The 72,089-nt window shown below is 48.2% G+C and overlaps 1 pseudogene; it reads right to left on the minus strand.

The window, feature by feature from the left end:
• Positions 1–23,020: 23,020 nt before the first annotated feature.
• On the minus strand, positions 23,021–39,570 carry LOC144160795 (uncharacterized; annotated as a pseudogene).
• Between the last annotated feature and the right edge of the window lie 32,519 nt (positions 39,571–72,089).

Raw genomic sequence — 72,089 nt, forward strand, 5'->3', positions numbered from 1 at the left:
GTTTTTCATTGCCGGCCAAGAATTATGCGACTTAGTAAAGAGAAATACAGCAAACTTCAGAGCTGGTGCCCTTAAACGTCATAAAACGTCAAAATGGCGACAGCACACACAACCGCTTTGTCGAACGGAAGCCCGTGAGCAAAATTGAAAGAGACTTCCGGCAAATTCCCAGATTTCCCGGGAATTTGTGCAGTCGAGAATAGGGCCCCGGGTGATGGAAGCGGGCCACATTAAAAACAGTTGCTGCGCGTATTGCGTTATCTTAACCTTCCGGTTTTCGTTCCTCTGGGCACTCTGCTTACGCGCTTTATGGCGAACGCCTTGCGATATGTATTAAGCACGTCTTTACTGTACCCTTTTTCCTCGCTTTCGTTTATTTGTCTTTTGGCACGGATTAGTTCGACCGGCCTCTTGTCTGCTATAACATCTTTGCGTTGATCTCTTCTCTTTTATTTGTTCCCCTTGGTGTGTGGATTACGTAAGGAAGCCTAGTGCAACACGCTGCAGTCTCCTAGAATCGGGGTTCCACGAGGGTGGTGTGCATTTGTCCTGCTCCCGTGACATCACATTCAGTCGAAACGCGTCACGCACCGTTCTACAACCTTACCGTTTCAAAGGAAGGAATAACAACACCCACTTTTCAGATATGTTTGCTTTATTTCCTTTCACTATTCACTGCTCTTTTTCGACGAAGATCTCCACAGTCGTTTTCATTTGTAGAGTTCAATCCCCTCGCTCCCCTCTCTTTCTTCGCGCCCTTCGCACTCCGGCGTCACGCGGGTACTTTGTTCTCAATTGTCCCCTTTACTCGATTTTCGTGCTCTGCTTCCGGCCGTACGACAGTGACGTTGAATAAAACATATTTAAATGTGTGTAGATCGCCTTTGATGACAGTATATTGTATTGATTGTATATGTATTGATATGTATGTATTGATATGATGATATGTATATGTATTGATTGTATTGTATTGATTGCATATTATTAACTGTATATGCGTAAACCTATAAGCCATCAAGTTATGTGTTCACAAAAAAAAAATGTGCGACACGCAACGCCTCCGCCGCACTGACGAAAAATGAAACGCACGGTCATGCAACGCCTCGTTTGTAACTGTTCTGCGAGTGAAGCAGACAATTACTGAAGCGCCCACTCCGGCTGCAGTCGGATAGACGCGCGGTAGACCCTGCGGAAGCCATGTCCGCCGAACCACCTAAAAGGAAGGCGACGTGTTGGAAACACGTTTCTAGTGATCATATTGCGCGCACACCGGCTGGCTGTCGACTGGTGGTGCTGGATGGAGCGGTCTCTACCAACGCTTCCGTGGAAGCTGGTCGTCGCGTAAAACTGCAGAGCGCACAATACTTGCTCCTTGGGGGTCATGGAGAGAATGCCGCCTCTAAGTCGCCGCAAACGAGAGTCTGTCGCCGGATGACTGCACAGTACCTTCGTAAAGATAAAAACGAGTCGAAATTCTTCCGTTTAGAAGACGTGTCGTGGTAGAAATATGCCTGTTACGGTGACCATAACAATAAACCACGCCGTAGCTGCGGCAGCCTCGGGCGTCGCGCGTTCAACTCGGACGTGCAAAATTATGCCCCCGTTTCCTCCGACTTCAAAATCAAGCACACCCAGCCCATTCATGGCCGTGGCGTAGCAATCGAAGCCACACCCACCCATGGCGTCCAGTTTGTGGGGGCGTAGCGTCGTAGCCCCGAAGTCGTCATTTCATGCCCGCACCAGTGACAGGAACTTCGCACTAAACAAGCATGAAGTCCCCAAGCCACCGTGAGCCAATATTGCCGCAGTCACGGGGATGTTCGGTCCGAAGTTGAGTTCACTCTTGTCCGAGCCGATAGGAGCGGCCAAGACTGGATGATTTTCCACGGGAGCCTTCTTCATCACAGTCGCTGACAAATAACACTTCAACGTCTAAAATACACTCGCCAATGCTCAAACACCACGCTGAATTGATAAGATTTCTAATAAGCGGCCGCCGTGCGCACTCAACCAAGACGTAAACAAAAGCCAGATTTGATGGTCCGCAGCCGGGCGATTTCCGTTCGCTACAGTGAACCCTTTTGCTTAGTTGGTTTATGCTTGCGCAGAGCACCAGTGGGTCCATCCTCAAGCAACGTGGCAAACATGATTTAGTGGAAGAACAGAACGCCGAGAAAAACGGACCGCCCAACACTGGGCGTGACCAACAGCTAGGCTGGGGATTTCAACATAGTAGAGGGGTTATCTGCTTTCTGCTAGGGAATCAGCATCGCAACTCGGTTTCAGAGAGCGCTGCATGTGGATGATGTCACAAGCCATACATTATCAACGTAAGCGGTGCCAGTACAGCGCGCTGAGTATGCGAGGCGTGCTGCGCGCCATTGCGCCGTTTCGCTCGAGGTGTATGTGATGCTCCACCATCATTTCTTTCATAACCCAAGTAGCTGCAAACTCGGGAGCAGGCCGAACTCGGGCGTTCTGTCATAGCGCCTCTGGAGGAGCTGCGGGATTCCCTTCTACGTGAGCAGTGAAAGACACGTCACACCTGATCAGGGATGACCCCTGATCAGGTGACGTGGCGACCGCCGGCGGTCGCCGCGAGGCACGCGCACGTGAGCGCTCGACATTTTCTTGGTATTTTTAACGCTTATGCGTTACGCGCCACACATTACGGCCAGCTACAACCACTCCGCTGTGAAAAAGAAGCTTTTCAGCTTTTTAGTAGCCAGGACAAGGGTGGTTTTCGTGAGCTGCAAAGGAGTAGCCTGGCCCGTCGGGGGGACATTTTTCGCTTGCGCTCTAATCCCCGAAGAGCTGTGAGTTATCTTTGCCTATTCCGAAGCGTTTTCTCGTGTTTGTAGCTGATTGATTGATTGATTGATTGATTGATTGATTGATTGATTGATTGATTGATTGATTGATTGATTGATTGATTGATTGATTGATTGATTGATTGATTGATTGATTGATTGATTGATTGATCGGTCGGTCGGTCGGTCGGTCGGTTTAACGCGCCGATGCAACGCAGGCGATGAGGCGCGCCGTAGTGGAGGGCTCCGGATTAATTTTGACCACCTGGGGATCTTTATCGTGCGCCGAAATCTCGTACACACGGGCGTTTTTGCTTTTCGCCTCCATCAGATAAGCGGCCACCGCCGCGGCCGGGAATCGAACCCGCGACCTCGTGCTCAGCAGCGCAACGCCTTAGCCACTGAGGTTTGTAGCTGATGTTTGGAGTTAAGAAGCGCCGTTCGCAATAGCACTCGCCTCGCTGGGTGAGCCATCTCGGAATTGCCGTCGCGGGAGCCCCGGTTAGGTAACGTCACTCGCGGCCAAGCGCCTCAAGCACCCGGAATGGCACCTCACTGGCTATCCGAGCAGAGCAGACCGTCAAAAACAACCAGCTTAAAGTTTCTAAGCGTACCCACCAACATCCGCCCTCAACGAAAAAAATTGGTGATGTGTGACCAACATAGGCAACTCGAATTCGCGTAGCCCTTCGAGTAGTAGTTTTCATACAACCAAACCGTGGCTTATCGGCGTTTGGTTCACAGTTATTTATAACGAAGAAACATATAGCTTGTTCAGGTCCCCCCGAGACCGCAACTAAATTCTGCGAGGCCACATATAATAGGAAAAAAGTAAGCTGGTTGGTGCATGTTGAAAAGAGAGAAAACCATGTGAACTGACGGGACACGAAGTACACGCAGGCACACACACACGCGCGCACACAGGCACACAGTGCTGTGTATGTGTGTCTTCTACTCCGCGTCCCCTCAGTTCGCAGTCTTTCATCGCGTTGAAACATATCTGTCGCAGATGCTGATTCCGCTTGTTATTTTTTACTGTTTATGGCCCCTCATTCAAAACAACGTTTCTGTCTGAGGTGTTCCCGAGCCTTTTACCTTACTTATGGCTTCTCTTTCATCATTATCATCATCACCAGCCTGTCTACGCCCACTGCAGGGCAAAGGCCTCTCCCATTATTCTCCAATTACCTCGGTCCTGTGCCAACTGTGACCAATTTATCCCCGCAAACCTCTTGATCTCATCTGCCCATCTAACTTTCTGCCGCCCCCTGCAGCGCTTGCCTTCTCTAGGGATTCACTCTGTTACCCTTAATGACCAGCGGTTATCTTGCCTTCGCATTACATGCCCTGCCCAAGTCCATTTCTTCTTCTTAATTTCTACTAATATGTATTTAACACCAGTTTGCTCCCTGACCCACTCCGCTCTCTTCTTGTCCCTTAATGTTACACCTATCATTTTCCGCTCCATTGCCCGCTGAGTCGTTCTCAATTTAAGTTGAACCCTCTTAGTGAGCCTCCAAGTTTCTGCCCCGTAGGTGAGTACTGGTAAGATGCAGCTGTCATACACTTTCTTCTTCAACGACAATGGTAGGCTGCTATTCATTATCTGATAATGTCTGCCATATGCACCCCACCCCATTCTGATCCTTCTAATTATCTCTGCCTCATTGTTGGGATCTGGGGTCACAACTTGGCCTAAGTAGATATATTCGCTTACCACTTCCACTGCCTCGCCCCCTATCTCAAACTGCTGTGCTGTCCCGAGGTTATTGATCATTACTTTAGTTTTCTGCATATTAATTTTCAGGCCCACAGTTCTACTCTGTTCGCCCAGTGCGGAAAGCATGCTTTGCAATTCGTCCCCCGAGTTACTTAGCAAGGCAACGTCATCAGCAAATCTGAGGTTACTGAGGTATTCTCCATTAACCCTTACTCCCACCTGTTCCCAATCCAACGTTCTGAATACTTCTTGTAAGCATGCTGTGAATAACATTGGAGAGATTGTGTCTCCTTGTCTGACACCCTTCCTTATAGGTATTTTACTGCTCTCCTTATGGAGGATGATGGTAGCTCTAGACCTATTATAGATATCCTCTAGTATTCTTACATAAAGCTCATCTACCCCCTGGTTCCGTAATGCCTGAATGACTGCTAGGGTTTCGACTGAGTCAAATGCTTTCTCATAATCTATGAAGGCTATATATAGGGGTTGAGTATACTCAGCGCACTTCTCTATCACCTGATTGATCGTGTGAATATGGTCCATTGTTGAATAACCTTTACGGAACCCTGATTGTTCTTTAGGTTGACTGAAATCTAAGGTTGCAGAGATTCGGTTAGCGATTACCTTGGTCAATACCTTGTAGACGACTGACAGTAAGCTGATCGGCCTGTAGTTTTTCAAGTTCTTCATGTCGCCTTTCTTATGGATTAGGATGATGTTCGCGTTCTTCCAAGATTCCGGTACCATTGCGGTCATTAGGCATTGCGTATACAGGTTTGCCAGTTTTTCAAGTACAATTTATCCGCCATCCTTCAAGAGGTCTGCCGTTATCTGATCCTCACCAGGTGCTTTGCCCACTTTCATTTCTTTCAAAGCCTTCCTTACTTCTTCGGTCGTTACTGGTGGGATGTCTATCTCCTCTGAACTACTGTCTCGTTCGGCATTATCCTGTATGTCCCGGCTACTGTACAGATCCCTATAGAACTCCTCGGCCACTGTGACTATTTTATCCCTATTTGTGATGACATTGCCTTGCTTATCCTTAAGTGCATACATCTGATTTTTCCCCACGCCAAGACGTCTCTTTACTGCTTTCAGGCTACCTCCGTTCTTTACAGCGTATTCGATCCTCTCTATTTTATACTTCCGTATGTCAGCTGTCTCGCGCTTATTGATTACCTTCGAGAGCTCTGCTAGTTCTATTTTGTCAGCTGCGGTAGAGGTTCTCATGGTTTGCCGTTTCCTGATTAGATCTTTCGTCTCCTGTGAAAGTTTACCAGTATCCTGTCTAGCCATAGCGCCCCCGACTTCTACTGCACACTCCGTGAGAATGCGTGTAAGGTTGTCGCTGGCTTCCTGTGTCGTAAGTTCGGCTTCCTCGTTAAGGGCGGAATATCGGTTCTGCAGCGCGATCCTGAATTCTTCTACTTTACGTCTTACTGTTTGCTCATTTATCGGCTTCTTTCGTACTAGCTTGTTGCGGCCCCTCCTCAACTCTAGCCTAATTCGAGATCTTACCATACGGTGGTCACTACACCTTACGCTTCCGAGCACTTCCACGTCCTGCACGACGCCAGGGTTATCGCATAATATGAAGTCTATTTGATTTTTGTGCTCCCCATTCGGGCTCCTCCAGGTCCACTTCCGACTCTCCCGCTTACAGAAGAAGGTATTCATTATGCGTAGGTTATTCCGTTCTGCAAACTCAACTAGTAGGTCCCCCCTGCTATTTCTACAGCCCAGACCATAGTTCCCAACTGCCTTGTCTCCAGCCTGATTCTTGCCTACTTTAGCATTGAAGTCCCCCATAACTACAGTATACTGCGTTTTTACTTCAGCCATTGCCGATTCCACACAGAAGCGTTCCACTACTTGATCGTCGTGGCTGGATGTGGGCGCGTAGCCTTGCACCACCTTGAGCTTGTACCTCTTATTGAGCCTAATTACAAGAGCTGCTACCCTTTCGTTAATGCTGTAGTATTCGTCTATGTTGCCAGCTATGCTTTTATTGACTAGAAATCCCACTCCCAGTTCTCTTCTGTCCTCTAGACCACGGTAACATAAGACGTGTCCATTTTTCAGCACCATAAAGGCTTCGCCTGCCCTCCTAACCTCGCTAAGCCCTATTACATCCCATTTAATGCCCTCTAATTCCTCGAACAACACCTCGAGACTTGCTTCGCTAGATAAGGTTCGCACGTTAAACGTTGCCAGGTTCAGATTCCATTGGCGGCCTGTCCGGATCCAGTGATTCTTAGCACCCTCTGCTGCGTCACAGGTCTGACCGCTGCCGTGGTCAGTTGCTTCGCAGCCGCTGGGGACTGAGGGCCGAGGGTTAGTTGGCGTATTCATGGGAGGTTGTGGCCGGTACTACACCAGGCTGGCCAATCCTGCTCTGGTGAGGGAGTGCATTACCGGCAATGGTCGCCGGGGTCAGGCCGCACGCCAAGCCCCTTTGTGCAATTCCATCAATACGCGGATTTTTTTTTTTAAATCCGGTGGGAATTGTCCGGCACCGGGATTTGAACCACGGTCCTTCTGCACGCGAGGCGGGTGTTCTACATCTACGCCATCGCTCCACCCTTCTCTTCTCGGCTTCTCCCTCGGCTTCTCTTTGCAATGTCTTAAAGGTTACACAGACCTGTGCTCAACGAAATCTGTGAGTAATACTTTTGGCGTCTTCTTTTTCCAAATCACTGAGCTGAAATCTATAAAACAAAGTAGTAAATCTGTACAATAAACAGTCATAAAGTTGTTGTCTACGGTGCAGACAATTTAATTCAGGGTTTTAAATGTCGGTCAGCACTGAAGCGTATGTACGGTAAAACATGGGCCTTTGTGTTCAAGGACGAACATAAAAAGCGTATATAAATTCGCAGCTGCCGTTGCAAGGGTACATGAAGCGCTTATTGGTGTGCCTAAAACATGCCACGGTGTGTTGTGAGCGTAAACAAGAATAAAATGCCTCGATTTATTAGCAAAGTATCACCACAGCTCCAACCGTCATGACCCTGGATTTGCACAAACAAGTTTATTAGGCGAACTTAACAAATTTAATCGCTACAATACCGTAAGAAGACATTGACTTTGAAAGGGAATAGTCCGCAAAGTAGTCAAATAGAAAAAGTTGCAAAAACAAAATAATGATACAAAATATTTAATTTTCACACCGGCCTCACAAAGCGAACACCAATATAAAAATCCCCGGAGCAAGAAAAATGAACTAAGGATGCAAATTTTCGGAACCGTGCTAACACCTGAATTTGCACAAAAACGCTTGAAAAAGAAAACAGCGCTATGTACGGAGTGAGAACTGTGAGAATGAATATATACTAACGATTTTCATTCGAAAAACGCCCAATTGGCACGTTTAACACCGTTAATGGTTATATTTGCGTCTAGGGAGATAACAGGCCAAAAGAAACAAACAACAAATTAAAATATAGAAAACAGCAAACTCAATAGCATGTATATTACCGCCTTCCTTACAAATACGGCGAAAAATATAAAAAACCCATAAAATCCCGGCAATGCGAATAAAAAACTTCGAAAGTACCTCCCATGCATTACTCCCTGCCACTGCTCAAAAATACCCAACTGACGAGGTCACGTCATGTAATTCCCACAATAGATTATATATACGTGGCATACGTGTTGGCGGCGTTTGCGCCGACGTTTCTCAACGAGAGCGCCGGACGGCGAAAGCTGGATCCCGTAACCGAAGAAGCGCGGCACACCGCAAGGGGAGAGGTTAAATACACTGGCTTTAGGACTTCAGGAGAGAAGACTGTGAGTGCTCACAGCGGCGCAAAGCGGCATTCCGCGACGGAAAACCACAGCAGTTGCTCTACGTCGCTTGGAGTGGAAGCAGTAAACCTGTTTCTCCACATCTGGTGACCAGGAAATCGGATATTTCGCACCACCATGGCCGATCAGCGATCCCTCCTTGCTCTTCGCCAACCAGTACAATAACTTCAACAGCAACTCCAAGCCCATCACTAGGTGCTTCAAAACCAACAACAGCAACTCCAGGAACAACAGCAGCGCATCCAAAACGAGCTGTGCTCGTTCAACGATTGTTCGCGGCCCCGCTCGGGTCCCTTCCCCCGAGCACCCCGCTCAAGCGGTCGCTATCAGCGGCGGCACTGCTACTCCTGCGGCCGTCGCTAACCAGGACGCCTGTCGCGTCCCCGTCAAGCTTCCACCGTTTTGGGTCGACTCACCTGAAGTTTGGTCCGCACAAGTCGAGGCGCTCATTTCCCTGGCATGCATCACCCAGCACGGGACGCGCTACAATTACGTCGTCGCCCATCTGCACCCGGCCCGGCTACGCGACTGAGCTCGGCCATATACTCGCAAGTCGTGCGGCCAACGACAGTTATCTGTGTTTGAAGACGGAGCTTATTCGACGGCTTTCCGTTTCGGAAGAGCATAAAGTGCGCCAACTAATTCATGACGAGCAAATAATCCCACTTCCTGCGCAATATGCGCGATCTCGCGGGCAACATGCGCGTCGACGACTCGGGTACCTGTGGCTTCTGCGCCTACCGTCACACGCACAAGCCCTCCTCCAGGTTCAGCCAACTGTACCGCTAGACCAACTCACCGAGGTCGCGGACCGAGTCGTCGAAGTCTCTCGCCATCGCCTCCTCTCACCGTCCATGCCGTCGTCCACCGCAGCCCACACCGGAGCCCGCCAGCTGAACTCGATTCGAAAAATTGGCCGCGTATCTTCTCCTTTTGTTGCAACTGTCGACGCAAGACGAAGTCGGCTGGCGCCCCTGGCAAGTAAATGCATCCCTTCTCTTCCCCGCTCAACTCTCATGCGGTTCCTCTCCCGTCTCGTTTTCTCCAGTTGATTTAGTATTTTATTTTCTTTCGCAAAATGCAAGCATCCGTAAATTTTTAATAAAGGAACACTGCAAATATTATTCATGTATTGATTTTCGGTCTTATATTTGCGTAATGTCTTGTTCTTGTTAAACAATGTTGACAATTATGAACATGAGCACCGGACTTAGACGTTTAGATTTGGCTTTGAGTATACAAGACTCTTGCGCAGATGTTTCACTTTCGCCGTCTGCCTGAATTGAGTGAGAGACGGACAGACATACAGACAGACAGACCAAAATTTTCCCGTTCATGTAGCCAAAGAAAGGCTATTGTCTTTATAAAGCATTTGGATCAACGCCCACAGTCCCGCACCCGCCACCACTCACAAAGCCCTGACCGCAACGCCGACTTACCGCATCGCACTGAGAGCGGCCGCTGCTACTACCATCGTGGCTTCGGCGACAGTGCCCGGAAATGTCAACCAGCTGTTTAGTCAAACGTCAGCAAAACTCCAATGGCAGCCCTTAAAGACATTCGCGAGCTGCCATGCTGGAGGCCATCGCATTTTTGCCACGACCAAGCCATGAAGCGGCGGTTCCTCATCGACTGCGGTTCCGATATCCTCTGTGTGGCAACAGACACGTTTCGCCTCCTGCGCTACAGACACGTTTTTCGAGCTCAATGAGGCGATGAAGTTGCAGCGATGGCGTAGAGGTAGAACACCCGCATCGCGTGCAGAAGGACCGTGGTTCGAATCCCTGTGCCGGACAATTCTCACCGGATTAAAAAAAAATCCGCGTATTGATGGAATTGCACAAAAGGGCTTGGGGTGCGGCCTGACCCCGGCGACCATTGCCGGTAATGCACTCCCTCACCAGAGCAGGATTGGCCCCCCTTGTGTAGTAACGGCCACAACCTCCCATGAATACGCCAACTAACCCTCGGCCCTCAGTCCCCAGCGGCTGCGAAGCAACTGACCACGGCAGCGGTCAGACCTGTGACGCAGCAGAGGGTGCTAAGAATCCCTGGAACCGGACAGGCCGCCAATGGAATCTGAACCTGGCAACGTTTAACGTGCGAACCTTATCTAGCGAAGCAAGTGTCGAGGTGTTGTTCGAGGAATTAGAGGGCATCAAATGGGATGTAATAGGGCTTAGCGAGGTTAGGAGAGCAGGCGAACCCTTTACGGTGCTGAAAAATGGACACGTCCTATGCTACCGTGGTCTAGAGGACCGAAGAGAACTGGGAGTGGGATTTCTAGTCAATAAAAGCATAGCTGGCAACATAGACGAATACTATAGCATTAACGAAAGGGCAGCAGGTCCTGTAATCAGGCTCAATAAGAGGTACAAGCTCAAGGTGGTGCAGGGCTACGCGCCCACATCCAGCCACGACGACCAAGTAGTGGAACGCTTCTATCAAGATGTGGAATCGGCAATGGCAAAAGTAAAAACGCAGTATACTGTAGTTATGGGGGACTTCAATGCTAAAGTAGGCAAGAATCAGGCTGGAGATAAGGCAGTTGGGAACTATGGTCTGGGCTGTAGAAATAGCAGGGGGGACCTACTAGTTGAGTTTGCAGAACGGAATAACCTACGCGCAATGAATACCTTCTTCTGTAAACGGTAGAGTCGGAAGTGGACGTGGAGGAGCCCGAATGGGGAGCACAAAAATCAAATAGACTTCATATTATGCGATAACCCTGGCGTCGTGCAGGACGTGGAAGTGCTCGGAAGCGTAAGGTGTAGTGACCACCGTATGGTAAGATCTCGAATTAGGCTAGAGTTGAGGAGGGACCGCAACAAGCTAGTACAAAAGAAGCCGATAAATGAGCAAACAGTAAGACGTAAAGTAGAAGAATTCAGGATCGCGCTCCAGAACCGATATTCCGCCCTTAACGAGGAAGCCGAGCTTACGACAGAGGAAGCCAGCGACAACCTTACAGGCATTCTCACGGAGTGTGCAGTAGAAGTCGGGGGCACTATGGCTAGACAGGATACTGGCAAACTGTGGTAACTGGCGCCACCTGGGAGCAATACACGGAGGAACTTCCATGTACATCCACGAGATGCCGCGACGACAGTGCCAATAAAGGTAGAGCGCGTGACCTGTGGGTCAGAGTGCCTACGCCCCCGACAGCGGCTGTTGTGTCCTGACTGCCGCGCGCTATGTTCGCGGGACCGGTCACCACAACTGGCGACGAGGAAAAATGAGTCAAGTGAACGGCGACGCACGAGCAGCCATACCGGCCATCCGGAAGATAGACGAGTTCAACGCGGACACCATGGATTGGACGGAATACCGGGAGCGGGTGGAGCTTTACATCACGGTGAACGACGTCCCCGACGGTAAGAAGACGGCCGTATTTCTGACCTGTTGCGAAGCCGCGACGTATTCTTTGCTACGAAGTTTACTGGCCCCAGGAAAACCTGCAGAGACGAACTTAGCGACAATTTTTGAAGCTCTCAACAACCACTTCTCGTCAAGGGTGTCGGAGGTGGTAGGAAGTTTCAAGTTCTTTTCAAGACACAGGCGGGAACGGGAGGCGGTGGGGGACTACATAGCATCTTTGAAGCCACTGGCCGAGGACTGCAAGTTTGAGTCATTCCAGAACCGCATGCTAGGAGACCAAATCGTCAGTGGCATTAACGACGTCCCGATGCAAACGCGGTTATTAGAAACAGCTGATCTAAACTTAGAAACCGCGATAAGTACGGTGAGGGCCATCGAAGCTGCTCGTGAGGATTCCCGTACGCTGAGCGCTCAACCAACACCACAGTCCGTGCCAGCCCAATTGACCGTCGAAACGGCCACGGTGTCGGCAAACATCGTACAAACGGGGCACCGTGAACGCGTGTGTTTCCGCTGCGGCGGTACCCATCAAGCCCACCAGTGCCAACACGTGGACTCGGTCTGCTACAAATGCGGGCGGCAAGGGCATCTGGCAAGGGTGTGCAAGGCTGATCAAGGGCTAACAGATAAAAAGATTCGCCGCGCAGATTCGAGGCGCGTGAATACTGTGGATGAAGCGCGCGAGGCGGAAGACAAGGGGAAGTGTATGACCTTTGGCCACTACAGACGGCCGGACCGGCGCCGATGCGCATTGCGGTTATCGTTAACAGCGTGCCGTTAGAAATGGAACTAGATACGGGCGCCAGTGTGTCAACGATAAGTGAAAAGAAGTTCACGCAGCTGTTTCCTTCTGCCGTTTTGGAACCACCCGACGTGCAACTTCGGAGTTTTTGTGGAGACACACGACCAGTCGCTGGGAAGTACGCGGCAACTGTGAAGCTCGGAGAAGAAGAGAGACAGCTGCCACTGTTTGTGGTAAAAGTACCTTGCCCCACATTGTTCGGTAGGAGCTGGATGAGAGAATTTCAATTGGGGATCAGCAAGCCGGAATCCATTTGTTCCGTGTCATCTGCGGAAGAAGCGGTGGCTCGGTTCCAGGAGGTGTTTTCTGAAGGTTTAGGCACGTTCCGGGGGGTTAAGGCTCGCATCATGGTGCCACAGGATGCTACACCCAGATTCTTCAAACCCCGGCGGATGCCTTTTGCTCTGGAGGATAAGTTCGAGGAGTCGTTGCAGAGACTGGTCCGTCAAGGCGTGGTCCGACCAGTGAAGTCTGCCAAGTGGGCAGCGCCCGTTGTTCCGGTGCTGAAACAAGACGGGCAGTTGCGCATATGTGGCGATTTCAAGATAACGGTCAATCCCGTAGCACTTGCGGAAACGTATACCGTGCCGTACATCGATGACTTGTTCACAAAACTCCAAGGAGGAGTAAAGTTCACAAAGCTAGATTTGAAGGACGCCTACCAGCAGATCGAGCTAGATGAGGAATCCCAGGAGTTTGTCACCATCAATACCCCAAAAGGGTTGTTTCAATACACGAGACTGCCATTCGGGGTCACCTCAGCGCCTGCAATATTTCAACGAGAAATGGAAAACCTGCTGAGGGGACTTGATCATGTCGCAGTATACTTCGACGACATCTTAGTAACTGGCGACAGTGACAAAACACACTGGGAAAATGTCTGCAAGGTACTGGAACGCTTGCAAGAAGTGGGCCTGAAGCTGAAACTCGCGAAATGCAAATTTTTGTTACCCGAGGTCGAGTACTTGGGTCACATAATAAGTGCTTCCGGGCTACGTCCAAATCCCGCGAAGACTGAAGCGGTTGAGAAAGCTCCCAAACCACAGGATGTCAAAGAGCTGCAAAGCTATTTGGGTTTGGTGAATTTTTACAGAAAGTTCCTCCCGAATCTTTCAGATGTGCTACAGCCGTTGAACCACTTACTAACTGCAGGGACCAAGTGGCGCTGGACTGCAGTCGAACAAGGAGCATTCAGTCGTAGCAAAGAAATGCTCGCTTCCGCCCGTGTCTTGGCCCACTACGACCCCTCCAGACCAACTGTGTTGGTCACTGATGCTTCCCCTCATGGCCTGGGGGTGGTTCTGGTACAACGAGATGTTTCGGGAGAGGAGCGGCCGATAGCCTTCGCGTCACGAAGCCTTACCGCCGCAGAAATAAACTACAGTCAGCTGGATAAAGAGGCACTTGGACTCGTTTTTGGGGTCACAAAGCTTAGGCAGTATCTGTGGGGACGGGAATTCGAAGCGGTTACCGACCACAAACCTTTGCTGGGTCTGTTAGGCGCTGGTAAACGAATTCCTGAAACTTGCTCGCCGAGGGTTCTTCGTTGGGCGTTGCTACTGGCAGGGTACAACTACAGCCTGAGCTATCGGCCCGGAGACCTGATAGCCCCTGCGGATGGGTTGAGTCGTTTGCCTTTGCCAACAACAGGATGTTCTGCAGGGGCCCCGGCAGAAGTGTTCATGCTGGAAGCTGTATATCCCCGTGTGCTGTCACCCAAAGTGGTTGCTGAAGCCACTGCAAGAGACCCGGTGCTGTCAAGGTTATTCATGCTATTCTTGCTATTCTTGCTATTCTTGACCGTCGTTCTTTCGCAGACTGCATTTTTTTAGATTTTGCAAAAGCTTTTGATAAGGTCTCTCATCGGTTACTTCTACTAAAACTCCGCAATATTGGAATTGAAACTAACGTATTAAAGTGGCTTGAAAGTTTCCTTACTAATCGCCAACAGTTTGTCACAGCTAACGACGTTAGCTCATCGCTTGCCCCCGTAATATCAGGCGTTCCTCAAGGAACAGTCCTCGGCCCTTTACTTTTTCTTATTTACATAAACGACCTACCTAACTGCGTTTCCTCTCCGATTCATTTATTTGCCGATGATTGTGTTTTTTTCCGAGAAATAACAACTAATGACGACATTCATGCTCTTCAAAGTGACATCAATGCCATTTCCAACTGGGGTAACACGTGGCAGATGAAGCTAAACGTTAAAAAATGTAAATTCATGCGCGTTTCACGTCTTTCGACAATCCCACCCTCGTATCACCTGGATCACATTGCTCTTGAATAAGTCCCATCATACAAATATCTCGGCCTTCATATAACAACCGATCTTTCCTGGAAAAAACATAGTGATTTCATCACCAACAAAGCGAATCGCATGCTCGGTTATCTTAAACGAAACTTTCAGTCTGCTCCTTCATCTATCAAGCTACTTTTTTACAAATCCATTGTCCGCAGCCAACTCGAGTACGCCTCATCGATATGGGATCCTCACATAGAAATACTTGTTCATCAACTAGAAATGATACAAAACAACTCTGCGCGTTTCATTCTTTCAAATTATCAGCGAGCATCCAGTGTGTCTACAATGAAATTGAACTTGGGACTGCCATTGCTCACCACGCGTCGTAAAATCGCTCGGCTCTGCCTTTTCCATAAAATCTTTTATCATGATACCCTTCACGACTTTCTTATAACGCCGCCGTCATATCTATCTTCACGTCTTGACCACTCCCACAAAGTAGGCCAAATTTCATGCCATACAACAACTTTTTCTAAATCATTTATCCCGTCAACGTCAAAAGACTGGAACTACCTTCCCCGTGACATTGCTGCAATCGTTCATTCCGAGTTGTTTAATGCTGCTCTTCATAATACCGTTGTGTAACCTTATTTTTAACGAAGCGGCGTGCGTTGTATAAACACCTTTTGCTGTTGTTATCGCATGTACGTGCAATTTGAGCCACTGTACAATGTCTATTGTTACATATTTTGTACTTACGCTGCTACGTTTTGTTATTGTTGTATTTCGTACCCCACTCCCCTCTTCAATGTATTCACACTGAGGGTATTCACAAATAAAATAAAATAAAAAAAGGTACTACAGGGTTTGTGGTCTGGTCAAGTTCTAGACGCGAGACCAGAGGGGGGGCCCTACGAGTCCCGGTTCAATGAGATGAGTGTGCATCAGAACTGTGTGCTGTGGGGCAACCGTGTTGTGGTACCCGCCTGCCTCCAAGGGGAAGTCCTCAAGTTACTGCACGAGAGCCACCCTGGGGTCTCCTAAATGAAGGCTGTCGCACGAAGTCATGTGTGGTGGCCATCGTTGGACAGCGACATCGTGGCCACAGTACAAGGGTGCGGTGCGTGCCAACAGCAACAGCGACCATCGAGACCAGTGCCCCTGATGCCATGGCCGTTCCCAGACAGGGCATGGTCAAGAATTCACGTGGACTATGCAGGACCGCACAGGAACTCTTACTTTTTTATTGCAATAGATGCTTTCTCCAAATGGATTGAGGTGTTCCCAGTTTCATCACCATCAGCGGGAAGCACAATTGCATGCATGCGAGTCATGTTTGCGAATCACGGCCTGCCAGACATGGTGGTATCGGATAATGGCCCCGCGTTCGTGAGTGAAGCATACGAGATATTCCTGAAGAAGAACGGCGTGAAGAGGATGCTGGTGCCTCCCTATCATCCTGCCTCTAACGGTGCTGCAGAGAGAGCTGTGCAGACAATGAAAGTGAAGCTACAGAAAGTTGGCACAGGGGACCTACACGCACAAATTGCCCGAATACTGTTAACCTATCGGTCTACTCCTCACGAAGTCACCGGGTGTTGCCCGTCCGAACTCCTAATGGGACGGAAGCTCAGGACTGCGTTGGATCTTCTGCGGCCGGATCTACGCACAACAGTCCTCCAGAAACAAATCGCTCAGAAGAGGGATTATGATCAACGAGCGAAGCCGAGGGCGTAAGCACAACCAGGAGACAGGGTATTCGCCAGGAATTTTCGTCCAGGTCCGAGCTGGATGCCTGCCACAGACACCAGGCAACACAATTCCCAGACGGAGCTGTAGTTGGATGATGGGCGACAATGGACCCGCCACCTGGATCACGTAAGGCAACCCCAGCCGATACCAGGCCGGCACAGCCTTTGTGGCTCTGGCACTGAAGGCACCGAGCTACAAGTACCGCCGCCGTCAACTCCAGGGAACACCGAGGACAGTGTCTATCCCAACGCGGTGCCAAGTTTGGCTGAACAAGTGCGTCCCTCCGGTGCGTCCTTCCCATTGGAGGCCAGGGACATAGGTGCACCGCGCACAGAGTGCGCCTTGTCGCCTCCCACACCACGGCTTCGTCGGAGCACCAGGGAACGCCGTCGTGTGCTTCGGTATTCTCCGTGACTAACTGTTCCTGTGCGTGGGGGTTCTCCTTAAACTAAACTTCTGTTAAAACTGTTGTGTTAAGGGGGAAAGTGTGGTAACCGGCGCCACCTGGGAGCAATACACGGAGGAACTTCCATGTACATCCACGAGATGCCGCGACGACAGTGCCAATAAAGGTAGAGCGCGTGACCTGTGGGTCAGAGTGCCTACGCCCCCGACAGCGGCTGTTGTGTCCTGACTGCCGCGCGCTATCACAGGAGACGAACTTTCACAGGAGACGAAAGATCTAATCCGGAAACGGCAAACCATGAGAATCTCTACCGCAGCTGACAGAATAGAACTACATACTAAACTTTTTTACGCCCTTTTGGCGGCCAAAAAGGGTGTAAGATAATTGAAAAAAGGGTGTTGGGAGGCCCTTACGCCCTTTTTCTTGAATCTCAACACCCTTTTTTGTAGCTTTCCACCCTTTTTGCGTGAAAAAAAGGGTGTTCACCAACCTGAACACCCTTTTTTTTGGAAGGGTGTTGAAAGGGTGTGGAAAAGGTGTTCAGCTCATCATTGATTCAGGTCATGCATGCAATATAATTTCAAAAAGACATCCCATTGTACCATCCACCCAACCTCGTCAAAAATGTTCAAAAGCAAAAAAAAAGCTGCCAAATTCAATAAAAAGCAGCGGAAGCACCGACGTTGAAACAGGAAAAAATATCAGCCCTTGCTTATTACGACATCGACAGAATAACACTCCCCCTCCCACTTTTTGTTTTCTACAACCTTGCACGGAGCACAGCACAACCTTGAACTGTGACATCTGTATCATCATTCCGTCGTTCCCTGTTCCTCTCCTGCACCACCAGCACGATCATAGCCCCCTCTGACAACAGTCATTCTCGTCACTCAGTGGAGTTATAAAGTACTAGCAATCACAATTTTATTCCATTCTTATTGTTAGCGACCGTAAATATTGTGCACAAATGCAATGAACAGACCACCTAGTTTCTCCTGCAGAAACAACGTTGGAGAACAAGGCAGATATCAAAAGAAAACAAAAGTTGGGAAGGAAGGGGGCATGAAATCGGGCGCTAAATAAACAGACGCCAAATAATAATACGATTACTTACACTAGAACACTGCCAAATTTCATTGCGGAGTGTTATCTTACTATCTGCTGCTTTTTTTAACGTTCAAATTGAGCGCCAAAAAACTCAGTTCGCGTTTTGTGTTTGTAAACTTAAAAAATATAACCTTCTTTATTATATTACACACAAAAAATAATAAGTTACTGTTATATTCAGTAAAATAGGCAATTATTTTTTGTTGTCGTTTTAATTTGTTTACGCAACCCGCTGCCAATGGCCGGCACCCTGAGTACGGCGTGCGGCGGCGCGGGCAGTTACCTCCTCGAATCGTCCCGTGACCCGTCTTGTGCCCGTCTGGCGTCGATTGTGATGTGTGGTGTACCGTCGTGCCGTTAAACAAGCGCAGTTATCAGGGTTAATTGGGTCCCTCGTCGTTTTCGGTTGTGGCTGTCGTGTTCGATTTCGCGAAGAAATATTTGAGTACAACTTTGCACCTTTCGTTTGGCGCTTGCCCCTGAACGTCGCTCGCTCTTCTGCGTCGTTAAACGTCCTGGCAGGTGAGCTGTCTCGTCACATTTGCCGCCTTTCTTGTCACTGGATGTCGTTTGTAGCTGTGATCGCCGCTTTAAGGATTCGTTAACAGGAGCCCGCGTGTATATTGTTTAACTGAACTGGCTAGGTTGAACCTAGAGGGCTGGTCTCTAGAAAGGCGATGTGCGAAAGAACATTGTGGTGCTTGCATTGAGCGCTGAACGCACTGGCGCTAACTAACGCAGCGGCGCTCAGTAACTCAGTAACGTTTCCCATTCCGGAGCACTATACTGAACAGCTTCAGAGTTCACCACTGCGAACCACGCCTTACGCGTAGTTTATCAGAACACGGGCGGCTACTCCTCTAAACTGTGCTGCGCAGCGTTTACGGCTTCGTTAATCACCGCTGTCGTTTGTGCCGTGTTGGGAATGGCGAGGGAGAATCGTTTGCGAGCGAATGTGCGCGCCTCGCAAGCTTCGTTGCGTTTGCGGCGAGCCACCTCACCATGTGTATGGTGCCGCTGTACGCGGGCATTGATTTTGGATGAATGTTGTGTTGCCCGAGTTGTAACATTCGTGCACCCAATAATTTCCATTCTTGCCTGTGTGGTAATCATGTGTCATCCTGTTTTAGACCTCTGGACGGTCTGAGCACATCACTTCCCACCATTCAACCGGACAAGAGCCACAAGCATTGTCAACAGCGTTTGGCCGCCAGAACGTAAGTTTTCAAATACAGTTTTGGTAGCACAGTGGGCTATACATACTTGAATAATGTTCGATCACTTGAATGTACAAGTTCTCGCCCCCGTAACAATTATTGGTGTTTCATGCATAACCTAACATGTAGCCACTAAATGGCAACCTTTGTTGTTAATTTCGGAAAACTCAAAGTTTCACCCAAAATCATAATGTGGGCGTAGCAGTTAATCACCATGTATACGAATTTCCTGGTGTTAGTCATGTTTACGGTGAAGCCATATTTCTTAGGTACACAAAAATGTTATTACCTTCGTAGTTTAGTCTTCGATAAAGCCTTACCAGTTCTGTTTTCAGCTATTTTCTGGATGTTTATCATGTGAATTGACAGTCCTTGCAGTCCACTTTTTCAAATAGTTAATGTAACTGCCCATACCATTTAAAGAGGCCTGATTGGGGTTCTGAAGGCTGCGATTTACGCACGCTAGTGCTGTACCGCCAATAAAGAAACATCCTTCCACAAAGAAAAAGATTTGAAAGTGTAAAGTATCAGCTGCATTATTCTTAACTGGAACATGCTAATTGAAAGGCCTGGGGCTTTTCCTGAAAGCACTGTGGATGTTATGAGACAGGAAAACCACTCAAACACATCTGTCAAGGCCGTTGCTGCTCCAAGATGCAGGCAAGCATTGAGTCTTCTGAGCAATACATTACACCCTTTTTTTTAAACAACCGACGTGCATGCTGAACGTACTCCTGATTGGGCGTGTGCCAGGCGCGTAGCCAGGAATTTTTTTCGGGGGGGGGGGGGCGTGGTCGACCAAAAGATGGGACGGGGAAATATGTAGGCAAGGCATCTTGCGCGTTGTTTTGCAAACGAAGCTTGAAATAACTGACTTTAACATGCGATTTGTGTATGCTCAACACTAACCGTAAAGCCCACCTTAAGGAGCTTAGATGGTGATGATAATGATGATCACCTAAATTCCCGTTCGCTGGTCTATGGGCAGGCCACGGGCGATTCATTCATCCGCAGAGCAGGTGGTTAGGTGGACCCGCGCTCGTGAGCGTGATCATGAGTGCGCTCGTGAGTGGTGCGCGGTCCCCGAAGTTTGTCAGGCGGAAGTGGAGGCCAACACTGGTTGTTTACTATCAAGATCCTCATGTTTTATAAAGGATTTTCCTTTAGAAAAGGGACTTTTTCTTGTCAGCTATGAAGTACAGTCGAGCACGATTTGAAGGTTATCGCGCCAGCATCGAGCGGCCAAGCGGGCCACCAGCCCACGGTTTCGTTTCGGAACCATGAAAATCGAGATTTCGCACTCTTCGCTCCCTTGTTGGCTGTTCCATGATACAACAATGGCCCGCACGACTGACTTGCCACCCTTTGGGTTTCAAGCTGTACATTCGTTGTTATCAAGCACAGACTTGGACTTGTTTGCCCTTTATCTACGCCGACGATAACGGAACTTGCATGGAATATTTGCTAAAGCTGGTGTTCTTTCTGCTTCGTTTGAAAGAGTAGCTTTCCCGCGACAACCTTCGAATCGCAGTAGACTGTACATGCGATGAATTCGTATATTATGGTGGTGAAGCTAGCAAACGTGCGTCTTTGTCCTTAAGTAATCGCCTTTTGTTATTTTTTGTGCTAGTAACGTGAGTAGTAAACTTGCGCTAAGCGGAACACCTTATTGCACTGCTGTTGAATGTTGAGCTTGCTGCACGTTTCTTAAACTTCATTATATTTCTATCTGTTAAATCGAAACAGACATGGCTTCAGTAAAATTCTGGTTAAGCAAATACAGAATGCTGATCCTAACCAAGAGGGAGGTCAATGAAACAGTGGAATAGTGCCAAAAAAACAAAGCTCCGCAAAAAGGACCCTTAGCGAAAAGTAATATGCTTTAAATATGCCCCAATACATTTCACATATATTCAAAATGCATTTCGTATTTTTGAATACACTTAAAATAGATTAAAATATATATTTACGAAATTTTCACCCCACATTAAAAATACACTTTTAAAAGTATGCAAGAAATACAGTCATTACAAATGAATTCCAAATACATTTTAAACGCAATGTTATGATTGAATGCAAGCTGAGCACAATTAAAATGCATTTCAAGTACATTTTGTGAATACATAATTAACATGCTGGAAATGCACTATCAATGTAATAACAATATGCCCGTGAGAAGTTCGTTTTAAGTATACTTGAAATATACTTTAAGTACATGGTCAGTATTGCTAATGTAAAATAAAATGCATTTTAAATGAATTTCACCAGCATCAACTTATTGTACTACAAATACATTACCAATATATTAAAAGTGTTTTCGAAAAAGTGTGTCTTAAATATATTTTAAATGCACTAAAATGCATCATAAATAATTTCTGCTGGAGAGTGAACAAACTTCTTTTGAATCAAGCCTCGCAGCTTTGGGAAGGCCAATCAGCAGTTGTTATTTTCGCGCTAATTGCACTAACACTAACATTCACATCATGAATTCACATCATGGAAAGTTGTACCATTTATCATTCATATGCCTATTTCAGCTGTCGATGTAAATGTTTCGAGCCACATGCCTTTTCTCAAGTACCTCTGTAACTGCTTTTGTTGCCTCCCGTTAGTTAAACAAACCAGCATGAACAGTGCGGAACAGGATATAAGGGGGGGGGGTATTTTACACAGGGGTCATAATTCTGTGAATTTAAATGGCTCAAGCATGGCAACACCAACGCAACATAAAGCAAGGCGCAAAGCACGGATTTCTGCAGACTTTGCAGAAACCCTACCACCAGAAGTATACGACTCCTTGAAATGTGTACAGTACAGCATTTCGTTGAATGTCCAACAGCAAACTATATGCTGTTAATAGCCCAAATGTTTTTTGTCTTAGGCTCTTCTGCTTTCATGATCACTGAAAAGCAAATTCATGCAGAAATATTTTGGTTGAAATATTTTAGTTATTGAATGACCAAGCACACCAATTTTTTTTAAAGTTCAGTTTATTAGTCCTGCATAAGAACCCAAAATAGTAATCAGTTTACATTTATTAAACGTTTTTAAAAAGGATTCAGACACTTAGGGCTCCTTGCCTGTGGAAATGCAAGAGAATGACATTTGATTTCAAGCTATGGGACCCCTGATATCGCTTGGTAGGTCTGTTATGATCATGTCATCATTTGTTGCGTCTTCATTACCACGAAAATAAACGTCGTGCAGGTAGGCTTTGTGTAAGAGTTGCAGTGGTACCAGCTGATTTTAGCAGCAGCCAGGGTGTGCGGGGCGCTAAGACACAGAACGATGCCGGTCACCGTGAAGTGGTTCCAGGCCCACATGGGGGCGGTGAGCACCGGAGAGAACCGCAATGAGGGAGCGGACCGGGCGGCGCGTGCGCTCACAAGTCGCGACGCGTGCCCGAGCCCCCGACATGGGGAAGACGAAGACCGCGACGAGGTGCTGCCGATCACCTCCTACCGGGAGGTGTTGGAGTGGTAGCAGGAGGGCAGGCGAGTGTACCCGCCGCCCCACCGAAAACTCACGAGGCAGGAGGCGACGACGCTACGTCAACTACAGACCCGAGCGGTATGGACACCGGTGGTTGCAAAACACGTGTGCCCTGAGGTGTACGCAAGTGATGTGTGCGCGATGTGCGGCAAGGGCAGGGCGACCATGGCGCACATACTGTGGAACTGCAAAGTGAGCGAATGGACTACGGACGCGTTGCCACCGAGCCTGGAAAAGGCGGTGGCAAAGGTTGACTACGACGCCCAGCGCGAGTTCGTCCATCAGACGTTGGTGGCCCTCGAGCGACAGAGGCCGAAAGCGCAGCCCTGCGAAGGGGCGGTGCGAGTGGGCAGCTGGAGCCGAGCGGCCCGCCAACGTGACGTTTAGGCCGCGTCACAACTTGCCGGAAATAAAGATGTTGTTTCTCTCTCTCTAGCAGCAGCGAGCAGCTACCTTTCCGATTGATGTACGGCACTTTTCTGTTTCCTTGCATATTCTTCTGAAGCGTACTTCTCCGGGCAACCACATGGGCTGCTGTCGGAGCAGACACTTCGAGGTTCGTTGCAGCGCACAGCACTACATAATTGAGTCTAGCAATGCAATTGTGTCCTCACATTACCATCGCCGTTATCCTATTCGTGGGTTCATTTTATTCCGTTATTGTAACTGACGGCTTGACCATGTGTTCACTCGTTTGCCCTACAATTTGCAACTGTAGAATAAATGTGCTTTGCTGCTTCTATAATTACCATGTCCACCCTGTTGGCGTCCAGTGATGCGACTGATTAGTCTCCTTACCATACTTATGATCTTACCCCTTTGCAGTTTTTTTTCTTCCTTGCACTTGTAAGCCATACTGTGGCTGTAGCCAAAAATTTCTTCAAAAGGGCAAGGGGGGGGGGGTATTTTGTAGAAAAGAATGTGAGCACTTACGGGCTACCTGGAAAAAAGTTTTGGTTGGGGGAGGGGGAGTTTAAACCATGCCCCTGCTTGGCTGCATCCCTAAGCCCTACAGATACTGTCGGCAAAATGTCACTACTTCTGCACTTGCAGGCCTCAACGCATGCAAACTTTTGCCCGTTAAAACTAAGGATTGGGTATCACGCAAAGGATGAGAGTCGAAGTCATTTCATAGCACACGTGTTTGAATTGCAGACTAAAGTCCACCTATTTTCTTTATGTCAGCCATTTAAATCTCCATACTTTGGTTAACACCACTACCGGACACCATAATTCCACATGATGGGCATGTAATACTTTAACATCAAACAACATGATACTGACCTCGTCCATTCAAAGCATAACGAGCAAATAGCAGGGATCACGGCATCCTTTGCCAATTTTATTAAAACAAGCCAGGAAATAAGTGAAACTGAAATACAACCGACACAGGCCAAAATGTCAGTCATTTTTGGCAATAACCAAAAGCATCACAAGTTATAAAAATTAGATGTTTATACAATACAATATTCCAACACTGTTTTACTACGTTTTGACTACTCTGGTGCAGCACTACAACTGCTACACAATATACAAGGTTTCATAGACACAATTCCAACATCACACTGCGCAACAAAAACAAAAAAGGCAAACAGAAATTGTTGTCCAGAGCAATGCTATTTCAAATATTTACAGAAAGTTCTAGTTTGCGAATATTCATACAGAAACTAAAAAATCCATACACCAGACAGATAAGAAGTGTCAAAAAGGAACATAGGCATTAAACACTGCGTATATATCTTGACCTCACCATGTCTGTTTGAAAGATCTTGGTGTATGATTTTTCAAGAGACAGCACCGGAGACATATCAGTGCATCAATGATAGGATAGCAGTAGTTGTAGCTGATCTAAAAAAAGTTATTTTAAAACTAGCACAATTAGAAACTCCAACATCCAGGCATGATGATGATGAAACTGTTTTCTCCTAATGCGCAATATGGATTGGAAGGATGAAAATAATTGTGAATATATGCAATGGGAAAGTTGACAATTTACAACCACAAAGGCAGAGCATGCACAATAGCTATGTTCATGTACCCAAGTTCAGGAGTGTAACTACATCTGCAAAGGTAGGGAGACCAAATGGCTCAAGTGCAATATATCTAGAGCAAGAAAATTGTAGCATTGTGCTAGATGTAGACACATATGGCAAGATTATTATGACTGACCACAGGATCGAGGAGCAGAATAAGGCTTGGTTTAGATAAAGAGCAAAAGTGCCCAAGAAAAGAACTGAACCCCGTCTGAGACGTGATCACCAAGACTTACATTCGGAGTGATGCCACAAAACAGATTTTGGGGGTCGAAGAGAAAGAAAACATAAATGATGATCAATATTGTAGCGTAAACGTAGCAACTGGTCAACAGTAAGGGGTATAGTTTAATAAGAAAGAGACCAAAAACCCTAGAGCAGACTAATGGCGTCTCCGCTTGCTGAGGGAAGCCCGCGCGAGAGAGAAAAGTCCTCTTCCTCCTTTAGCCGGGGTGTTCCCGTGCACACCCAATCTCGCGCGAACGAGGGATTGACGGCACCGCCCTGCGCTTCTTGAGTGCCTCAGAGTTGCCTTCTAATGACTTGACTGTGGCATTGCCCCCCTCTTCGGAAGAAGCATCGTCTCGATGCTCGAAGTGCGGGTCACCAAGAAGTAATAGATGACGGCCCCGGAACGAGATAATGGAGTGCTTCATTGCCGAAGGGTAACCATCACAGGGATTCGGCAGGGAAAACGTTCAGTCCATCAGCACTGTAGAAGACATGGCTAGTCTGTGTTGTAGTACGGTTTCATTCGGACCACGTGCACAACCTCTGGAGTTAGCCTGACGCGTCGGGAGCAGGGTGCCCTTCCATAAGGTGCCACTTCATAGTTGACGTCGCTAAGGCGGCGAATAACTTTATATGGCCCGAAGTACCGACGAAGCAGTTTCTCAAAACGTCCACGCTGTCGAACTGGTGTCCAAACCCAAACCGCGTCCCCTGGTTCCTAGAACACGACCCGCCTGTGCTCGTTGTAGCGAGCAGCATCGGAACTTTGCTGACGTTGAATTCGCTCCCGTGCTAGCTGGCGTGCTTCCTCGGCTCTTTGCACGAAATAGTCGGCGTCGCCGTCTTCATCCTCATGGACCGGAAGCATGCTATCAAGTGTCGTAGTGGCAGTGCGACCATAAACCAGCTGAAATGGAGTCATGGCTGTGGTCTCCTGAACTGCGGTGTTGTACGCGAAAGTTGCGTATGGCAAGATCTCATCCCACGTTTTATGCTCGACGTCGACATACATTGAGAGCATGTCGGTAAGGGTCCTGTTAAGTCGCTCAGTCAAGCCATTCGTCTGCGGATGGTAAGCAGTTGTCCGCCTGTGAGATGTGTGAGTTAGTACCATGACGGACTGCATGAGGTCAGCTGTGAAAGCAGTGCCCCTGTCCGTTATGACAATCTGGGGAGCTCCATGCCGTAAAACGATGTTGTGGACGAAGAACTGAGCTACCTCAGCCGCAGTTGCCCTTGGGACAGACGCTGTCTCCGCGTACCGCGTGAGGTAGTCGGTCGCCACCACGATCCACCTGTTCCCCTTCGTGGAGGTAGGAAATGGGCCCAGGAGATCCATGCCTACTTGCTGGAAAGGGGACATCGGTGGTTGTATTGGCTGAAGAAGCCCTGCTGGTTTCAAAGGCGGAACCTTCCGCCTCTGGCAGTCGCGGCAGCTCTTGACGTAGTGCTGAACTGTTCGCAATAGCTTCGGCCAATAGTATTTCTGGCGTATCCTCGCCAGTGTACGGCTGACACCCAGGTGCCCCGCCGACGTTTCGTCGTGGCAGGCGTATAGAATTTCCTGCCGCATCGCTGTTGGTACAACGAGTAAAAACGCGTCCGAGCTATTTCTGAAATTCCGCTTGTACAACACTCCGTGCCGGAGGCTAAAGGACGAGATGTTGCGGGCAAAGGCGTGCGGAATTTGGGCATTGAGACCTTCCAAATACTGGATGACAAGAAGCAATTCAGGGTCCTCTAGTTGTAGTTGGGCCATTTCAGCAGGAGTAACGACTCCGAGAAAGGGGAAGTCTTCGTCGGTGTCTGGGCTTGCCGACTCGACAGGTGCCCGTGACAAGCAATCAGCATCGCTATGCTTCCGCCCGGACCTGTAAACGACCGTCATGTCGTACTCTTGTAGGCGGAGACTCCATCTGGCGAGGCGTCCAGATGGGTCTTTTAGGTTTGCCAGCCAACACAAGGAATGGTGGTCACTGACGACATTAAACCGCCTGCCATAAAGGTACGGCCGGAACTTGTTGATGGCCCAGACGACGGCAAGACACTCTTTTTCAGTGGTGGAGTATTTCATCTCTGCCTTTGATAGAGTGCGGCTGGCATAGGCTAGAACTCGCTCGGCTCCGTCGTGCCACTGAACGAGGAGTGCGCCAAGACCGACGTTACTGGCATCGGTATGGATCTCCGTATGTGCGTGTTCGTCAAAATGAGCTAGTACTGGCGCTTTTTGTAGCCGGTCCCGCAGGTGATTGAAGGCGACTTCTTGCTCTTCTTGCCATGCGAAAGGTACGTCGTCTTTTGTCAGTCGCGTCAATGGTTCCGCCAGGTCAGAAAAATTCTCTACAAAGCGTCTGTAATAGGCGCAGAGGCCTAGGAAGCGCCTAACAGCTTTTTTATCGGCTGGTCGGGGGAAGGCTGCTACGGCTGCCGTCTTCTCAGGGTCTGGTGCGACACCGTCTGAACTGATGACATGTCCTAGGAACCGCAGCTGTTTGTAGCCGAAGTTGCACTTTTCTGGTTTTATAGTCAGACCAGCTGACTTTATAGCGTCGAGAACTAGTCGAAGTCGTTGTAGGTGGTCATCAAAGGTGGCAGAAAACACGACGACATCGTCCAGGTAAACTAGACACGTCTGCCACTTTAAACCGGACAAGACAGTGTCCATCATTCGCTGGAACGTCGCGGGTGCCGAGCAGAGACCAAACGGAAGTACTTTAAACTCATAAAGCCCATCGGGTGTGACAAACGCAGTCTTCTTGCGGTCTCGCTCGTCAACCTCAATCTGCCAGTACCCACTTTTGAGATCCAGAGAGGAGAAGTACTTTGCATTACGCAGTCGGTCTAAGGCGTCGTCTATTCGTGGAAGAGGGTATACGTCTCGTTTTGTTACACGATTTAGCTTCCTGTAATCGACGCAAAATCGTAAGGTTTTGTCTTTCTTTTGGACCAGCACAACAGGGGATGCCCACGGACTTGTCGACGGTTGAATCACGTCGTCTCGTAACATTTCCGTTACTTGGGTCCGGATGGCTTCTCTTTCCTTATAGGACACGCGGTAGGGATGCTGGTAGACTGGCTTGGTCGTTTCGTCGACGATGATGCGATGTTTGGCCACAGGCGTTTGTCGAACTTTCGATGAAGTAGAGAAACATTCGCGGAAATCCTCGAGAAGGGCTGTCAGCTGCCGTTGCTGCTCTGCCGACAGGTCAGGGCTGATGTGGATTAACCCGACAAAGTCTTTCGGAGCCGATGCGTCATGCCCACCTTCTCCCACAGTGCAAACTTGTGCCGCTTGAACGAATTCATGCGAGGAGGCGATGGCGGTGCCTTTTGGGACGTGTTGAAGCTCGTTCCCGAAGTTTGCCAGCACCACATTCGCACAGCCGTTATGCAGGCGGATAAGGCTCCTTGCGACACAAATTTTTCGTTCTAAAAGCAAATTCATGTTGCCTTCCACTAGCCGTTCGCAACTTTCAGCCACGTCCCCCTTAACAAGGATCAGTACGCTGCTTCGTGGCGGTACCACCACGCTGTCGTCCACTACGCGGAGGGCGCAGAATTGCCCTGCTTCTGAATCGTTTCTGGCGATGGCTCGTTCGGTGGAGAATGTAACGGTCGATGTCTGTAGGTCGATGATGGCGCCGTTCGTTTGCAGGAAGTTCATACCCAGTATACGTCCCTCGAGCATTCCGGAAGTACGATGAAATCGCCCACGTAGGTGTACCCCCGTATAGTAACCCTAACCGTGCATTGGCCTGTAGGGTTAACCAGGGGACCGCCTGCCGTGCGAATGTGAGGCCCAGTCCACTGCGTCAGTACCTTCCTCAGCTCTCTTGCCAGATTGCTACTAATTACCGAGTAATCCGCACCTGTGTCCACCAGCGCAGTCACGTCGTAGTCGTCGATACTAACGGCAAGGTCACATGTGGCTCTTTTCCCATAACGTTCTAGATGCGTCGGTTCCGATGTACGTCGTCGTAAACACGATGGAGGATCTTCGCTGACGGTCTTTTCAGCGGCCCCACCTCCAGAGGTCGCTGGTTTCAGTTTTCCCGATTGGGGCTGGGCGAGCGCCGCCCAGGCGAGCTAGAGGAGAGACGAGGGCTCCGCGACCTGTAACGTCGGAACGATGCTGGCGTGGTTTCCGGCCGAGAGGGAGCGCGCTGCGCGAACAGATACTGTTGAATTTCGGCAGGTCTTTCACCGTTCCGAGGGCAGGGCGCGTTTGGAGGGAAACCTCGAAGGCTAGCACGGCGGTAGGGGCACGACCTGTACAGATGACCAGCCTCCCCGCAGTGGAAACGCAGTGGTAGCCCGCCCGGCGCACGCCACACGTCCGTCTTGCGTACGGCGCTCCGTCCAGCAGGAGGGGCTGGGCAGTTTCCAGGCTGGCGACGAATAAAGACACCAGCAGACGACAGGGCGTACGCGTCGGTAGTAGCAACGGCGACGTTCGAAGCAGCGTACGTAGGGGCTTCTTGCAGAACCGTGGAGTATGTCATCGCGCTCTCCGAGATGCGTGAGGGCGGCGGCATGTCGAGGTTCACCGGTGGTTGAACCGCTTGTTTAACCTCCTCTTTCACGAGTTGGGTCAGAGAAGCGTACGTCGGTGAGGCCTGAGGCAGTTGTAGGAGGTGAAGTTCCTCCCTAATCACTGAGCGGATGAGCTCCCGCAACGTGTCACGACTGGTCCCCGAGGCCGAAGCAAACACGTCCACCGACGCGCAAGCAGGGTGGCGGTCGTATTGTCTGGCACGCTGTTCTAGCGTCCTTTCCATCGTCGTCACTTCCGTAAGAAACTCAGTCACGGTACGTGGGGGATTGCGCACAAGCCCAGCGAAAAGCTCCTGTTTCACACCTCGCATAAGGTGACGAAGCTTTTTATCCTCAGCCATGCTCGGGTCTGAACGTCGGAAAAGACGGGACATCTCCTCGTAGTACATCGAAACGCTTTCATTGGGGCCCTGGTTTTTGGAGCGCAAAGCGGCTTCAGCCTTTTCTTTGCGGTCAACCCGGGCAAAGGTCTTCAGAAATCTGCGCCGGAATTCATCCCAGCTTGTAAAATCTGCTTCGTGGTTTTCGCACCACGTCCTCGCACCGTCTTCCAAGGTGAAGTGCACGTCATGCAGCTTCCGCGCTTGATCCCATCCATTAAATCTCGCGACCCGCTCATACAGCTCAAGCCAATCCTCCGCGTCTTCGAAGGCGTCTCCATGAAAACTTGGAGCCTTTCGCGGCTGTTGGAACACGCACTGACATGGCGTAAGGTTGTCGCTTGCCATTGTTTGGGCCGTAGGGTGTGCCGCTGCTGCCCTGGATGTCGCCGCTGCTGCCTTGGATGTCGCCGCTGCTGCCCTGGATGTCGCGGGCAGAAGTCCGTACTCAGGCGATGCACCTCGAATCCGACGACTGGTGCGTTGATGAACGGGCGTCAGCTCTGTTTCACGCGCCCGGTCTTCAGAGGCGGTGTCCTCGCTGTGCATGCGAGATTCGCGGCTGGTACCCAGCACCTCCACCAAAAATGTAGCGTAAACGTAGCAACTGGTCAACAGTAAGGGGTATAGTTTAATAAGAAAGAGACCAAAAACCCTAGAGCAGACTAATGGCGTCTCTGCTTGCTGAGGGAAGCCCGCGCGAGAGAGAAAAGTCTTCTTCCTCCTTTAGCCGGGGTGTTCCCGAGCACACCCAATCTCGCGCGAACGAGGGATTGACGGCACCGCCCGCGCTTCTTGAGTGCCTCAGAGTTGCCTTCTAATGACTTGACTGTGGCAATATGTTCACAGTGCTTTTTCACGGTTAATAGTCAACAGAGACTGCCAAACGGGCACCTTAACATAACAAACTGACAATAACAATTTTAGGCAGTGCAAGGTATTAGGAAACCTGAAATGAAGAAGAAAATGAAAACAGAAAACTTACTTTATCAAAAACAACTTAAACGTTTTGTCACCACAACAGCAGTATTGCTTGAATCACACTGGCAAAGATAATGGAGAGATGGTACCTATCAACCCAGATCATAGGACATCTTACTACATAGGTACATGACTTAAGCCAAAGTGAAAAAATATGTAACACAAAAGAAAAAAATATGCCCATGCACTCTGTACATATGCTTATAAGGTGAAGAGAGGTGACAAAAAAGAATGTGCCCATGCACTTTCTACAAGTGGTTAACCAGCTGCACCAGGCAAGCAGGTAGTGTTTAACACACTTAAACTTAAACTTAACTTAACTAAACCTAAACACTTTTAAACTTAACACATAATGAGTCCAGGCGGAAGCAGCACGGACTGTGCTGTTTGTAGTGATAGCAAAACAAAAGGAGGCAGGAGGGAAACTTTTTCTGCAAAAGCTGCAGTAAAACCCCTGGCCTGCACCCACCCAGGAGAATGTTTCGATCAGTTTCAAACACTGCCCAAATATAGGTAAAGAAGTTGCAAGCACAGAATGCAAGAGAAAAATAAATATCCTGAGTTTTTCTTGCGCAGTTTGTGTTTTTCTTTGTGGCACCGGAAACGTGCAAAACAGTTTCAGACCGGAGCGGCGGGAAAGTGGGTAAAAGTTTTGGACCGGAAAGGGTTAGTCCCGCCACCTGCTGCAATGGCTCAGTGGCTAACGTGTTGTGCTGCTGAGCCCAAGGATGCGGGTTCAATTTCCAGCAGTGGTGGCCCCTTTCTGATGGAAGCGAAAAGCAAAGATGCCTGTGTGTTGATATTTCAGCGCACGTTCACGATCCCCAGGTGGTCAAAGTTAATCCGAAGCCCTCCACTATGCGTGCCTTGTAGCCCGGGTGTAACTTCGGCCCGTTAAACTCCCCAATCACAACTACCCAATCCTAATCCCGCTCAACTTGATTGGGCAGGGCAACAATTAGAAAACTTTCAGGAGTACACTCCATGGCAACACATTTTTTCTTCAAGGCACTGGGACTACATGCCATTGTGACGGCTGTTCGCCTCGTTTCTCGCACAGCCAGAAAAGAAATTCCCAGTTGCAGGTCTCTGAATGGAACCGTGCGCACCAGCTCCAGCTTCTCTACTAGCACCAAGAGCTCTGGTGTGTTCCGAAAGGAAGCCAGAGCTTGTATAACTCCAACTGTGCCATCCTCGAGCTCAGCAACACAATTGACCCTCTTGGGCATGTTGTATGTTTCAGAGTGCCACAAAATGCCATTGCACTGGAATCTACTGTAGTACGTTATCTGTGTTGGTAGGAGCCCCAGGTGGTTCTCCAGAGCAACTTCAACCGTAATATCTGGGCTAGAACAACTCTGCCCCGCACGGGGCACCTTGAGCAATCTTGGTGACGGTACTGGCGATACCGCGGACCCCGAGCCCCCAAACATACGCTGTATCCAACCGTGGCAATGTGTTTATAGGTGAAGGGTTAGAATCCACGAACGGTGGCCGTCGGAGCCCAGGTCAAGCTCCGGCGGATGGGCTCCCTGTCTGTTCACCAGGCAGGGAGCTCCGGGACCTCTTTGGCTACCAGGGTAAGGTCAAAGAAGAAAGTACCCCCGTCTCCCTGCTTTTTCCTATGACATATGGATAAATCAAACCACCCCCCCCCAGACGTGATCGGCCCCCGAAAAGGGGCCGCACCGAAGTTTCTTTTCCACCACTTCCTAACTTGAGTCCTCCGAAACCAAACAACTATCCTCGCTTCATCGTGATGGAATCTGTAGACCAATCAAAACCTCTTGCTTCACAGTCTGTATTTCTCATTTCAAAGTTTCTTGACGGTATTGTTGGAGGGTCGTATAAGGCCAAAAAACATCCAACCGGTGAAATTCTTGTCGAGGTCAGTAGCCAGGATCAGGCCAATAAACTTCTTGCTCAGACCAGCATCGCCGATCTGCCAATCCGAGTCACGCCCCACCGCAGCCTAAACAGCTCCCAGGGCGTGATTTCCGAGTATGACCTACTAAATGAATCTGAAGCTGACCTGCTGGAGGGCCTTCGTAGTCAGGGCGTAACAGCGGTCAGGCGCATAACCATCCGCAGAGACGATAAACAAATACCGACAAAGCACCTCATCCTAACCTTTGACAAGTCCATCCTTCCAGAATTCATCAACGCAGGTTACATCCGATGTTGAGTCCGGCCGTACATCCCGAACCCGCGGCGCTGTTTCAAGTGCCAACGGTTCGGGCACGGCACAAACTCCTGTCGCGGCCGACTTACCTGCGCAAAATGCGCCCAGCACGACCACCCGTCCGACAACTGTAACGTTCAACAACGTCTTTGCGTAAACTGCCAGGGCCCACATGCGGCCTACTCCAGAAAATGTGAAAAGTTCCAATTAGAAAAGAAAATCATTAACATCAAGGTCACTGAAAACATCACCTTCCCAGAGGCGCGGAAGAGGTTCGCCTCTTTCCCTCTGGGGAGGTACGCCGACGCAGCTCGCCGGGGGGCGGAGAGCGGCGTCTGGTTTCTGCGGGGACCCAGTACCGCGAGTCGGACTTGGTCCCGTCCCCGCCCCCCCCCCCCCCCCTGGGTTGCCTCAGGCAGCCCAACCCGCCTCCGCACCGCTCGCTGAGCCAGCAGCGGCTGTGGGGGCAACCACGTCTGGTGGAAGCGATGCTGCATCCTCTACTTCCACTCCAGCGTCCCAAACCAGAAGAGGGCGCAGACGAGATGGAGACGGAGGAACTAGCGGCAGCTCCCACCCCCGCCGCACCGCCTGCGCCATCCGAGGTGTTCCTGAATCCCTCGGTGTTTGCGGGCAAGGAAAAGCGCGCACCAAAGGGTTCGCGGTCCAAGGAGCCTGATCCGTCAGGCGCTCTGAGGACTTCCGAGGATGAAATGGACGTCGGTCCGTTCTTGTCTGCGGTGCACCGCAAGGAACGCGTCCCGACGCCAAAGCCTCCCGACAAGCCAAAAAAGACGAGAGTCACAGCCCCGAAAGACCCTACATAAATAGTCACACTCCAGTAGCTCTAATACATAATAATGGGAAGAGAAAATATCGTTCAATGGAACTGCAGATGCCTTCTAAATACTTTTGACGACGTCTATGAGATTCTGCATACCAATCAGCCAAGTGTAATGTGTGTTCAGGAAACACATTTGAATTCTAAACACACAAATTCCTTGAATAGTTACCTGGTATACAGAAAGGACAGGGATGGCTGCACACACTCTTCTGGCGGTGTGGCCATAATCGCCCGGAAATCTTTAGCATGCCACCCTGTCACTTTGAACACTATCCTTGAGGCTGTAGCAATACGCTTAATAATATTTAAAAGGTTGATAACGGTATGCTCCATATACATTCCTCCTGATGTCACACTTTTGAGCTCTGACTTCGAGGCGCTGGTTGACCAGCTGCCCGAACCATACATTCTAACAGGCGACCTTAATGCTCACAATTCTCTTTGGGGCTCTTCTCGTACGGATGCCCGGGGTCGCCTGATAGAGAGGTTTCTTACATCCTCTGGAGCATGCCTTTTCAACAATAAACAGCCTACATATCATAACATAGGACACAACACATACTCATGTCTTGACTTGGCTATTGGCTCCGCAGTTCTCTTTCCTCTTCTCGAGTGGGGTGTGGGAACTGACTCATATGGCAGTGACCACTTCCCCACCTCACTTACATACATAGGTAAAGGCCCATGCAGTCCATCTTCCCATAATAGGTTCAATGAAACACGAGCTAACTGGAATACATTTACAGAGACATCCAAACTACACCACACATCCATAGGACACCTAAACGTTGAAGAATCTACCCAACTCCTCACGGCGCACGTCCTCGACGCCGCCGAAAAGTCCATTCCCCACGCCTCTGGTGCTCCGCGCAACCAGCGGAGGCCGTGGAGGAATGAGGACTGTAGGCGGGCGCGAGAGGCCCAGAACAAGGCGTGGGGTATCCTTCGTCGGTACCCCACGTCGGGAAACCTCCTCTTGTTCAAACGGGCCAAGGCGTTAGGAAAACGTGTGCGCCGTGAGGCCAAACGAGAGAGTTGGGGTACATTCATAACATCAATAAACTCCTACACAGACACAAGGAAAGTATGGACACGAGTACGCAAACTCAAGGGACAACAAACACACAGCCTGCCTCTGGTCAGCACTACAGGGGACACACTCTAAGACCAGGCTGACACACTCGCACAACACTTCCAACACGTGTCCAGTTCAGCACACTACACGAACACTTTCCTGAAACATAAAGCCTGTTGTGAAAAGAAGTCCCTACGCGACAACAACAAATCACAGACTTCTTACAACTCCCTGTTTTCACTACATGAGCTGAGGGCTGCTCTAAGCACGTGTAAACCCTCAGCTCCAGGCCCAGACAACATTACATATACAATGATACAGCACTTACACGCAGACACTCTTGTAACACTCCTTCACCTTTAAAACAAGATATTTCTTTCGGGGCACATTCCAAAGTCTTGGAGGGAGGCCATAGTTGTAGCATTCTTGAAAGAAGGGAAGGACCCTTCCTCTCCTGCTAGCTATCGACCCATTGCCCTGACCAGCTGCCTGTGCAAGCTTCTCGTGAAGATGATAAATCGCAGGCTCGTGTACTTCCTTGAGTACAACGGTCTTCTCGAGAGCTGCCAGGCAGGCTTCAGGGCGGGGCGATCAACGAACGATCAACTCGTAGCTCTTGAAACATATATAAAGGATGCCTTTGTGGATAAACAATTTTGTCTGACGGTGTTTTTCGACATAGAGAAAGCCTATGACACCGCTTGGCGGTACGGTATCCTCAGTGACCTAAAGTCAGTCGGTGTTGCGGGCAACATGTTGAACATCCTTTGTAGTTATATGTCGGAGAGAACCTTTCGCGTCAGAGTTGGTCGTGCACTGTCAAATGTTCACGTGCAAGAAAATGGCGTTCCGCAAGGTGGAGTGTTGAGCTGCACTCTCTTCATAGTAAAAATGAACTCTCTTGGAAAGGCACTGCCACCTACAATCTCTCATTCCATGTATGTAGATGACGTGCAGATATCCTTTAAATCGTGTAACCTGTCCATCTGCGAACGTCAAGTCCAGCTCGGCGTCAAGAAACTTGCCGGCTGGGCTGACAAGAATGGCTTTAATCTTAATCCCGCGAAGAGCTCTTGTGTTCTGTTCTCCAGGAGGCGTGGCGTCCACCCGGACCCAGACATCACTCTTGCGAATGTGCCGATTCCTGTGAACAAGGAGCACAAGTTTTTAAGTATAATATTCGACGAAAAACTTACATTCATCCCACATATCAGACAGCTCAAATGCAAATGCTTAAAAACAATGAATATTCTTAAGGTCCTTTCACATCAATCTTATGGGGCCGACAAACAACTCCTGCTGCGCCTGTACACAGCGCTGGTGGGGTCTCGGCTCGACTACGGCAGTGTCGTGTATGGGTCGGCGACAAAGACCGCACTGAGAATGCTCGACCCAGTGCTGCATCTTGGCCTTCGCCTCTCATGTGGCGCATTCCGCACTAGCCCTGTTGAAAGTCTTTATGTCGAGTGCGACAAATGGTGCTTAGGGCATCAGCGGGAGTATGTTGACCTGTTGTATGCATCCAAGATCGTGTCTCTGACCAACCATCCTTTTAATCCCATCATGAAAGATTCATCAAATTTACAACTCTTTTTAAACAGGCCATCTATTCCCTTGCCGTTCTCTCTCAGAGTTAGGGAGGAGGCTTCTGCACTCAATGTCCCCCTTTCAGACACGCACAAGACACCCATTCATAATCTCATCGCACCATGGCATCTTCGTCCTGTATCATGCGACCTGTAATTCACTCTTTTAGAAAAAATAGGGTACCCAGGAATGCAATTCTGCAGCACTTCCTGTTCCGGCAGGACAAGTACAGGTGCGCAGAATTCTATAGCGACGCGTCGAAAACTGGTTCTACAGTATCTTGTGCAGCGCACGGATCAAATTTTAGAGTAAGCAAAACAATGAATTTTCATAACAGTATTTACACGGCAGAAGCATATGGCATTTTACTCGTTTCAAACCACATCATCAAACATAAAATTCCCAAGTCCATTGTGTACACAGACTCTCAAAGCGTCGTACAGGCACTGTCATTAGGAAGGTCATCTAAAAACTATGTGATAAATGCTCTCTTCAAGGTACTAATGTCTGCATATGCCTCAAATCTTGAAATAACTATATGCTGGGTACCAGGGCATTGTGGAATCCCTGGCAATGAGGCCGCCGACCAAATGGCTGGTGATGCTGCTCTCATGACTACAGTTGACGTTACAACAGTACCTTACACCGACCTAAAGACACACATCAGACGACAGCTTCGTAACACATGGCAATTACACTGGAGTCAACAAACAGACAACAAACTACACGTAATAAAACCACAACTGGGACGCTACATAACTGACTCACACAACAGATACACTGAAGTCGCCCTGGCTAGGCTGCGGATAGGCCACACACATGTTACGCACTCCCACCTGCTCACTGGAACTTCGGGACCCACGTGTAGCAGGTGTGGAATCGGCCTATCCGTAGTCCACATACTAATCACATGCAAGGCACTTGACACAACACGACACAAACATTTCCCTGAATTATACAGACGACACATTCCTTTGCACCCATCATACTTTTTAGCCGACGAACCAATGTTTTCTAGTCAACGTGTTTTTGAGTTTTTAGCTAAGGTAAACTTTCTGCAGCTCTTGTCATATCATGTGTAATCACCCTGGCCCTATACACCAGCCATCTCCATTGTCTTTTGTTTTGCATCACCTTTACTTTTAGTCGCATGTCTTAGTATGTACGGTCTCATCACAATTCAGTAACTTCTTCTTTGGCGCTCTTTGCCCATAGTCGGCCTTGCGCCAATAAAACCCAACTATCATCATCATCATCAGAACAACTCTGACGCTGGTAACCAACTACGTCCCCAGGGAGCACAACACCAGTCCTGCCAATCGTTTGCCGGCCACCCATCCTCTCAAAGAAGGACCTTTCTTCTTCCTCCTCGATTTTGTCGGCCCAGAGACACAGGTGCTGCCACCAAACGAAAGTGCGAGCAATCTGCTCTCCAACGTGCTGCGTTCCCGAAAAATAGCCCAGCAGAACTGCATTTCGTCCCTCAAAGGGAAAGCATGAGGTAGGCCACAACGGGCCCCAGGTTTCCACCGAGTCTGCCAGGTGGAGCAGCTGGTGTACATTACATGACACATTTCTGGCTGTGTACAGTACGCCCATTTGCACCACAAACTTCTCCAATAGGGCCCGTGCTTCTCGTATGTCCTGCTGGGTGATCTCTGCTTTCAGGAGCAGGTACACACCATAAGAGAAAACAGTAAAATGTTTGAAGTACACGAGCGGCAAGACTGGCTTCAAAACAACATAGCCATAAAACAGCAACACGGCCTGTATCTCCGACGCCTTCCAATACAACATGTCCTCAAACTTTCTTGGGGTGCGGGTAATTTCCGTTGGAGGAGTTATTGCCAGCAGCAAGCTATTAAGCTCTTCCATACGTGTGCCAATATACCAGCCACACTTATGGTATTTACTCTTAAGCCACAGCTTGAGCAGTTGCCGCATCACTCCCAGGCAGGCACAATGCTGGTAGTCGGGGATAAACCCGTCAACCACGTCAAAACGGGGAAGGGTCATGGCAAGGCAGGGACCAGTCACTCCTTTACAAGGTGCAGTAAGTGTGCCCTTAATGGCATCTGCTACATGTTTGCGAGCCGTTCGACGCTCTGGGGCAGTGTCCAAGAACTCGTACGACTTTCCCCCCCGATGGTAACACCAACTACACCCCTGAAAAGCATTAAACTTTTTACAGTTTCGGACTGCAGAACGAGCTGCTGCATCCACTGAGCATACGGCAGCAAAAACTCTCACGTTAACCTCCTTTCCATCTTTCATACAGGAGAAACCAGTGGAAAGCTGCTGAAGTTCTTCTGTGAAAGGCGTTAGGAGTGCAGTCATGTTTGGTTTGGAAAAACCAAACCACAGGGCAGGCATCAGCATGTTCTGCTTACGTGCAGCAGGTTCCAGTTGAGCTATCTGACACTGAACCGGCCAAATCTCAAATGTCGATTTTTCAAACACTCTTATCCCATCTGTGTTCCAAATGAGAGATATGTCGTCATCTGAAAAATCTGCACACAATCTCGCATGCTCAATGCCATCAAACACATCCTGGATTGTGTCTCCTCGAGCTCTTTGTGGAAGCCACTTCAGGTTTTTCTGAGCAAGAATCCTTTGTAACTGCTCTTTGAGAGGCATCACTAAAAAAACGAACAGAAGGCAAGATCTACATCCCGATTGCAGTTTTCACAGAAAACCTGCTTCGTGCAAGTTTCTTGCCCCAGGTACCCCTTACAATACAAGCAGTAAAAATGCTTTTCGGGTTCTCGCACATCAGCACCCAAAGCCTTCTTCAGCAGGTACTTTGATCGTGGTGCTATGCCTGGGTCAATCGCATTCAGCATGTTGAGCAAGTCTGTGGTGCCCTCGTCGCTAATTCTGTGACGCATCACATAGGACATGAGCACAGCTGACACCTGCAGTGCTTTTTCGGGAAACGGAGCATTTTCTGCACCTTCATCAGAATCTTGGTCCTAAAAGAAGAATAAGGCAAGTCACATAAACTGCACACAAAAATTCTGCCCATGGCAAAAAACATCCAGCCAGCTCTTCATAATACTTACTTGGTCACCTCCCGTCTCTTCAGAAGCTCCGGTGTCCACACCAAGTGCTGCAGATGAGACCCTTAGGACTTCTTCCTAGTATGATAAAAGTAAAACCTGTTAGTTTAGTGACTCTCCACTCGTTTTAAAGAGGCCATGTAAATACAGCACGTTTGTTTTATCTGAAAGATCTGGAGTTTCATAATGCCCTCAATGCTTGCCCGGCAACAAACAATGCTTTCTTCACTACGACATTAGGCTGAAATTTCCATTCTCCCGCTAAATTGTGTCTTTCGTGGCATTACCTATGACTTATTCAGAGAATGTACTTTATGCAAACATTAGTATGTTGACTACGGCCACCGAGAATGGTAAAGCATCTAAATGGTTGCCTTGTTTCCTGTCTGCCTTCATAGATGGTGTGACAATACCACTCATGAACCGCTGTCCTTATGGTTGATTGTAATCACTCGTGAAAACTTGGGCATGATTGACAAACAGGGCCACGTAAGTGGTGACATCGTTTATGCCAGTTGGCCAGTGTCAGGTGAGAAGCCAAATGCACCTGATGGTTGTGCAGCTTCAATTAGCATATTGCACACAGTCTGCACTGACGTTTGTATGTTTACTGTTAATAATTTTCATTATTTACCTCACCATTCTTACTGCTATAAAAAAATTGGCACTAATTTCAACCCCAAATGGCTTGTTCTGCAAGCTTATAATGCCTGTTTAAGTTACATTGGATTTTCCCGGCCTCAGACAATTGCAATGAGCTGCCCATAATACATCATAAGTGCAGTTTAAAAACGTAGCTAGGGTGTCGCATGTTTATTCTGTATTTTCCTCATTGTTAAGCTTATTATAGCAAAGTTCGTGTTAAAAGTGGGCCAGAGTTGTTTTAATGAGGCACTCTTTTGAACGACCAAAGATTCATTTTGTTTTCACAGCCCCTTTCAAAAATAAAATGAATAAATTTGCCTTCGATTACCTAGTATGAAAGTCGGCTTAAACAACCTGTATAGATCTGAAATTTTTGAAATATTTAAGTCAAGCATAGCTCCTATGATTTAAAAGACTTTTAAAATGCACGCCTTTTATATGACACTGTCGGCTGATGGTACTAACAGTCGTTCCTTTTTTTTTTCTTGGCACTCTTTGGCCAAGTAGCCCTTGTGCTACGAAACAACACAAATCAGCAAATCACTGGCACTACTGGACCAAAAGTCAGGAACTTCCAACAGTTCAATGCACATTGAATTTTTTGTTTGAATACATAATAAAGCAGAGCATTAATAATTGATTGCCTAAGTTTTCCAACCACATGACTAGTGACATCACAGATCCAGTTGCCTGGTAGGCATGGCCATACAATTTCCAAGCTTTAGCATGTAAATTTACCTTTGTTGTTTGCATTCCTTGACTCATTTGCTTTTAATTAGTTTTTTTATCACACCAGGTGAAAAACAGCTTAGAAGGAAAAATACCTAATTAGGAATTGAAATCATTTGCAACCACAGGGACGGCAAACATGAAAAGGGAAAATTTTTGCAATTTACCAAGGGGAATAGTGTTAAATGCCTGAAAACAAGGTATAAATACTCTCAGTCAAGGTCAGTACTGAGGTTCCTTATTTGTATTACTCCCAGAACTTTAATTAGGAGACATGGAGGCATAGTGACTGAAAGCGCAGGAAAACGCAGGACAAAGGGAGGAACTACAGAGCACGAGCGCTTGTTTAATAATGCTTGTGCAGTAACGACTAGCAAGCATATTCAACTACCACTCAGTGCAGGGAAACAATTGAATCGCGGTTTAATTGTCTCCAACTTTGAAAAACTGGTTTCACACCGCGTGCACTAAAAAATATTATCCATAAAATAAGATAAATATGCAGAAACAAAAATGTTAGGAAGTCCAGAAGTGAATGAGGCCTTCAGCCTAAGTAATAAAAAGCAGATCGATGAATGTACCTAATCTGGGCGAGTTCTCAGCTTTGGTCCTTACTACGAGAAAGAAATAAGGTGCAGAACTAGTATAGGGTGGGTTCCATTTGGTAAATGCCTCTCTACTTTTTTTTACTACAAAGAATGGTGTACTCCAGTGCTAAATGACTCTGCTGAAGCTTGACATCTTGCTTAGCACCTCGAAAAAAAGCTTAGGTTAACTGCGTAAGCTATGAAAAGAAGGATGATAAGAGTAATGTTTTTCAGATAGGAAACAAACGCCATAGGTTAGAGAGCAAACTTCGGTAAGACATTCTAGTGCAAATAAGGAACTAAATTTATTTTCAGGGCACTTTTTGCTTACGCCCTTTAAGGTGGAAGCTTTATTTGTTCCCCTTTAGCGCTATCGTGCTTGCGACTCTACCCTAATTTCTTTGCCTTTGGCACTAATTACTTCGATAGGCAGACTGGCGACACTGCACGTTAGATTCCCCAAAATCCAAGTTCTTTTGGCTCATTTGCTTGTACTCATGTGCTGTCACGTTCACCTGTCACGTGGCACGCACTAGGCTAACTCCTAATCTCCCGCTGACAACGTGCGAAGGTAGCATAGTGCTAACCCACATGTCTCTTACTTTAGAGAGCAGTGTCCCATTTGAACTGAAGTGTATTTTAAAGCAAAGCTTCACTACTTTCGTCCAGTGGTATCGCGGAGTTAACCTTTTGACCGGAGACACGCCCCCGGCAGCACACCCCTCGAAGCGCATCACGCGATTTGCCAGGCCCACTGTCGGCGCTGTGCACAAGGCCCTATTTTAAGTCGTTCTGCTCACATCTCAGCCACTGCTATCACGGCGGCAACGCAGCGGACAGCCGAAGAAACCCGCAGCCTCCAACACATGCTCCCCTGGGGCGTCTCGGAAGATGTGACTCATCTTGTGCCGTGTTCGCCGTGAAAGAGAAACGCCGCGTTCGCCGAGAATAAAAGTGAGGCCAGGCCTCCTTCTGTGAGCGTTCCACATGACCGAAAGTCTTTGGGCCGGGGTCGGCAATAGAGCTAAATCAAAGGCTAACCAAGCGAAATAAAGTCTCAACCAGACTAAGCCGCAACCATTTTTTATTTACTCTTGGCAGTGATGCTTATTTTGTGCACCTAACAACAATGATTTTTCACAGGCTAAGCACCTTAAGAAAGAGCTGGGCCAATCCTTGAACCCTTGATATAGCGAACAGAAAGGACCCCTAGAGTGCCCTAACAAAATGAGGTGAAAAATTGGATAAGTCTTTACAAAACCTCCAGGGAAACGCACAGATTCAAATCACAGAGTAGGACCAGCTAGAGGTATGGCACACACCTTAATTCTGCAGTGGGCATCAATACTCTGATGATGTGATAATTACGACATGTAAAATACGGTTTTATTCCTATTTTTGATAAAGCAGGTTGCTGCAGTAAATGTGTTCATTCATTATGATCTTACTTTAGGCTCCTAGGTTATGTCCCAAAAATTGCATGTCAGTGTAAAATACATCGGCAAGCTTCATTTACAAAGCTTGCCGATTTATTTAGAACTGGCATAAAGCAATCGAATCAATTTGAAGCAACCACAGTTACAGTACACATGGTTATACCTGCCTGTACAAAGCTGCCCATGTACAGGGGGGATGAAAAGAAATACGAACACCAGAGCGCACAGCCTCCGACACATGCCGGCTGCAGTCAGTAAACTGCGCGCATGCGCGGTTCTTTCAGGGCGTTTGAGAGTGTGGCCTACTCTTAGGGGAAATGCTTGATACATAAGCGACGGCGCCCATTTATTTGGAGGTGTATTTTCTTGCTCTGTCGCCACTGAGCATACTGTTATCTACTACATTCGGGAGACAAGCGCGCAGCAGGCTGATTGCAACTAGTATGATGCCCTTCAAAGATCATGCTGCTCAGCGGCGACGCAGCGTGAAAAGGCGCCTCTCAAAGAAGTGCGCATGCGCACAGTTTACTGACTTTGCAGCCAGATGGTGCAGCATGCGTTGGAGGCTGTGCGCTCTGTTCGCATTTCTTTTAATACTCCCTGTACAGTAGACACTGCACTAACAGGTGATGCAAACATTGTAATGCAGACACTGAGTGTGGCCATGTTAATCAGGCGTACCAGATGTCAGACCCATTCAAGCAGTATGCAGCATGTCCTTATGGTGCTAAGACTGACTCAGTACCTGACTCGGTACCAGACAGTTTGTAAGCCTGTCCTTTACTGGCCACAGCAGCCTACAAAAATGTACTTTTGCACCAAAAGTTGCCCAGATTCACAACACCAGTGATAGCATGACACAATCAAGACTACACTAATAAAATAACAAATGGAGCAAGATGTTCCGAGGGCTTTAATAAGGCCGCTCTTATACTAGCTAGCCGTTCAGGGCAAACTATTGTCAGTCCTGATAAAAGCGGGAGACAATGAAACATAACAAAAGTACCATTAAAACCTTTGGTAGAAGAATTTTCTTTCCTTAGTTTTCATTCAAACTCATGACGAAATTTGCTAAATTTGTGTCAGTATTACAAGCCTCAAAGGCTGAAACCTCACCTGGGGATTTCTTAGCTCTTCCACGAAAGGCTGGTCCTCATCTGTACTCAGTTCCGAGCTCGAGGAGTCGTCCAGTTCCACCTATTTTGATGAACAGAGCTTATCAGCTTGTTACCTTCTTTTTGAAGGTAACATAACCATGCAATGACTTTCGTTCCGCTATCCCTGCCCAAAGTACACAGTTTCATTAGCCACACCACTGATTGATTGATTGATTGATTGATTGATTGATTGATTGATTGATTGATTGATTGATTGTAGGGTTTAACGCGCCGATGCAACGCAAGCGATGAGGCGCACAGTAGTGGAGGGCTCGGGATTAATTTTGACCACCTTGGGATCTCTAACGTGCGCCAAAATCTTGCTTTTCGCCTCCATCAGAAAAGCGGCCGTCGCGGCCGGGAATCGAACCCGCATCCTCATGCTCAGCAGCACAACGGCATAGCCACTGAGCCACCACAGCGGGTAGCCACACTGCTGCCAATGTGCAGTTTATTTAAAGTGAATGCTGGCAGAATCAATTACTCAGCTACTGACCGAAGCGCAGTGTTTGTGTGCTTCCTAAATGCAGTGAACTTTTTATGATTTGTAAACCTTTATCACAGCATAGCAAGGAGTAAAATGAGTTAATAACTGGGAGGCAGGGGTAGAAGAGGGGTCTCTATTCCGTTGTCCAAAAAAAATGCAATGCAAACCAACTTTTGTTCTTTTCTTTGTCGTTGGCTCCAACAGAGAGAGCTTACTCAATCTACACACGCCTGCCAAAACCGTTGACTCGTATTATCTCAAATCGAAAATTTCAAAGCATATGAACATGGGGGAGGGGTATTTGTTCGTCTTAACTAATTCACATGCAATTTGGTAAATCCACAAACATATTTGTCATTTTGTCCCAAAAATGAAAACCCAGTTTATCTACACATTATAACAACATTCACATGTACTGTATTTGAAAAATGGCAAATTAATAGCCCGAAACACATTTATCTCTACCGGTTGGTTGAAAGAGCACAGGGGATGGCCAAAGGGGGCGGACAAACTTGAGCCCCATAAAATGCCTTAGTTGCCTCAGAGGTCATAATCTTACCTCTTCATGTGTTGACTCTTCCTCCTCTTCCCTGATGTGCCTGATATCAGGCGTACTCAGTACCAAGGGGCAGTTTGGTTGAACCTAGTGTGATAGAATGAGAGTTCATCAGCTCGACATTCCCTTCATTGCAAAATGTGATGTATGCCCAGTCCAGCAAAAAATTTGTCTACATAAGTGCATACACCCCAAAGTTCCCCAAACACAACTTTATCTGAGCCCTCTACCCTCTGTATGCAGGGATGCTGCGGTCGAGGTTTACAAGTTGGGTGGTTAAATAACTTTGGCTCTTTATAAAATAACCAGTACAAACGTGGGAGTTCCGCTTCGGCTCTCAGGCTCCCATGCTGTCACAGTGTCACTCACCAAAACCGAAGGCACAAAGCTCACGGTTACAGAAAGAAAGTGTGACCTGCCGCGACGTTTCCACGGCTACACAATAATCAATCTTGTGCATAAGGGCCTTTCTCTTCAAAGCACACGTATCAAGATATCCTATCGTTAAGGCTGGCATGAAAACTGTAGTCATTGACACCAGTGAAATAATTTAAAGTGGTAGAAATTAATATTAATAGTTTTATTCCTAAAGCCAAGCGCAGAGCACTGCAAAATGCGCTGACGTCAACATAGCCCATTGCCAACCTTAGAAGCGTACAATAAGTTTGCTTAGCCATTAGTGCATTTAAGAAGCAATGAATATATAGTTTTATTCATACCCAGATCGGGTAGAGCCAAGAGTAGAACGCTGCAAAAAGCACTCGTCGTTGTAGCCCACACCCAACTTTTGAAGCGTCCGACAAGTTTACGTAGACGTTACTGCATCTAAGAACCCAACACACCTGTCTAGACTTTGTTTTACCACACATATCCGCTCACAATACCACCGAAACATTCAAAGCACCGAAGCAAACACGGCAAAAACCACGGGAGGCTGTGTAGTCCAATGCACCAACTCATTCCACTAATGAAGAGAGTGCCGAGTGGTGGTGCCACCCGTCCAGCCGCCCGGCCCCTATGCACACAACATACATCTTGACATCATCATGAGTGCCTCATTAACTGAGGAATGACCAGCACCTTACTGAAGTGAAGCTGTGGAATGATGAATTTTATTAATATTACACCATGAGACCATTACACCATGCGTCCCGTAGCCATTGGCAATGGGGCTCATGTGCACAGTGAACAAGGGTTGACTGATTGATTGATATGGGGATTTTTAATGCGCCGACGCAACGCAAGCGATGAGGCGCGCCGTAGCGGAAAGCTCCGGATTAATTTTCACCACCTGAGGATATATAATGTGCGCCGAAATCTCGTGCACACGGGCATTTTTGTTTTCCGCCTCCATCAGTGGAAGCGGCCGGCGCGGCCGGGAATCTAACCCGCGGCCCCGTGCTCGGCAGCGCAACGCCTAAGCCAGTGAGCCACCGCGGCGGGTAGAGCACTAGGGTTATAAGGCACAAAAACCCCAGTGAGGAACTCTACCTCTCCAATTTTCACATATTTGGGAGGCGGTTAAAGTCGCGGCGAAGTAACTGGGGCTCTTCGATCTACACTCTCCTACTCACCGCGGATAGTCCGCGGGAGTCCGAGGATTCCCCGAAGGATACATGGGAAAATCGAATGCCGGACTGCTTCTCTGGGAGTCTGCGGCTAGTCCGAAAATCGAAGAGACCCATTATGTCGCTGAATTAGGAGTGTCACCACAACTGTACATTTGCCTGAATGTCCACTGCCTTTTCCTGTTACTTTTTTTTTTCGCTCACTCCTTTTCCTTTTTTTCTTTTTTTCTTTCTTTTCTCCTTTTTTTTCTTTTTTCGTTTCCATCGCTTCTTCGCTTGTGATTATCTTACTCTGCATGTGGTGCGCGCGAGCTCAGGATTTTTTTTCAAAGTGGGCCTTAAATGAACATTACTGACACTTGCACGTAATAGTATAGTAGTAATAATAGTAATAATAATAATAATGAAATTTACCTGTTGAGAGCAAATTTCTTGCACGCCGTTTTCTCCAGAAACGTCACCGCGCTGCCGGCTGCAGCTGTTGTCATCAGTGGCCCAGCTTGTCGAGGCCCCATCAGCACACCTTTCTATTCTTCGTCGCCTATTTGCAGTTCTTTCGTGCACAGGCACATCCTGCTCGAGGTAGCGCTTATACTTCGAAAGCATGGCGGCAAGTACTTGCCCTCCGCCGCTGGGCAACAGGTATTGGAAGGCGACTACAAGTAAAGTTATCAATTAAGTAACGCTCACTCGCAAATAATGCCTTCTCGCGACGGAGTAAGTTCGCGCAGTGACAAATTGGAATCAAGTAGGCATTCGATTTAAGTTTGACCGACCTCGACGACGTGCGCCGAGCAGTCACAGAACAGGGAGGATGGAGGAGGGAGGAGGAGAAGAGGGAGTCTACCGAAACGAGATTTTATCATTTATTGGTAGTGCTAGTTATGTAGCCAATGGACGAACGCACAAAACAACGCCAGCGAATTTGAAAGGTAGGTCGCGCTACTAAATACGCGTGGTTTTAGTTTCGTTGTTGATTTGTTTTGAGTCATATCTCTAGAATTTATATAAACAAACTGCCTGTTTGTGAGAAGGATGGGCAAGGGCTCAACAGGCTCAACGCGGGGAGGCGTGCTGGCGTTAAAAATCGGTTCGCGCTTTTGTAATTGGAAAGGTATTCGTGCGTTACGTCATGTGCGGGTAGCCGGGGTCAGGTCGTTTTTGCACCAACCCTCTGTTCTAGGCGCTGGCTCGCGTGCTGCGCCCTCGCCACCTATAGAGAGATAGCAGACGACACCTAGCTGCGCGAGAGCGCATATCCATATCCAAACTGGGCATTTGATGATGATCGTTCTCACCAACTCCAGTTCTCGGCGGAATAGGGTCCTACAACGTTACTAAATTGTTTCAAAATAAATAACGTCGTCTAACAAAATCGCCACCGGGAAAGTAGTGTGATTTCAAGCGATCGATGGAGGCGCACAAAACGCGTGACTCACGGCTGTGCGTGGATAATCACCGATAATTTGTAGGCCTAGTTTCATGAAAATATAGGAAATGTTAAGGAAGAAACAGCTAGCATAGCATTCTGCAATGGAGAAAACTTTTACTTTAGCCCTTCCAGTTAAAGGGGTCCTGAAATGCCTTCCGCCGATGCATGGATGTACATGTAACCAAATAAAGCAATGTATTAGCAATCTCCTCCTGCAAGAATATTGTTAAAGCGATGAGTATTAGCTGAGAAATCGTAAATCAAAAACCGCGAATTATCGTCGCGCCGTATTTCCTCCTCCTTTCAACTGTTTCTTCGCTGTTGGCCTCCCCTCCCATGATGCTCCGCTCCTCAGCGGTGACGTACTTCCGCTATTGCGCTCCCACAGACTGCCGTCTGCTACGGGCCAGCTCTTTCGGCTTGTTCATCTCTGTAGACACCATTGACACAGGCTGGAAAAGCGAACGAATGACCTGGCCGCATGTGTGTGGCCTGGCCTTGCCCTTTCGCGGTGTACGTAGGTGCAGTTGGTATCGGCGGCGAACTCGCAGCCGCGTGGGGAGAATCGTGCGCTCGTTCCCTTTAGTGCACCGCGCACTGTTTATCCAAAAAGCGCGGTCTCAGATGTGGCCCCGCTGGTGCCGGGTGTTATTTTGCGGTGGTTGTAATTCCTACTACCGGCGGCATGTGAAAAAAGACATTTTCAACCGACACAGAACCCGTGCACAAAACGCGCCGGATCGGATCGCTTTATCAGCGGCGATGAACGTGAAGGCGAAGAGCAAACCAACGCTGCACTCGATCAGCGAGAACCCGTGTTCTGACAAGCTGCATCCGTGTGTTGCATTCAACACTCACGGGAAAGCGTTTGTTTGCACTTGTTTGGATAGTCGTAAAATGTCCAAACACTCCGGCACTCCGCTAGCAGATCAGCCGGCGAGACATTTCGGAAAACATTTGACAGATGGCGCCGTATGCATTGGTGTGTCGCTACGCAAAACTGATGAGACGCTCTACTAAAACTCCCATCGCGGTGTCCCGTAGCGGGACGCAAAAATTTAGCGTTTAGCGTATGCAAAGGCCACAAACGCTGTACTAAAACTCTATTAGCAGCAAAATAGCGTGCGTATGTGAAACCGCTTGCGTTTACAAAGCTGCACGCCGAGCGCGTACGTTTCAAACCTAGTGACATCGTTTAAATACACTGGCAAGCACAGTGTAACGTAGTTAGATATCAACCGTATGCTCAGGCGACAAGCAAGAGCTTGTTTTATCTGGGGCGGAGATTGCGCATAAAGGCCCCTTCGCACTTGCGACGAAAGCGAGTGAGAGCGGCAGGAATTCCGTCGCTTTGTCGCGCGACGATCGTTTTTGTCGAATGGTCAGGACAAATTTTGGTTGCGCGACAGAATTCTCGTCGCTTTCGCTCGCTTTCTTCGCAAGCGGGAATGGAAAGTTCTGCCGCTGCCGTCTGCTACGCAGCTCGGAGGTAACCGCGCGATCTGCTCGGGCCGGATGAACGCGCACACTCCCGCACGGCAGCGCCCCAAGCGGCAGACGGCCGCGTACATCGCTCCCGGCGCCCGCCTGGAGCCCGCCCTCGGCACACTAGCCAGTATATTTCAGGCACTATAATGGAGGAAAGATTTTTTGCTTCCGATGAACCTAGTTCTTTGCCCCTGTGTTTTTAAATAAGGTGAAGTGTTTAGCACGTCGTCCTCACGCAGCTCTGTATCGTCGTAGCATCGCTGATTGTCCGAACGAAGCTTGCAGCTAAGCCAATGCAGCGACCGAAGCTGTGTGTGTGTGTGTGCATCGCCTCCTGTGTGTTGTGGACGCGTTCGTTTCGCGATGAAATGCGACATTGTACTTCTGCGGGTGGATAGTGCTTCCCATGGTCTGGATTATCTCTCTCGAACGACGTACCACTCAACCTCGCATGGGGTATGTGCAGTGTGCCTGGCTAAAAGCCTTCTCGCTTGCGCGCCAGAGTTGTGACTTGCTGCTCGTCCCCGCAAACCGGGTGTGAGGTGAGTGCCGAATTTACGACGGGCAGGCGGAGGCAACTCATCGTCTGTCAATCGCGGTTCAGACTTGCAACGCATGTTGTGACGTTGCGTTCGTTCGAAACGCATCTCTGGATTGTTTTGAAGTTGAATAAAATGTACGCGTCAAACCCGGGCATTCGGCTCAGGGCGTTCTCTGCGATTGCACCAAAGAAGTGCCACGGGACTTTCTTTATGGTACGTACTCACGTAAGATAAAATCCACGTCGTGTTATGGCCGTGTTGCATTCATACAAACGGTTAAGCGTTTGTTTACACTTGTTTCGTTTGTCGTAAAATGTCAAAGCACTCCGGCACTCCGCTGGCAGATCAGCCGGCGAGCCGACGCTGAGCAGACGACTCATCTCTTTGCCGGAAGTGCGTGAAAAAGCCGCCCAATAGCAGGATGTCTAGCTCATGACGAACATCTGGGAATCGATGATGTAGACATGTGAAGATGGCGGCGTCCCAAAACACGAAGGAAAGGGTGAGAAAAAAGCGACAAACTTTGCAACAAAAGTGTGAGCTTTCCGCTGCGCGTAAAAGAGTAATACTTGGCACAGGTGACGTTGGCGACCCAATCTAGCGATTGCGCTAGTTCATTTAGTGTGCTCAAAATGCCTTTCAGGGCCTCTTTAATTCAGTGAATAGTGTGCAAAATCAAGAGAAGTTTGGCGCACAGCTACAGCCCGCAAAACTGTCCTCTAGAATTCTTTTCATCTAGAAAGAAGGTTCTGTCAGACGAGCCGGTAATCCTGTTGGTAGTTGTGACGGAAATCGTATGATGCTTGCACCCCGCTTGCTTTTTTTTTTTTTTTTTGCTAAAAAATCATTGACAGCTAAATATGCATGCTGTGTGGTTAGTACGCCAGATTTCATTACTGAGCTTTCTTACTGCAATTTTTGTGGATCAAGGAATGTGTGATGCTAAGGAAAATCAGATTTCATAGGACAAGCAGCTTCTAAGATATCGCACTTAATTGTTACATCACTCCTGTAAATGCTATATCTATCGAGCACTCCTGGTATTTTGCTATTCTATGAACTACTTTACTTAAACAATCTGTCTTCCAACATTCAACGTGGGAGCTAGAACAATACGCTACAAGCAGGACGTCGGTTGTACAAATTCAAGGCACACTCTTTTGTGAAATACAAACAGCTGCGGACACAGCGACTGCCTCTTTGTGGAAGTCTGAAGGCACAGAATATTTTGTTTGTCTTGTGTCACGTAAACCCTGAAACGTATGAATATGAACGTAACATATTCCTTGAGCGTTGTACAAATTTAGCGCTGCTTTTATTAAAGCAAAAATAAATGTTGGCAAATAAATTTTTAGGTAGAGGGATGCTCAGGTAAAAATTTACTGTTTATGTGGATCAGCTAATAATATTGAAGCCACGCGCGCCTCGTGGCAGAGAAAAAATGCCCAAGCGAGGCCGTCAAACATTGCTGCATGCGTTTGGGAACATGGAAGTTGCGAAACACCTCATGTTAGTTTGATAGATTAATGACGAATTTAGTAAGGTAGGCTGCACGATAGTTTCGTCAACTTGCTCATTTCTGGAGGACAAAAACCCCCGAACCGTCAGTGGCCGCCATACGCATTACCTGCGTACGGCTGCGCAGTTTCCACGAGAAACATGCATGTATTTTTACAATATTTTGCTCTAAGGCTGCGTCATGAGTAGTGATGGTGCGTGCTGAGAAACATTTTATTTGAGCCGATATATAAAAAGAAGAAAAATGTGGGGGACATCTTATTGTGTACATATGCACACGTAATTATTTTTTTTACTGCCCATATGTGCATGCGTGAAGCTCTTGATGCAACTAGTTTTTTTTTTTTTCTAATTGCAAGCAACAGAGCTGTGGCCGAGCCAATTTCTTCTTGTGTATGAGATTACAACAGTTTATCATTTCTAGAAATAAAACTTTTATAGAGGGCGAAATACCAACGCGCATTCCCTTCCGACGTATGGCATCCAAACGCACAGCCAACGTTCGCACAGCAGCAAAGGAATTATGCGACGTTGAAAGCCATTGGAGAGTTCTGGCAGCCCGTCTACGGGGTTGAGGGGGATTCCGAGTCACTAGATCCAACGCGTCAGTAGATCCAACGAGTCATTACATCCATTCGTGGATCTACTGACTCGTTGGATCTAGTGACGCGTTGGATCTTGTGACTCGGTTGGATCTACTGACCCGTTGGATCTAGTGACGCGTTGGATCTAATGGCTCGGATGGATGTACCGACCCTTTGGATCTTATGACTCGTTGGATCTAGTGACTCGGTGGGGCGGGAGGGAGAGGAGGATATTAGGGCAGAAACCATTTGCCCCCTCCGCCTACCCTTCCCGCTTTACAAATGAACAAAAGGGGCGCCCCTCAGCTTACTGCTTCGGTAGCGGGTATTCTTTCTAGCCCTGCACGTTTTTATTTATTCGCAATTGCCACAGCTCGTGGTGTGCTCGTAAGTGCACAATACACTTTCAAAATAAAGGGGCAAAGACTTTTTAGACTAACCACGCTGCGAGCACTCAGCTATCAGTCAGGGAATAAGGAAAATGTACAAAAATTAGGGAAAAGGGGCGCTTCTACTACTGCAGATTAGTCATGGGAAATTGCGCCTGCTACCGTGACGTTCATGTGAAAGGCGCACGTGACGGGGTGTGCGGCGGGACTGCGGGAGGGGGTATTTTGTGCACAGGTTCTCCGAACCCACAACTTTGGGGGGGGGGGGGGGGGGTGCCTTACTGCTCACTTTAGTTCGCCGTGGCTGGCGTTAAGAGGACTGGTGCTGGAAAAAGGTCCATTTAACCTTATAGCGCAGGAGTCGTTGTCGGTTCTCTCTATTTTTGTTTGCATTTTAAGATATAATTACAATTTTCACAGCTTAGGTTAGTTTTCAGTGTCCTAACTTTTTTTTCTGTTCGTTATGTTGTGTTTGATTCGTTTGATTCAATCAATGAAACAGAAAGTACCATGTAAGCATTGTCATAACTACGCCGTACGTCTGCCTCCTTGATTTTGGTCGCAACCTCGACTTTCCTCGCCAATTCAAGCGCACGACATTGTTTGTCCGGAGTGTTAACGCTCATCGCTAAAGTTGAAGTCTGAAGCGTCGAGCACGCAAACTGCTTACACGGAGTTGTGTGCAGCAAAGAACGTACAAAGAACGTGGGGATGCGTACGTTGGCGCGATTTTCAACTGAACTGGCTGCGCGCGGCCTCAGTTGCCATGGCGCCGACATAACGCAGTGCACGGTGGTGTTTTGGCGCAAAAAAATTTGAATTTCATCAAGAAATGACGGCCACCTGTACGTTTTTATTTAAAATACCTTCCAATTAACCGACATAATTGGTTTTGGCTTCGAATTATCGGGCATTTTTCCATTGAATTGCACGTATAACTGCCGAGACGAGCTATACTCGGTTAGAAGTTAGAACTCAAGAAAGGCACCACCTCATGTGGTGTATCACTCCGCCAAAGCGCCGGACCCGTGACGTCAGTGCGCGCGCGTTTTGAAAGGGGTTTGCTATGAATGCGTGATATCGTCTGCATTGTCTCACGCAGTTTGTTTGTCGTCACTGGAGTCGTTTAAAGCATATTAAGTCCAAAAATTCACGGGAACGGCTCACGCAATGTTCAAAATATTCCCAGTAACGCCCTACTTGCGCCGCGCGGAGAAACATCCGGCTACGGTGATAAGGCACAGCGGCAACTTCCGGTTAGAACCGAGTTTAGAACATCCCTTCAAGTTAACCGAAAATTCTAATTAAGCGCCTTTTAACTATCGAAATTCCATTTTATCTTGTTTACGAGCGTATTCACCGGACGTAGTTCGAGCGAGTCCAAGGAACACAATACGATTGTTATTTGCGATTTAAGCTATTTCTCAGTTCAATATAGTAATCAAATTTGAAATGGCTGCAGTTTTATTCTAACAGACAAACATGAAGTTGCCTGTTTTACGTTCTTTTCGAGACGTTAATGGAATGTCTTAGGAGCTGCGGCTTTAGGTTCGTTCTATCAAAACTGCTACTGGTAATTACCCGTGATACTGCCTAAGCTATAACTCCCCACGATCATGTAGCTGCCTCAACGGTCAGGCTTCATTTATATGTTTCGAGGTCTCCTTACCAAAACAAGAGCTACAGCCATTTTCTGTAACCATTCTCATGCCGTATATGTTTACATGTTTACAACAAAAGAGAATTCCTCAACGCTTACCATTTCACTGTGGACCGCGTAATTACGACAAGTAAATGAACTCGCGGTGTTGAAAGACCTGTCAGGCGGCACCATAATTTTTCCCGAGATGTCTACGCTGGATTTAAAGCTACAGCAGTTTCCCGAATAAGTTGCGCATGTGCAGGCACAGCTGCACATGCGCAGAACTAGCTTTTCCTCCTCTGCGCACGCGCAGTAGCGCTGGTCGCCTGCCGAGTGCCGTACCGGAACCAGTTCTCCGTTTTGCTACAACTCTCTATTAATAACAGAGTGATTGTTCTTTGATAATCCGTCTTGCACGCCAACTGTAGGTTGGGGTGGCTTTGCGCTCTCCGGGGGACTTCTCGTTACCAAAGTAAAATGAGGGCCATGAAGACGAAGTTTGCAATATGACAACGAAATTTATGCACGCATATTTACATTTGTGCAAGTTAGTAAAACAGGGGAAAGCATCCATGTTGACGACATGGGAAAAAATTCATGTTAGCCAAATCCGATAGTGCAGAGCTCCGTACACGAAAATACCGGAATACTAAAAATTTTTCACCTTCACCCTCGCGTCTCTCATCCCTCCGTCGCCCCCGCCGTCCGCTTCAGTGCGTTCTTGGAAAACTGTGCCTTCAGCTCCTGAATGGGTTGCCTTGGCTAGCGGACGCTGCAGCGCGTACTAAGCGACACGAATGATAGCGTGGCAAGTGCAAGAGTTTTAGGGAAGCTCCCGAAGAAGCCGGCGCCAAGCACGCCCCTTCCCCCGTTCCCATGTGCGGAGGGAAATTCGGGGAGGGACAGGTGGCTGACCATTAGGACGAACGTCCATCGGGATTCAGAATAGAAAATTTGCCCTACAAAACAAAAAAAAACAAAAAAAAACAAATAGAATAACGCAGTTGTTTTGGGGACATTTTTACAAGGCCTTTTCGATGAATGCACATACCATTACACGCAGTTAGGCACCTACGCGTTCCAGTGCAGGGCGATTTTGGTACAAACCGGTGATTCAGGAATTGATGATAGGAAAAAAAAAACAGTGAACAGTTGCAATCAATTACCGATTTTTTATGTGATTAATATTTTCTTTATCCCGGCATAATCATAAGTGCACTAAATTTCTTAGAAACAATTTCTCCACTAATTGTGTATTAAAGACGGTTCCTCAATCGCGTTGTATTGATTTGTGTTTGGGCAGTATCTCAAGGACATATTTTCCTAAAAACGGCGTCTGTTCTCTTATTGTAATATTTACGCATAATTATGAATCCGGGTATTTTTTAATGATTGATACTGTAGTTATTTATTAATAATGATTCCTCAATCCTCTTTCATTTAATTACCTTTCTTGTAAATGTTCTTTGAATGGTAGCGCTAACTACTGAAACAAATGACTGAAATTGCGAATTTATGATGACTTAGTTATGCCCTCTGTTTATTGTTTCAATTGCGAAATGTATGCACATCCAATTCACGGCTAAGACCTAATTGTGGCCTGTACAAAATCAGTACCACTTCAATGGTGAAAAAATCTTGCAGTCAATTCGTTGTTGCTTTCACACTTAGGCATTTAAAGTGCGCAAGTAGTTCGTGAACCGATTATTCGTGGAGGCTAGTAACCAAAAGGAAACCGATAAACACAACGACCACCAAATCCCAAGAAATACAAGCACGCGCGGTTCCTCCCTTTGGATGTAATGGCTCGTTGGATCTAGTGACGCATTGGATCTAGGGACTCGGTTGGATCTCATGACTCGTTGGATCTATTGACGCGTTGGATCTAGTGACTCGGTTGGATCTCATGACTCGTTGGATCTTCTGGCTCGGTCATCACGTGACCTAGTGGATCTCCCGACTCGTTGGATCTAATGACACGTTGGATCTAGTGACCATAAGCGGTTGAGGGGGACCCGTCTGGGCCTGCGCGCGTGAAAGGGTGCGGAGGAAGGGCGAGGAGGCGCGGACATGGCGAAGGCAGGCCAGGGGACATTCTTTCCTCCATGCCAGGGGATTAGTTCCGCTGGCCTGCCTTCGACATGTCCGCGCCTCCTCGCCCTTCCTCCGCGCCCTTTCGCGCCCTTTCGCGATAGACCTTCCGCCGGGCAGGCAGCATACGTACGCGGAGCTCGCCGTGATGTCGCGTTGTGTCGCAGCGAGGAACGAAAATGGAGAGCGAGGGTCAGCGACCACTCGCCCCCCGCGTTTTCCCAGGAACAACAAAACAGGCCAAGCAGCTAAGCGAGCACCCGCACGTGCGTCTGCCCGGACATCAGGTAGCCAAGGGATCGAGGACACGATTGAGGCGTTGAGGATGACGGAAAGCCGTCGTATGAAGGATTGGCGCTTCTCGGTTCGTTACAAGCGCTGGCCCGTAAAGGCGCGTTCCCACTAGGCCGACACGACGGCGACGACGACGCGACGGCGACGCCGACGAGTCGCCAAACCATCGGCCAACTGCCCAGTTGACCGACCGCGCTGTCATACTACGGCGACGGCTACACAAACACGTCGGCCGATGGAAAGTCGCCGTAGTGTGACTGACTCGCCGACCGAAGAAGCCAACAAAACCGGTCGTCCGACCGGTCGCCGGACGCGTCGTCGGGAATCGACCGAGAAGCGAAAACTGCTCCCCGACAACATTCGTACCGCAATGAATGCGGCTTTATTTTGATAGTTTCTGGAGTGTAATAAACTCAGTAACGTCCATGAAGCCCATACAACTCTAGCGCGGATGCAATCCGTATTTTGGCGTTCGACGCTTCGGCCGTGCTCTTCGGCGACGCCGCTACCCCGGAGCTGCAAACTGCAAATGCGTGTGCGATCGGCTCGCCTGTAGAAAATGTAAGGTCATTTTCGTGCAGAAGAAGAGTTACGTAGGGTAATTTGGGTAATAAGGCATCAATATCGGCCAAGGTTTTTCATGTGAAACGTAAAACCAAAGTACGGCAAGCACTATCCTCGCAGTGGGAAATCGCAGTGGCAGCCGCGCACACACATTATTGCGAGCGCTTTCGCGAAGAAGCGGAGTTTATGGAGATAAGCTATTGTGGGGGCTTCGGGGAACCTTGCTGTGCAAGCGCTATTTAAGAAATTTCAGTTTACCAGCGAGGAATTCTGTAAACCAGCTAGTAAACACCGACGTATGACACAGAAGGATGGGCCTCCATCTGTTACCCAGGCTATTTCGCAGTCGAGGATCATTTGGGCGGTGGCGCAGTGCTCTCGCGCGTCGCGCCCGTGCGCTCAACGTTGCGGGTTCGATTCCCGGCGGGGTCAGGTTTTTTTTTGTGTGTGAGCGGTTTTTTAAGGGGTATGGTTTGCGCATCCAATTTGGGAATCGCGTGATTTTGAGAAGCAACTACCTTTGCAATTAAATATTTCCTTCGAAACAGCGAGTGGAGTCTTGAGCCACAATTAATTTCCCTTTTCTTAATCGCACCGTGTTTCTCGAAAACGCGGTAGCATGGTGCAAAATCAGGCCTTCTCCATTAGAGGAGGTTAAATTTCTGCTGACGTACGCACTAATTTATATGCATATTTTACGTGCTACAGAGGTCTTTTCGCCGGGGGTTAACATCCATATTATTACTGCCGCGGCAGCAGCGCACAGCTCTTTTTTCTGTGTCGGTGATCTAACAAGAAGTTGAGGAATACATACAGTACAAGCAGCGCACACGCCAGTACGCACGAATGGCTTCAGTCGTGCTGCGGCGACACGATACACCATCCCCGGCGGAGAGGCGAGGCGGCGGAGTCGGCCGTCGGTGCGGTGTGACAAGCGCGTCGGCCGACATCGTGGAGACACTGACGCCTCGCCGATTTCTCGCCGACGCCGACGGTTGGGCAACGGTCGGCGTCGGCGCGGTGTGACATGGCCGCCGACAGCTCGCCGACACGGTGTTGGCCGACCAAATCGGCCGATGGTCGGCCTAGTGGGAACGCGCCTTAAGGCAACCACTTCCGATTAATGTTAACTTGTAGATGTCTCATTTAATTGTAGAATAAAGCAGATTAATGAGGCCACGTTGGGCTCAACACATATGATAGCCTTTCAAAGCCACGCCAAACATTCTTGTAATGTGCACACATGCCACATGCAATTTTCCCGGTATTTAGCACCGCCTCCCCGACGTACATCACATTCAGCCGTTTGTAAGGCCACTGCCCCTGGTGACAGTAAAGTTAAAGGCAGGATTCCTTGATTAGTTGCGAGTGGCAAAATCGACGGTTCTTTATGTTGTGAATGAGTTCAATCAGTGCAAAAGCGCTTCGTGTTCACACCTCACCGTTTTCAAGATCAAAACAACCATTTACAAACATGCATGTACAGGAATTAAGACGCATGGTGAAACATATGTGTGTTTTACGTCAGTCAAAAGTCGTTTGGCACGCACAATGAGCGAGCCGCGGTGTTGTATTAAAAAAAAAATGCGTGAGCACCGTGTCCCAAAGCCCGATTTCTAATCAGTTTGTGAATAATTTTTTGTGACTTCCTGTAAGTTGAGGAGGGCAGCAGTAAGAAAAGCCGGGATAATCTGTCTCTGGACGATACACAGCGCCTGTACCGACCCCCTTCCTGTGTCCCCGTCTTCAGTGCTGTTAAAAATGCGGTCAAATGTAAATAATTTCCCAGAGTTCGCCTGCAAGTCATTTTCGAACGATCATCTCACATCATTTTTTAGCTAAAGTCTTTTACCTATTCTTTATTGAATAAAACATGCATATATTATATATTATCAGCAATGCACGTTGAACTCACGCAACCCGGTACTTTTTTTGTAAATCAGGGCTTAGTAGGATATACTGAAAACATGTAGTATTACTAATAATAAAAATGTCGGGACACGTGGGCTGGCAGTGCAATATCGAGATCTATGTTTGACATGACGGGATAGCAGAGATATATGCCTCGCTCAGTGCACACGAAAAGTTTGGGCAAGGTGGTTCCGGAACGATATTTGTGAATTCCGCATATTGAAAGGCGAAAATGTTACCTTGATTAACCAGGACACGTATATTCCCCAAACATGCACGCACAGTATAGCGATAAAAGTACAATAGCTTCCCTGGAGAAGCACCACCTACGTAAAAGAGGCCGGGTTATTTCTCGGCTCAACTAGCAAGTCGCGTAGTTTTTCTTCTACGTGTGTATTTTCCCGCCTATAACTTTATGTAAGCAAGAGGTCGCATGGTAACGATCGACGTTGCGGCCCGTTAGCATTTAATTTATGAAGCGTTCACTTAAAGATCAAAAAGCCTCACAGCAGCGCCGAGGTTGTAAGAATTAGACATACCCGAAGGTACAACCCGTTCCCATACTCTAGAAAGAGAGAAAAAGTGGTTCGTGTGAATGCCGTGGAATAAAATAAAAAAATGTAGTTGTGTTTTTCAATGATAAGAATTTTGTATGTTCGAGCGTAGGCATACATACTGGTTCAACTACGGCATAGTACCACGTCGTTTTGTACTCTTGCGTATATAGTTTTAGGCATTAAGAGTACATTTGCACACGTGTCAAAATTGTGTGTAGTTATTTTCGCGTGGGTGGGTATTTCAAACAAAAGCCTCTCTGATTTTGTCGAGAAGGCCGTGTCAGTTATGTGGATTGGTATCTCCAGCGTAGCCACATACATAAAGGGAAACGAGCCTTAGCGCACTCACAAGAGCATAGCAATCACTGAAGTGGAAGCATACATGATCATAGCGACCATAGCTAGAAATGAAGAGCCACTAAGAAAAATAAAAAAAAGAGGGGGGGGGGGGTGTTATGCATATGTTTTGGCGTAAATACGGGTGCCTCAGCTGTAACTAGGATCCCGAGCACTGCTTTCTACCGCTAAAATTGCTTATAATGCAAGTGAGGACCCGTTCGAGTTTCAAAACTGAATGCTGCCTTAAAGGGGCCCTGAAAGGCATTTTGAGCACACTAAATGAACTAGCGCAATCGTTCGATTGGGTCGTCAACGTCACCTGTGCCAAGTATTACTCTTTTACGCGCAGCGGAAAGCTCACACTTTTGTTGCAAAGTTTGTCGCCCTTTTCTCACCCTTTCCTTCGTGTTTTTGGACGCCGCCATCTTCACATGTCTACATCATCGATTCCCTGATGTTCGTCGCGAGGTAGAAATCCTGCTATTGGGCGGCTTTTTCACGCACTTCCGGCAAAGAGATGTGTCGTCTGCTCAGCGTCGGCTCGCCGGCTGATCTGCCAGCGGAGTGCCGGAGTGCTTTGACATTTTACGACAAACGAAACAAGTGTAAACAAAGGCTTAACCGTTTGTATTGAATGCAACACGGCCATAACACGACATGGATTTTATCTTACGTGAGTACGTACCATAAAGAAAGCCCCGTGGCACTTCTTTGGTACAATCGCAGAGAACGCCCTGAGCCGAATGCCCGGGTTTGACGCGTACATTTTATTCAACTTCAAAACAATCCAGAGATGCGTTTCGAACGAACGCACCGTCACAACATGCGTTTTCAAGTCTGAACCGCGATTGACAGACGATGGGTTGCCTCCTCCTGCCCGTCGTAAATTCGGCACTCACCTTACACCCGGTTTGCGGGGACGAACAGCAAGTCACAACTCTGGCGCGCAAGCGAGAAGGCTTTTAGCCAGGCACACTACACATACCCCATGCGAGGTTGAGTGGTACGTCGTTCGAGAAAGATCATCCAGACCATGGGAAGCACTATCCACCAGCGGAAGTACAATGTCGCATTTCATCGCGAAACGAAGGCGTCCACAACACACAGGAGGCGATGCACACACACACACACAGCTTCGGTCGCTGCATTGGCTTAGCTGCAAGCTTCGTTCGGACAATCAGCGATGCTACGACGATACAGAGCTGCGTGAGGACGACGTGCTAACCACTTCACGTATTTAAAAACACAGGGGCAAAGAACTAGGTTCATCGGAAGCAAAAAATCTCCATTATAGATTATAGTGCCTTTCAAATATACTGGCTACTGTGCCGAGGGCAGGCTCCAGGCGGACGCCGGGAGCGATGTATGCGGACGGCTGCCGCTTGGGGCGCTGCCGTGCGGGAGTGTGCGCGTTCGTCCGGCCCGAGTAGATCGCGCGGTTACCTCCGAGCTGCGTAGCAGACGGCAGCGGCAGAACTTCCCATTCCCGCTTGCGACGAAAGCGAGCGAAAGCGACGGGAATTCTGTCGCGCGACGAAAATTTGTCCCGACCATTAGACAAAAACGATCGTCGCGCGACAAAGCGACGGAATTCCTGCCGCTTTCACTCGCTTTCGTCGCAAGTGCGAACGGGCCTTTATGCGCAATCTCCGCCCCACATAAAACAAGCTCTTGCTTGTCGCCTGAGCATACGGTTGATATCTGACTACGTTACACTGTGCTTGCCAGTGTATTTAAACGATGTCACTAGGTTTGAAACGTACGCGCTCGGCGTGCAGCTTTGTAAACGCAAGCGGTCTCACATACGCACGCTATTTTGCTGCTAATAGAGTTTTAGTACAGCGTTTGTGGCCTTTGCATACGCTAAACGCTAAATTTTTGCGTCCCGCTACGTAAACACCGCGAGGGGAGTTTGTTTTAGTATAGCGTCTCATCAGTTTTGCGTAGCGACACACTAATGCATACGGCGCCATCTGTCAAATGTTTTCCGAAATGTCTCGCCGGCTGATCTGCTAGCGGAGTGCCGGAGTGTTTGGACATTTTACGACTATCCAAACAAGTGCAAACAAACGCTTTCCCGTCAGTGTTGAATGCAACACATGGGTGCAGCTTGCCAGAACACGGGTTCTCGCTGATCGAGTGCGGCGTTGGTTTGCTCTGCGCCTTCCCGTTCATCGCCGCTGATAAAGCGATCCGATCCGGCGCGTTTTGTGCACGGGTTCTGTGTCGGTTGAAAATGTCTTTTTTCACATGCCGCCGGTAGTAGGAATTACAACCACCGCAAAATAACACCCGGCACCAGCGGGGCCACATCTGAGACCGCGCTTTTTGGATAAACAGTGCGCGGTGCACCAAAGGGAACGAGCGCACGATTCTCCCCGCGCGGCTGCGAGTTCGCCGCCGATACCAACTGCAGCTAGGTACACCGCGAAAGGGCCGCACACATGCGGCCAGGTCTTTCGTTCGCTTTTCCAGCCTTTAGAGGAGTGTCCATGGTGTCTACAAAGATGAAAAAGCCGAAAAAGCTGGCGCGTAGCAGACGGCAGTCTGTGGGAGCGCAATAGAGGAAGTACGTCACCGCTGAGGAGCGGAGCATCATGGGAGGGGAGGCCAACAGCGAAGAAACAGTTGAAAGGAGGAGGAAATACGGCGCGACGATTATGTGCGGTTTTTGATTTACAATTTCTCAGCTAATACTCATCGCTTTAACAAAATTCTTGCAGGAGGATATTGCTAATACATTGCTTTATTTGGTTACATGTACATCCATGCATCGGCGGAAGGCATTTCAGGACCCCTTTGCCTTAAGAAGGTTCGTAGAAAAGCCGCGGCTTCGCCTTCCCCTACAGCAGCTCTTCCATAACTTCCCCGCCTCAAAACACGTGATAATTATACCAACGTAATCTTACGAAGAACAAATTATTAGAAGCAGAAATTTAACCGAGCGCTTAGGCAGCCATTCACTGATGTGTCCGCAGAAACTCCACAGAAACTTCTTGTCTTGCACTGCGTGGACAGGACTTACTCAAACAAGTTTCTTTATATATATAGTCCCGAAGAAATGTTTTTAATCTACATTATAGGCTTATAGGCTCGAAGCTGACTGTTTTAGCCAGGGAGAGGAACAAGTCGGCGATTTTGCAGCCGTAAGCAGCGGCTTGCGAGCCCGTGCACGGCGTTGCAGCGTGCGCAGCAGTCAACGCAATCCAATCCAACCCCAGCCACGACAATAAACCGGCCGGTACAAATCCTCTGTGGTACTGACTCCATTTTCCCTCAAAATGGACAAGTACGGGCTCTTCAGATTCCCCGATGAAAGCTTTGCCGTGGAGTCGGTTACACTTATAAATGATTTTGACCCCATTAGGAAGCACAACTCGAAGACCTGGCCCGAATTCACGGGGCCAACCCAGAAGCGCAACTGGGTTAAAGTGAATTGGCCCGATGAGGACAAAAATAGAAGAGCCACCGGAACGACAAGCCTCCTACCAGCCCAGCTTGTGAAGTTAAGTCGTAAGTACTATTTTATGCCAGTCCTGTTAGCTGACAGTGGCCAAACTTGTATATGCTGTCGCTACTGCTTTGTACAAGCGTCTAGATCGTTGTTTATTCAACCGTACAACTCGAACGAGGACAAACGGCCGCAAGCGACACAAATGCACGTGTTCGTTTCTTCGATATCGTCATGTGCACTGGCTGTTGAATAAAAATAAATGAGTGCGTCCAGGCTGGTCATTCATTCCTTTGCATGATGATCGACCAGATACGAAATTTAAGGACATTCCCCCAGTTCTAGCCGCATAAACGCGTTTGTAGGCCGTGTGATACCTTAGTGATGCAATCATTTTTCTTTAATTCATAGGGACTGACTACAGTGACGGGGCCCGTCGCTTATAATCTGCACTACAGTGACGGGGCCCCCTCAAGACTGAACGCCAAACCCCCCGCGGTAGCTCAGTGGCTAAGGCGTTGCGCTGCTGAGCACGAGGTCGCGGGTTGGATTCCCGGCCGCGGCGGCCGCTTTTCTGATGGAGGCGAAAAGCAAAAACGCCCGTGTGTACGAGATTTCGGCGCATGGTAAAGATCCACAGGTGGTCAAAATTAATCCGGAGCCCTCCACTCGGCGCGCCTCATCGCCTGCGTTGCGTCGGCGCGATAAACCCCACAATCAATCAACTGAACGCCAACTCAAAACAAGCCGATTAGCTGCCTTATCTCGTTCCGGGATTTGGTGTAGTGGTTCCGGCGCTGACTACGGACGTTAAAGTCCCTGGTTCAATTCTCGCACTTTTTTTTTGTGTGTGTGTGTGTGTGTGTGTGTCCGTAGTTAGCGCTTTGTAATATCAAAACCTCACGGCCGCTTTAAAATTCAGGCAATGAGAGCAGTCGGTCTTGGTTATTTACTCAAGCGGCCGAACCGCTCCCGCTCGCTGGAGCCACGGCCGACGTTACACCCGATCTCCTCTAATTATTACCAGTGATTAATAATTAACCGTGACTCTGGCTAGTCAGTGAGCGGAAGCAGTTCGGCTGGTTAGGTAAAAATCAAGACCGACTGCTCTCACTGAAATATTGTGAAGCGGGCGTCGGAGATCCGTCCAGATTGAGCTAGAGTTAGTCCCCATCACTGTAGTGCAGATTTTAAAGCGACGGGCCCCGTCGCTGTAGTCAGTACCTAATTCATAACACCGCGTTCTTGCATTAACGTGATGCTGTTTTCCCTGTTTGTTACGATTTTTTTATCAACAACACATGCGATTTATTGGCGGTTTTGTTACATGTGGCTTATTAATGACGGAAAAAAAACTGCTCGAAAGCGAGGCACAGGGAACACGCAAACAGGACAACGCTACTCGCAGCTGCGAAGTTTATCCCACAGACTATTATAAGAACGCAAGAACAGCCAACAGCACGCCCTGCTGTGCAAACTGATGTCTCGAGAAAACGCGATAAGCGATGAAGCGGTGGTGGTTGCCTAGATAATCGTACTGCTAAGCTTGTACCTCGCTCTGCTGTCGTTAGGTGCTTGGTACCGAAAAGGTGCGGTTCAGTTTATATGGAACGAAGTGCATGCAGTATGTATCCATACTTTTGCGCTAATTCCGAATACCTTGAAGGCAGTCTTGTTGCGACAGACATTGTCGACGCTCAGATATCGTGTACTTTGCAAGTAGGCTGTACCCTGTACATTCACCATTACTTTTAAGAAAGTAGCCCAAGACATGCATAAACATAAATTTTTGCAGTGTATTCACTAATATGTGTCATGCGTTCTTGTTAGCGGTTCGGAGCGAACTTGAAAAGCTCCTGGACAGGATGCTTCAAGAAACACGGGACGATTCAAGGACGACGAAGACTGCCAGGGCAAGTACCTACCTTGCTGTTCTTAACGTACGGTGCACGAGAGCTGCATAGGATTTTTTCTTTTTCATTTACTGTTTTTTTATTCCTTTTTTGAGTTAAGTGTAACTCTGCATGGACAATGAATTTTTTTCTCAAGGCCTCGACAGTCTGTACATGAAGACATGCAAAGAAAAGCCTGGAAGCTAACGATAGCTTGCATGGGGGTAGAGCTTTGAAGATCCCTTATGTCACGAATTTAGCGGAAACTTGTTAGCCATGGTGCTTTCGGCAGATAGAATGAGCAGTCTTTGTAGAGAGGACAATGCTGGTTCTGTGGCAAAAAAATTGCTGCCGGCACTTCACTCTGCCTCTGATGGCAGCTGTCATCCTCACTTTCCAGTCCCCATGAGTGAATATGTGGGAATCGTAGATGGGTATCTTAATGTCACAGCAACTTTGAACCTTGCAAATTCGCCGTGAACGTCATTGGCCTTTGAGTGGCTGGGTGTATGGGTATGCATGGAACTCCATGGTTAAGGGCTATGAATCGGCATTTGGTAGCCTCATGGAACCAGCATGACCCACATGTGATGTAGCAGTTAAGTATCATTAGGGGAAACCATATTGCCTGGCGTTGAAAGCATGCGAGCAGGTACCTCAGGTGTGTTTCATGTTCTGGTGTAGGTGGAGTGCTTAAAGGGCTGGTGAAGAGCTTTTCAAAAAAATTTTGTTGGGGGCATTACATTATGGTTTTCCTGATGCTGAATTCGAAAAACGTGTTTATTTTATGTGTAAATACACCCACACCATCTTTTTTCGTCAAAACAAATGACCCCTGCTCGAGGGCATGGTGAGAGCCCTGGCTGCCTTTCGCGATTGGCTGGCGGCAGATGACGTCATATTCGGAAGTGCCGGCGCTGCGGGGACCGCACGGCCTGAAGATATCATTCTGTCCCCATTCAGATACGGGCTAGAAGGTCCTCTGGTGAATGGAGGGCTCACATAATCTTTCCTTAGAATAGGAGAGCCTGAGGGAAGTATAAATAAAACAGGTTCGCTTGCGGCGAGCTTTAGAAAGGGGTTCTCCCCCAACGACTCATGGCCGACTTGTTTCTCGGGTGCACGGAAGTTGCGCAGATATTGGTTCGCCGCTTCCACTACCAGCACTAGCCACAATTCCTAGCACAATTTTTCAACCCACCATCATCCCCATCCTCGAATGTGGAACGTTGTTTCTACATTTGGACAGGCGGCAACAAGCTCTGTGCAGCGGCCTGCGATGTGCGCAGGCAGTGCGGCCGGCGCCGGTCGCCACGTCGCGCAGAGGTGCTGGTGCCGGGTCGCTGCTTGGCCGGTCAGTGGAACGTGGCATTGCTGCATGTACCTATGTTTTAGAATAGGGGAGTTGAACGTTGGTCGCCCCGCAAAAGGTAGAGGAACCCAAGCGCAGCACGCTGGTCCCGGACGAGCCTTAGAACGCCTTCCCCAACAGCTCCAGCCGGCTCAGGTTGCACGGATCGCCGGTGTTGTTGGGAACTTTAGCTTTAGCACCAAGGGAGATAGTTGGTCGCCGCTATCTCTACAATTTCGAATGACTATCCTTAACACAGTTTTTCACCACATTATCATCCCCTTTCCGCATGTGAAACGTTATTCCTACGTTGATAGTCATTCTAGCGATCGGTGCTGTGCTCATTCTCGCCGCATCTCTTGCTCGGGCAGGCCTGTCGACGAGCCTCGGCGACCGGTCGGCGCTCCGCATCGCGATACGAATTCGATCACCTCTTTCGAAATCACCTTGGATGACAATCCCTAGCACAATTTTTCACCACACTATCATCCTGTCTTGCACGTTTACTTGCTTTTCGCGACGGCCTTGATTCTGGACGGCAGCGAAGAGCGGTCGCTGCCGCGGCATGTGTGGTGCGATCCGTTTCGTGCGCCGTACGGGCATGCACGACCGGCGAGTGTGCGGAGCGCTTCTCCGCGCAGAAAACGCTTCATTCTTTCAGCTCGCTTGATTTCTTCTTAAAATCTAGCTATTCAGCTAAGCTGTCATCACAGCCAACAACGTTGATCGGGAAAACGAGCAAGGAGTTCGGGAAGCCCAGAGCGCTGTGGTCCCACAAATTTTCTAATTCCCTTATAATAATGGGTCAGAGACTTGGGGTACCTACGTATTTGTTTGAGCCCGTCGCTTCGCGTGTGAAGCACAGAGCAGCCGACGACACGGCGGGCCCCGCGACTACTCGTGAAGGCAATGTAGTAGCCACGGGTGCTCGGGTAGGAAATCTCTGGTATCTAGGAGTCGCTTTAGGGAATCACACAGTAGCATTACGGTTAAAAAATCGACGCGAAAGCAACTTAAGACAATCATGATTAATAAAGTGCAGATTACACGCCTGCTTATATCGGAAAGTTGCCCAGAAAACTGGGACACAGCGAAGCGGCGGCGCACGTCACTGGCCGTCTTCCGAATATGACGCTACTTCCGGTCGCTGCCTCTCAGTTTCTCGATCTTCCGGCGATGTGGCAGGAAGCAGTGGGCGAGGCGTAGGGTCAACTTTAACGACGAATACCGCTGTCCCCAAGCTAAAAATGACCAAAAAAACTTTACAGGCACAAACTGACCAATGTAATAATTGCAAAAAGTAGAGTTTTGCCTGGTTTTAAAAGTGCTTCAGTAGCCCTTTAAATCACTTTACTCTCACCGCATGTACCTGGGTTTGAATGTTATGTACCTCGGTTTGAATGTGGCCCTTTATCTTTTTTAGTTGCAGTAGTTTTTGGGATTCTCTGTTGCCAACAATGGCCGGATTTTTGCATCTTGGTACACATAACTATTTATAAAAAATTGCACCTTTTTACTTCCCTCTCCTTTTGGCAACTTAGCTCTTGCTGAATTCCTGGTCACAGCAGATATTTTTGCGACACAATGAAACAAATTTTGAACCCTTCTCTACATAGTGCACCTCATATCCCAGGTGTATGTTCAGTACAGAAATCTTAAATTAGTGCCTCTGCTCTCAGCATTTTTGCTTATCCATCACACCCTTTCATTTTTAATGTCAAAACAACCTGTGTGGAGTTTTCTCGGGTTGGCACTTTTCAGCACGATGGCCTCATATATTCAATGCTAGAAGTTATATTGCCAGTCTCCTTTATAGATTGCAAGAAAGTTTTCTAGCATTGAAGTTTTTTTGTTACTTTGGTAAACTAGGGAATTCAATAGTTTTGTTTCACAAATTATGTTTTCACTGTGTTTCTTTTTGCATCACTAAAGGCCCGGAAACGAAAGGCAGTGGCATTGGAGGACCGGGTTCTGCAGCGACTCAGGCAGGAGGCCAACGAAAAGGTACTGGTGCGCATTTATAAGGATGTTATGCTGCTTTGCTGAAGGTACTTCAGCGCACTAAGTGTTTGATGTTGCATATGGTTTAATTGCTAAAGTTCTGATTATTGCAAAACCCTGTTTTTGCCCACAAATAAATGGGGGAGGGTTATTCCCTTTTGCAAAATATTGAAGTGAAATAGCCGTGCATTCTCTTCAAGTGACATTGCTGATATCTTAGAGTGGTCATGTGCATTCTCTTCAAGTGACATTGCTGATATCTTAGAGTGGTCATGAAGACAAAATGCCAGTTCGGTTCATAAGGAAGACTGCTTTGCCGTTGTGACAATAATGCGAATTTTAGAGCAAACTTCAAACAAATAATGGGGATATGAAAGCAAACTTGTGTATCAGTAGAAATTTTCTAGCAGCTTTCAGGCAACTTTTCTATGATGCCACAAAATGTTGTTTGTGCTGCTAGTGCCCGCTCAACTAACCCTTCGCTAATGCACATGACTGGGCAATTGTTGTGAGGCCTCTAGTTTCGTTTTTTGTTCTAGTTAAAACTTTTCGGGGCTGGAATGGAGCTGGCTGAGGTACTGAAGCCTAGCTCTTTTATACTAAACAGTTTTATTTTTCTTCATGACCCCTTTAAATGGTTTTTTGTGACAGAGACAAAGGAATCTGTTTGCCAACACAAACAAAGCCTCATACATAAAACAAAGTTCCTGCTTTGTCACATCAGTTTTTACCAAAGTCATTGCTAGTTCAGCATTGCTGCCATGGAGGCCAGTGAATGGGAAAGCTGACTGGTCGATACATGATTTCGAAACATAAGAATAGCGCATGGATGAGACAAGTGCATACCTGCCAACTCTCCTGAATTATCCGGAGGAAGCACAAGCTCTGTACACAAGGGGTATTACACCATTTCAATTCAGAGCAACTGCTTGAAGCAAGGCGTTGCCTGGCAAAAAAACTGGGAAAAATAGAAGCGTTAACGCAGGTTAGTTCATTTTCCCACCCCTGCACTTTTGAACCAACACATGCTTACCTCAGAAAAAAAAACATGCTCAGGCTTTGGGGAAATTGTCCTAACAAATTCATGGTTTGATATCAACAACGTCCTCATTGAAAAAGGTGTTTACAATGCGCGGAAGTAACCTTGAAAAAGGTGGCTGCTGTATTCTTCCTGCTACATTGCCGCGCCCCCTTTGCACTGAAAATAAAACCGACACTTCTTTACCAGTGTTCCTGCATTTGTTCAGTTGTGCGCACAAAAGCTGTGCTTGCTGTTCTGCCTAGTGCATTGCCCTTGGGCGAAACAAAAACGATAAAGAGACACCAGAACAGGTGGCAACCTCTGTGATTGAACGCTATTTTCATATTTTACATGAATCACTTCCAGTGGTGAATTCGTTGAGCTAAGCTGTCGATATTGCTGCTCAACAGTTGTTATCATTGTATTAGTTTTGGTGGCTTCTGTGAGCAGTAAAAAAAAGCAAATTCCAAAAAACTAATAAAAATACCCCCAAAACCTTCTTAGCACTGATCCAGTGCAGTTATAACGGGAACAAAAAAGAAAACGGGTGAGGCAGCAGTATGTAATACTCAGCAAACTAAGCACACATCAACAGGTAAATTGTGATCATAATGTCGCTATCAGCATGAAGTTACAGAAAGTTGCGATGGCTCAAAAAATAAAGTCTTCGCAGTGTACACAAGAGTCAAAAAGGAGGCGACATTAATGGGCATGGTTGTCAGCGAAATTCTCTCTTACTTCCCCTGCTTGAAATGTCTAACAAGATTTCAGGACACGAAAAGAATTGTCTGATAAATAGCCTCATTGTGATAAAACCTGTTCTGGAGGGAAAATTCGAGGTATGGCCGTCTATCAGTGGTTTTGTGGAAAGCACCTTTTAAAATCGGGACTTCCGTGTTTTGAAGAAGGCATGATAGGGCTGGCTATGTCTTGGCCATTCAAAGCCTTTGCTTGCTTCCAGAGTACCCGGGACCTCGAAAATGACCCTGAGGCTGCAGCAACCACGGCTGAGGCACGAGCTGTGGTAGGCAAAGCCTACAGCACCGCAGCCAAGACCACAACACAAGCCGACGCCAGGGTTGCGGATGCTGAGGCCAGGGCCGCTGAGGCTGAGGCCAGGGCCGCTGAGGCGGAGGCCAGGGCCGCTGAGGCGGAGGCCAGGGCCGCTGAGGCGGAGGCCGGGGCCGCTGAGGCCGAGGCCAGGGCTGCTGACGCCGAGGCCAGGGCCGGTGACGCCGAGGCCAGGGCCGGTGATGCCGAGGCCAGGGCCGCTGAAGCCGAGGCCAGGGCCATTGATTCCGAAGCCATGGCAGCAGAAGCCGATGTCAAGGCTGTTGGCGTGGAAGACTCGCGCTTGGAGATTTTGGAAGCACGGGTTGAGGCCGCTGAGAGCAGGGCTTTCGAAGCCGAATCGAAAGCCCTGTTTGCAGTGGATTCTCTGTACCCACTTCTAGAAGGTATGAATCAAAAATTGTCACCTCTAGCAACACCTTCTGTTGAGCATTTCCTGTCGCGTTAGCTGATAATGGCTTCTGACGGCCATTTTCCTGTTGCTCTCTCTTTCCCTGCCTCACCTGCTAGCCTTCCCGCATGCTCCCAGCCTAAGTAGTGTCCACCTGCCAAGCAGGCAGCTTCACAGAAATTATGTAACAATTTACAGCGCTTGTCTACCATTTTCCTTTCACCTCCATGTTTGGAGCCTCTAGGATACCTACTTTGGTCTCTCACCCATAGTGTGGCATGTGCCTTCGGGCATGTCTCAGGTGTCCCTAGTGCTCACATTCGAAAAGGAGCAGTAGGGCTTTACAGCCTAGTTCAGTTCTGCTATCTATTGGCTTCTGTTAGCAGCTTTGTTTGGTTCAGATGCGGCTCACATGCCTTGTGTGCATGTGCCATACGGTGTTGCTGCCTTTGCTGCCGTTGCTGCCTTAATTGTTTATTTAAGCAGTGGCCTGTCAGGTGAATGTAAACCTCGCAACGGCAGCATGGTCACCTGTAGTTACAGAACTTGTAGATGTAGAATGCTCACTTCAAACTAGCGGTGTCTTGTTTTTCCTTTTAGCATACGGGGGCACAGTCAAGCAAACTTGTGATAGGAGGAAATAGCTAACTTTCTGTGCCTGTTGACTGCATTCTTCTGATTGCGCACCATTTTTTACACATAAAGGACAACTACTGGGTTTTGCACTTAG

Source organism: Haemaphysalis longicornis, unplaced genomic scaffold, assembly GCF_048455015.1.
Source record: "Haemaphysalis longicornis isolate Haplotype H1 unplaced genomic scaffold, Haemaphysalis longicornis Haplotype H1 scaffold_11, whole genome shotgun sequence".
Taxonomy (NCBI): Eukaryota; Metazoa; Arthropoda; class Arachnida; order Ixodida; family Ixodidae; genus Haemaphysalis; species Haemaphysalis longicornis.